The 72,089-nt window shown below is 49.8% G+C and overlaps 1 protein-coding gene, 1 long non-coding RNA gene and 1 pseudogene across 2 annotated transcripts; all 3 read right to left on the reverse strand.

The window, feature by feature from the left end:
• Positions 1-4,986: 4,986 nt before the first annotated feature.
• On the reverse strand, positions 4,987-6,267 carry LOC135921534 (uncharacterized). Its single transcript, XM_065455846.1, has one exon. It carries the CDS (start codon positions 6,265-6,267, stop codon positions 4,987-4,989), a length of 1,281 nt encoding a protein of 426 aa, XP_065311918.1.
• Positions 6,268-14,722: 8,455 nt separating this feature from the next.
• LOC135921554 (uncharacterized) lies at positions 14,723-37,688 on the reverse strand. The gene is made up of 4 exons (XR_010570558.1): positions 37,497-37,688; positions 27,909-27,969; positions 16,022-16,082; positions 14,723-14,738 (listed from the first exon to the last, which is right to left on the reverse strand). It is a non-coding gene; the product is annotated as an uncharacterized lncRNA (long non-coding RNA).
• A 9,263-nt stretch (positions 37,689-46,951) lies between these two features.
• On the reverse strand, positions 46,952-47,116 carry LOC135921567 (U2 spliceosomal RNA; annotated as a pseudogene).
• Positions 47,117-72,089: the final 24,973 nt, after the last annotated feature.

Raw genomic sequence — 72,089 nt, forward strand, 5'->3', positions numbered from 1 at the left:
GGGCTGACCCTTGTCTGACACCCCTTGTTATGGAGTCTGATGATGTGAGCTCTCCGTTTATTATTATTTCACTTTTAACATATGTGTATAGTGTCTTTATATAACCTATAATATCTTTGGGTAGGCCGAAAGCCTGGTCGCTGATGGTGATGGGTGGCCTGGTCGATGATGGTGACGTCATTAAGTATCCGGAAGCCCACCGGACGACCTAAGAACTTCTGGGCGTCGAAATCCGCCATGGCAGGGATGGGAGCACCCGCAACCGTGAATCTCGATAGTCTCGTTCCCACTGGTTGGGCCCCGCACAGGTGGAGTGAGCGGCATTTGGCGGGGTTAAGAGCGAGAACGAGTTCTGAATCGAGAACTTCAATACGGTCAACGCGGGCCTGCAGCACCCCGGGACTGGTCGCCAAGGGTGTCAGATCATCGGCGTACGCCAGGATGTTGTGTTGACGATTACCACACTGTATGGGCCGGATGATGGGGTCGACGACGAAGTTGAACAAGAGCCCGCTAACAGGACAGCCCTGACGGATCCCAGCAAGGATGGAGATAGGCGCGGTGATGCCGTCAGCCGCGACGATCCTCGTACGGTTGTTGGCGTACAGGTCGGCTATGACGTCGACGAATAGAGTGCCCGCGCCGGCTCCCCGAAGTGCCTCCAGGAACGCCTGATGAGCAATGAATCCATAGACGTTGGTGAAGTCGAGGAACGCGACGCAGATGTCCTCATGGCCGCTGCGGGCTTTGTCTAGCCGCTTCTGGAGGACGAAGTTGTGCTCAAACACTCCATCATGAGGAAGAACCCCTTCTGGAACCCCTTCTCCTCCAGCCAGCCGTGCATACGTCCTCCCAGACACTTGGCATAAAGCTTGGCGGCTGTGTTGCCAAGAGTAATAGGGCGCCAGTTGCGGCGGTCGGACTCGTCGCTTTTCTTGTGAATGAGGATTGTTCGAGAGGTCCTCCAGCTGTCTGGTGTGCAATGGTGTTGTAGACAGACGTTGAAGAACGCCGAGAGCAACCTCCCTTCGGGGTCCACCGCCGTCATATGGTGGTACGTGAGGCGGTTTTCCCCGGGCGCGGTGTTTTCGGACCGCTTGAGCCTGCAAGGCACTTCTTCAGCCGTGGAAGGGTCGAGGTCAATCTTATCCGCGGCAGGAAGCCGGGCGAGGATGGAGGTGTTAGCGGGCCTTTGGGCCCAGGTGGTCTCAAATTGGTCCTCCAGGGCGCCAGGTGGAATAGGAAAAAGTTGGGAAGGGCCTTCAAAGATGAGTCAGACGGCCGCCTGCTGTTGCGCCTGTACAGCTTCTGGATGTCTCTTGCGATATGAGGGTTTGAAGTAGTAGCTTAGCGCACATAAAACCACAAACACAACCACAAACCACAAACCTTGTGGGCAGCTCTACATTGGTCAAACTGAGCGTTGTGTGAATGACCGTTTAAGGGAACATGCGCAAAAACTAAAGAATAAAGAGGATAATGGCGCACATTTGGTGGCTCATGTTACCGCGTGTGGTTGCGACGCTCGATTTTCAGAGACAACCATTCTTGGCAGGAGCGGCAACGCGTCTTCCAGGCTCGCTCTTGAGGCCTTCTTTATCAAGAAGAATAGAGATAGATGTGTGAGTGAGCCTTCTATCACATTACTGGATGCCGAATTTAACTTCTTGCGCGACCGCCTTTGATGTGCATGTACCGGCTTCACTTCTGTTTGGTAGGCGCATGCGTGACAAGAGGATATATATATATATATGTACCATCCTTCCTTTCCATTAAACAGTTGTGAGTAGCGCTTGTCCTTGTCTGTCTTCCTTGTGTTTGTGGTTTTATTTGCGCTAAGCTACTACTTCAAATATGGACGACCAACTAGCCCAACTGTCAACTCTTCTAGATATGAGGGTTGATGGGACGCGGGGGACGGTCACCAGTGGAGGGGGGCACTTGACCGAGGTGGCCACGAGGTTCAAGGCCTCACCCCAGACTTCCATAGCCCTCTCCCAACCCTCAGGGTTAGGCGGCTCCCTTACCAAGGCTCGTAAGGAAGTGTCGTGGCCCCGAAGTAGGCAGGTGGTATCAGGCGGGCTGTCATCAACGGCGTCGAGTACGGGCTGTTCCGGAGCTGTCGCCACACTGTCAGGTGGACCTGGTACATCGGCCAGGATAGAGCCCGGGGCGCTAGGGAGTGGGTCTGCAGATACTCCACTGTATACAATGGAGTATCTGCAGACGGCGATCACGAGTGTTTGTCAGACGGTCAGCCGTACTGGGCGTCATAGGTCCGGGGTGGTGTTCTGGTTGCGCGGCAGGAATGGAGGCCTGGGGGTTATCGCTGGGCGCTGAAGGAGGGGCAGGCGCACGTGGGGCTCGCCGAGAAGCCGCGCGGGCCAGGGCATCCTGCTTCGCGTACCACAGGGTGTGGTCCGCGAGACCTCGGGTGGATGGAAACGACGCCTCACAGTGAGGACACTGGTGGCGGGCCCGGGTGGTAGGGGCCTCCAAGCTGCGTTCAGTGAAGCAGGCGTAGCCGGAAGGCCTCTGCGTGAGCTCGGCCCCACAGAGACAGCACCGCTTGTGCTTGGTGTTGATGCGGACCCCGTGTTCCTGCTCCAAGTGGCGATGTAGGGACTGCCGACGAGAAGTCCACGATGCGCCTCCGTTGGAGGCCCGGCAATCTGCTTCGCAGCACCTGACGACGCTTGGGAACGGGCAGTGCACGTAGAGTACCTGCCCTTCCCGAGACGGTTGTCGAGCAAGACTGGATGTACTGGAGGTGGTCGGGGATGCCTCCTAGCTCGCCAGGGATGACCAGACCGAGGCTCCTGACGTGAGGCACCTGCTTGCAGCCTTGGAACATCGTGGGGACCGCCGCGGCCGCGAAGGGGTTGTCATGCTGCCAGAGGGGGACACCAACGCTCCAGGAGGCTAGAGGTGGAGGGGTCTGGCCAGCCAAGGTCGCCGGTGAACTGCAGGCGGGGCCCAGGACTGGATCAAGACGGCACCAGGGCAAACAGCAGGAGGATTCCGTGACCCGCAAGTCAGGCCAGTCCAGGCGAAGGCGGGTGCCACCGGAAGGTGGGCCCGCCGGGTGAGCAGGCAGAGGGTGAAAAACTGCTGGCTCACCAAACACCAGGAAGAGCCGGGCCGTGGGCTGGTTGCACGTCCAGGAACACCGAAGGCTCATACCCTCGCAGGGTTCGGCACGCACCCCCGAACATTGGGCTTCGGAGGTAGCAACCTGTAATTACGCGCCGTACAAGGTCCCTGCAGGACGTAGGACCCGTGGAGCTCCCAGGTACAACGAGAAGAATGATCTGCTTCCTAGCCAAAAGGCCGAGAAGCTACTACAATTTGATCTTAGCCAAAAAGACCGAGAAGGTCCCTACGCCGAGACTGGCGTAGAGAGCAATGCAGCGTCACCTCGAGGCGCTGGGTCGTCTAGTTTTCCGGCTGGGAGCGGCGTCCGAAAGGAGTCGGCGAATAGGAGCGACGGGGCTGGGGTGAGCGAGATTCTCGTTGTTGGGGCGAAGGCGAACGAGAATAGGAGCAGTTCTGTGCAGGAGAATCAGCGGCGGCCTTATCGGAGCGTGCGGCATAGGGACGAGGAGGGCCACCTGGGGGGCGAGAGCAGGCGGTATAAGTAGACCGGGTCGGGGAACTCAAGCGACTGCGACAGTGCCGAGAAATGTGCCCGATACGATGGCAGTGGAAACAAACTGGCTTGTCGTCAACAGTGCGCCATTCAGATGGGTTGCGGAAACGTGGTGGGTAAGAAGGTGCGGGATGGGGCGGAATCGAAGCCGGGCGGGTATCAGGACGATGGGCCGAGCAGATGGTGCGAAGACCCATGTTTTCGAACTCTTGGCGGACAACTGCCTGGATCAGTGAGACCGTGACTGCAGATGTGTTGGTGGGACCGGAGTCGAAGGCGGCTGGATAGGCGGCCTCGATCTCACGCCGGACGATCCTGGTAACATCGGCAGTGTTGTTGGGACGAGGAGTGTCAGCACAGGAAGATGTCGCTGGGGTGTTGGGCAGACGGGCAAACTGCTGGTCAATACGTCGGCTTTCACCGTCAATCCACCGTCGCTACGTTGTTGCAAACGAGCAAGTTGAAGGCGTCATCGGCAATGCCTTTGAGGATGTGGGCAACCTTGTCTGACTCAGTCATGTGGGTGTCAAATTTACGGCACAGAGCCAAGACGTCCTGAATGTACGTGACATAGGGCTCTGTTGACGTCTGCACACGGCCGGAAAGCGCCTTCTGACCGTAGGGGTTGCCGAACAAGTCCCGAAGCTGTGTCTTAAGGGAATCCTAACTGGTGAGCTCATCTTCGTGCGTGCGATACCAAACTCTAGTGTGCCACTGAGGTAAAAGACTACGTTGGCAAGCATAATAGTAGGGTCCCACCGGTTATTGCGGCTGACGTGTTCATACAGGCTGATCCAGTCATCGACGTCTTCCCCATCTTTCCCCGCTCCCCGTGATCCTGGCGTATTCTCGGGCAGAGTGATGTAGGTGCTGTTGGAGCCGAGGAAGGCTGGTTGTCGTCGCCGGGAGCCATGAAGGAAGGCTCGACCTACCGTCCACTGCGAAGCTCCGTGACGAGGTACAGGGAACGTCCACCTCCACCTCCACCAGATATGTTACGTAGGAAGACGCAGACGAAAAGCTATGTGCAAGTAAATTTACAATAAAATACGCTGCGCTTGGCCAAGAGGCAACAGCCCGCGCTAGCTTCTTTCTCATCGTCGTCGTCGTCATCGCACTGCTCGACTTTTCGTGATCGCACATATTGTTCCAATATGTCGCATTGTAATAAAACGGGTAAGCAACTAAAAAGTGGCAATTCGCAAGAAGAGCAGTTAAAAAAAGACCAGACCGACAGTTCAAAGTCAACAAATGGGCAATCCAGACATATAGGTCAGTGGCCAGTTCAATGTCAAGTCCAGTGCAAGGGAGGGGTAGGGTCGAATCCAAGGAGCACCCTAGCGGGGAGCGACGTGCTTATGGTAAATGTTTCGCGACACAAAGATCACGTCATTTACTACCAACTTCTTAAAAAGACGGAGGTAGGAACGTGAGCACAGTCGCCTCATGACGGAGTCATTGCAGGGGTACCAGGAGCCAACAGCGCCGACGACGATGGCATCAACAGTCAGGCGCTGATAACATTGCGCGAGATGTAACCGCACAGGCTCGTACTTGGCAATCTTGGTGGCACGGGCGGCGGCGAAGGCTTCTAGGCGGTTGTCAAAGGGACAACAAACAACAAGGATGATGGCTTCCTCGCCGCGTACCAGGACGAGATCTGGGCGTAGGTTAGTAGTGCCAACCGGACGATTCTCGGATGCGATCGCGAACCGGTTACGGCTGGCAGTGCGTAGCCGGGCGATGATGTTGTTGTGTCGGGCCGTGTACATGGCGCTACGCGCCATGCAATGACAGAGCACGTGGGGCAGAGACTCCGTATCATAGCCGCACACTCTGCAGCGTTGGTCCCGTCCGGTAATCCATGCACTGGCTCCATTAAGGGGTAGCAGATTGAGCCTGGCCTTGTGGATAAACCGCCAGTCGGCAAACCGGGTGAAGGACCCGGTATGCACAAAATGCGAACTGGCAGGGTCGGCAGCCACGCACTGCATTACTTTTCTCTGGTTTGGGTTGCTCTGGAGGGCGTCATCCCTGGTCGCTGATTGAATGGCGCGCAGCGTCCAGATAACCTTCCTGCGGTGGAAGGTGAGGGTTTTGTCGCCGCAGGTTATCCGGACGCCATCAGGGTCCAGCTGCCACAGTACATCCAGGCGGCGAGACGCCTTACGTGTCTCCGTCCATGCCGATCGGAGCTGCGAAGCCGGCGCGCGGAAGTCGCCTTCCGTGGACCCGCCGAGGTAATCTTCTACGTCCCTTTGCTCCGCCGGCCGGCGCAGACGCTGAGAGACAACCTCGAACAGGCCCTGCGACGCCATATCGCGAACCTCGATGTCGGCAGACGTAAGGAGCTTGAAGGCATTGTCCACCCGGCAGAGGTCACTAAGCTCGGCAGGGAGTGGTGTGACTAAAGCTCCAGACCGGGGACTTCCGTACAGGTACTCGTTGGAGGCATTGGATGGGAGGTAAAGCGTCCACTTTAATAAGGGACGGAGGGCGTCATCCAGCCGCTGCCAATCCTCTTTGCCTAGGGTGCCGCACCTCATCATGAAGTTGAGGCCAGGGTAGACAAAGGTCCGGAGTGCATCGAGGCGCTGCAGGGGGCCATCATAGATCATAAAAGTGCTGTGCCTCGCTGGATGGCATGGTCGATGATGTTGGTATCGTCCGCCAGTACCCGGAAGCCCACAGGACGACCCAGGATCTTCTGGGAGTCGTAGTCTGCCATGGCAGGGATGTCAGCACCCGCGACCTGGAAGATGGAAGGCCTCGTCCCAACCGGATGCTCCCCGCTGAGATGGAGAGAACGCCATTTGTTGGGGTTGAGGGCCATGCCGATCTCGGAGGCGAGAGCTTCAATATGGTCAATGCGGGCTTGCAACATCCCAGGACAGGTCGCCAAGGGGGTTAAATCGCCAGCGTAGGCGAGGATGTTATGCTGACGATCTCCCCCTGTATAGCCCGGATGATGGGATCGATGACGATATTGAAAAGAAGCCCACTCAATGGACATCCCTCGCGGATCCCGGCCAGGATGGGAATAGGTGCCGAGATACCGTCAGCCGCGACGATCCTTGTACTGTTGGTATTGTACGAGTCGGCCACGAGTTCGATGAAGTGACCACCTGCGCCGGTACCTCGAAGGGCATCCAATAACGCCTGATGGGGCACGGACCCTTAGGCGTTGGAGAAGTCCAGGAAGGCGACACAGAGGTCTTCGTGGCCGCCGCGGGCGTTGTCCAGACGATCCTGGAGGACGTAATTATGTTCAATGACGCCATCATGGGGAAGAAAGCCCTTCTGGCAGTGGGAGAGGACGCGATGCTCCGCCAGCCAGTCTTAAAGACGTCCCGCAAGGCACTTAGCATACAGCTTTGCAGCCGTATTGCCTAGTGCGATAGGGCGCCAGTTGGGAGGATCGGTCGCGTCACCCTTCTTAAAGAGGAAGATGGTGCGGGAGGTCCTCCAGCTGTCGGGTGTGCGACGATGGCGAAGACACACATTGAAGAATGCTGAAAGAAACCTCCCTTCAGGGTCCACCGACTTCCAATGCTGGTAAGTAAGTCGGTCTTCCCCAGGCGCCGTGTTTTCAGACCGCTTGAGCCGCCAAGCGGTCTTAGATCTTAGCCAAAAGGCCAAAGATCAAAGTGTCAAGATCAAGAGACCAGGATCACAGTGCAATACCTTCTCGGCCTTTTGGCTAATAAGATCTAGCTAAGATCAAGCTAAGAGCTAAGGTCTAAGTGTAGTACGCTTTGGTCTTGAAGCGGTAAAACTCTCGTACTCGGACTTCCCTGCTGCGCTTGGAAACCCCGGACCCTTGGAAGGATTTGCTTCCTGCTGTTTGAGTAACTGTCAACATTGCCTGATTCACTGCTTGCTTTCTTGCGACTTCGCAACTTTTTTCCTCTGTGTAGTTCTTGTATTTTTTTTCTCGTTATTTTGTAAATTTAAATTCTATAGCGTTTTCTGCGTGCCATAACATCACGCCCAGGCGTAGCTCCCTTTCTTTTTTTTCCTCGCTCGGCGGCCCTCGCGCAGCGAGCCCTTGACCATGTCATTGTGTGCACGCTTTTGCTTGTAGCGTATAAGTTGGTTCCACATGGGCCGCGGTGAGCGTGCGGTTCACAGGTCCACTGGTCAGCTTTGTTCTTTTTATCTCGCTGTGCGTGCACGTTCTTGCATATAGTGAACCAGCTGGCCCCACGTGAGCTGCCGTGAGCTATACGCCCACGTGCGGTTCACAAGCTCACTTGTCTACTCCGTGTGCTTTTTTTTCGCCTGCTTTTTCGCGCCGCGGTTTATCTCTTTTTTTTATTTTTCAACTAGCGTCCTTGATTTTGTACGTATACTCGTGCATGCACTAAACCTGCTGTCCTTTCGTGGGTTGCTGTGAGCTACAGGCTCACGTGACTCCCTTTTTTTACTTTCCCGCTATCGGACGAGATGGCGCCACCTCTCAGCCCCCCCAGACGCCAGACCACCAAGCCGGATCTCAGCTCGCTCGCCGCCCGCTAGACTGCCGCAACCTGACTTAAACTACGCCAGTCCCGGCGCACAGCCCATACGCCACGAACAGGAACTAATACTGTTTTTTCCTCTCCCCAGTTGCTTCAGATGTACAGAAGAAGGCTGCTCAACGAGCTACTCACCAGCAGTCTGGACATCTCGACGGCAATCCCCTTCAGCGGCACTTCGAGCAACAACATGGCACCAGGATCCTATAACTACACATTTCTGCACTCTTTGCAGAAAGATACTAGGATCCCGGCCGACTTCGCATGGATGCCACGCTGGCGGCCAGCACGACTTCGCCACGCGGATCCCACACCCGCACAAGTGCACCGAGTGCCCCTCTTCCTTTCCATCCAGGAAGGGTCTCGACAACCACCAGCAGGCACACAGGAATGAAGCGGCAACGCCGCAAGCCTCGCCCACAACCCAGCCGACTTCAGCAGCAGGCAGCGATTCTAACACTGACGCTCCACTTCCTGACATGACACCGAATCCGGTCCCCTCGAGGGAGACCACACCTGCACCGACGGCAGCTGCTTCAGCAAGTGGCAGCCCCCCGACTATGTCCTCTCCACCGACTTCGACAATAGAAGCATCTCCCTGTTTTTCAGAAGAAAGCAGCGAACCTGCTGCGCCGCTGATATCCTCTCCCCCCTCTCAGCAGGCATACGTCAACAATGAGGCCGCACATGACAACACGACGAACAGCACGGCCACCCCCTCTCCCGGTGCACCGCTGTCGCCTTCTGCCACCGAGAACGACGACGCCTCCCAGGAAGTTGACCCAGTTTCTCTTGCAGGCCCGGTCGAAGATGACGGCGTGCTAGCCAAGCACGCCCAACATCTGAGGCAGCTGCAACGCGAGCCAACATCGGACGCTGGGTGGGAGCATTTACCGGAATGCTAGACGACGCCATACAGGTAGTATGCGATGCGGTACAGCTTCCTGTGACTCCCGCTAACAGGAAGCCACGCCGCCCTCTGAATCCTGAGAATGCTCAGCAGATTCAGACAATGTACCGACGCAATCGCCTACGTGCAGTGAGGCTGATCGTGGAGGGCGAGTCCCAACTCTGCCCGATTCCCCTTGATGAGCTGGAGGAACACTTCAGCGAGGCTTGGGGACCGGGTCAAGCCGACACCGCTTTACTTCTGAACAAGGTGAGGCGAAGCGACATGGCTGAAGTAAGCCTTGCGCAGTTCACTGACGGCGGGGCAGTTTCCCGTCTTCGCAAGAGCGAGAACACCGCCCCCTGAATAAGCATCACTTACCAACACTGGCACTCGCAGCTTCGGTCTGCCTGGACGGACGCACATAAGGCGTCTCGCCGCCTGGACGTGCTGTGGCAACTAGACCCTGAGGGCATCCGGATAACCTGCGGTGAAAAAACCCTCACCCCTCCCCACCGTAGGAAGGTTATCCGCACGCTACGCGCCCTTCAAGCAGCTGCCAGAGACGAAGTTCTCCACAGCAAGCCTAACCAGGGCAAGGTGCTGCAATGCTTTGACGCTGACCCCGCCACCTCTCACTTCAGGCACTCCGGGTCCTTCACCCGGTTTGCAGACTGGCGCTTTAGCCACAAGGCTCGGCTTAACCTTCTGCCCTTTAACGGAGCCTGCCCATGGATGACTGGACGGGACCAGCGTTGCAGAGTCTGTGGGTAAGAGAGGGAGACTCTACCCTACATTCTCTGCCACTGCATGACGAACATCACTATGTACACAGCCCGTCATAACAGCATAGTGGCACGACTACGTACTCTCAGCCGCAACCGGTTTACCATCATCTATGAAAATCGCCCGGTCGGAAGCTCCAACCTACGTCCGGACCTCGTCATGGCGCGCGGAGAGGAGGCGATCGTCCTCGATGTTTGTTGCCCCTTCGACAGCAGACCCGAGGCCTTCTCCGTAGCACGCGCCGCCAAAATCACAAAATACGAACCCGTGCGTCTCCATATCGCACAACGGTGCCAGCGTGTGACCGTCGACGCCATCGTTGTTGGTGCTGTGGGTTCATGGGATTCTAACAATGATACAATCATGCGGCTCTGTTCACACTCCTACCTTCGCCTCTTTAAAAAACTGGTAGTGAGCGACGTGATCACCGCGTCCAGGACGATCTATAATAAACACGTCGCTCCCCAATAGGGAGCACCTCGGCAGTGACCCCGCCTCCCAGTTCTGGGCAGGTTTTATGTCCCCATGTTCAATCGTGTCTACATTGACTGACTATAGACATTGACTATTAGTCTTGGCCTTTTTTCCTCCCTTACTGTTGTCTTAAAATGTCAATTTTTGGTTCCTTACCCTTCCTATATTATCTGAACATGTGAATGAAAACCTTCCCAGCCTTTGGCTAAGCTCAACGTGCTAGAAGCTTCAACACTTTGATCGTAGCCAAAAGGCCGAGAAGGTACTACACTTTGATCTTGGCCGTTTGATCTCGATCTTGACACCCCGCAGGGGCGTCTGCGTCAGCAGGCGTTTGGTGTGTTGCGACACCACGTACCCGAGCACACGAGGGTTGGCCCCTCCCGCGTGTAGCCGTGCGCGGCTTAGCCGTGTCCGGGGAAAGAGGGATCCTGGGGGTTGAGCCGATGCTGGGTGTTTGGACCTTTAAGGTGGAGGCAACACACCTCTTTGGCCTCTGCTTCACGTAGACGGCACCCCCGGACTGACCCACCCGGGGGACATCGGCAGTCGCCTTTTCCTGTCCTCCTCTCCAATCTTCGTCTTTCTCTCTCGCCTTTTTCATCTTTCCTCTCTACTCTCTTCCATTTACTTCCTTTCTCCACGGCGGCAAGGGTTAACCTTGTGTATGTGCCCTTCCTTGGGTATAATATATTAGGTTATAGTGGCAGTGTACGGTTGGCGCCTGCAGACTTACCCGTTAAGTCCTGCAGCGTCCCCAAGTTGGGCTCCATGGTGGGTGGCCGCCATTGCTGCTGAAAACATACCAAATTACTATGGGAACACCCGCATTTCCCCGCCTACTTGATCGTCATCCTCAGAAGAGGGGACGCACCGAAGGCTTGAGCACTTGTTTCAACCGCACGAAAGAGACCTATCCAAAATACCACGTAGTACACAGTGAGAATCCTGAAAAACAAGCTAGATTTATTTCTCCATTCACAGTAGCAAAATCTTTGACCAAAGCCTTAGGGTCAGCTTATAAGGTAACGAAAATGGCTAGCGGGGACCTCCTCCTTGAGATCCCTCAGAAACAACAGTACGAAATACTTGGCAGTCTTGTGACATTTGGTAACATACCAATTTCTATTACACAACACCGAACAATGAACAGCTCACGGGGAGTCGCGTCAGAGGCAGACCTCCTAGACTTGACAGAAGCTGAACTCTTGGAAGGATGGAAAGAACAAAATGTCACTGTAGTAAAACGTATTATACTTAGACGAGACAACAAGGAAATCCCCGCAAAGCATTTTATCCTAACATTTGCATCCAGCACACTGCCAGAAACAATCGGAACAGGATACATCAGATTAAATGTTCGACCATATATCCCCAACCCTAGAAGGTGTTTATGCTGCTGCCATGGCTCGCAGGGCTGCCGTGGTCAAATAACTTGTGCAAAGTGTGGAGTGCAGGGCCACCCCTCTGACAACTGCAGTGGCATACCCCACTGTGTGAACTGCAGTGGTGACCATCCCGCTTACTCACGCTCCTGTCCAAACTGGAAGAAAGAAAAAGATATAATCACCCTTAAAGTCAAGGATAATATTTCGTTTAAGGAAGCCCGTAAAAGGTGCTCTCCTTTCCACAACACACCTTACGCTGATGCGGCGCGTCGGGGGGCGGCGTCGCAGCGGCCAATGCCAAGTGCCATGTCCGCGTGCAGCGAGCAGGCACCTTTGGCTCCTGCCCCCAGGGTGGAAGTAGGTAAGCCTACTCCATCCAACCAGCAAACCGGCCAGGCTACCCTTGGGTTGCCGGCCCCACAAGAGTTATCTGCGGCGACCTGCGCTACACACAGCGATCCCGCAGTACCGATAGTGGCCCCGAAGGTAGGCGCAGCCGAGGCTGCCGCGACCTCCCCGGCCCCTCCCAGCGCTGGCAACAGCCGGCGCAGCCAAATTCCACAGGGAGCCCCATCGACCTCCGGGCTGGTGGGCGCAGGGGTTTTGCCTTCCGAGGTGAGACTTTCCCGAAAAACTTCTCGCTCGCAAGAGCGCGTGTCCGGCGCCTCACAAGAGGCAATGGACACAACACCTATCCCCACGGCGCACCAAGCGCCTAAGGAGCGGCGAGGCTCCCTCGAACGCTTCAAAAAAGGCAAAACCCCGGTTACAGGGCCTCGAAAGAGCACTGTAATCTAATGCATCACTTCCGTTTCCGTACACACAGCACTAATTTACATTGAATATGGATACACAAATCGTACAATGGAACGTCAGAGGTCTCCTTAGAAACCTTGATGATGTACAAGAACTCATCCACAAACACAATCCAAAAGTGCTGTGTTTACAGGAAACACACTTAAAACCAAAACACAAATTTTCTTCGACAGCACGTTACTTATCGCAAAGATCGCGACGATGCTATCGCATAATCGGGCGGAGTTGCAATTATAATTCAAAAAAGCATAGCCTGTCAACGTGTACAGCTACGAACGGCCCTTGAGGCAGTGGCGGTTCGAGTTATTCTGCTAAACAAGCTTATCACTATTTGCTCGCTTTATATTCCCCCACATTATAAACTAAGCAAACATGAATTTCAGACCTTTATAGATGAATTGCCAGAACCCTATGTTGTTCTTGGCGACTTCAATGCACATAACTCCCTGTGGGGCGACCCTCGTATAGATGCGCGAGGACGTCTTGTCAAACAGTTCCTTTTTTCTTCTGGTGCGTGTCTGTTGAATAAGAAGCAACACACTTATTCCTCTCTTGCAAACAGAACCTACTCTTCCATAGATCTTAGCAGTCTCCCCGTCTGTACTGCCTGAACTTGAATGGGAAGTTACCGACAACCCTTACGGCAGCGACCACTTCCCTATACTGCTAAGATCAGCTAAAGAAAACGAGTATCCACCACACGCTCCTGGGTGAAAGATTGAGACAGGTGACTGGGAGAAATTTCGATCTCTTACTAGTATCTCATGGGCTGACCTGTCTTCGTTAGGAATTGATGCTGCAGTCGAGTTCTTTACAGCCTCCATAATAGATGCCGCATATAAATGCATATCACAAATGAATGGCTTGGCATGTAAATGGCGTGTCCCGTGGTGGAACGACGATTGTAGGATCGCTCGAAAGAAACAAAACAAAGCGTGGGGGTTGCTACGCGCCTCCCGCACTGCGGAGAATCTCAGCAATTTTAAATAAGTAAAATCCCAAGGCAGGCGAACCCGCCGACAGGCCAGGCGAGAGAGTTGGCAGAAGTTTCTATCGCGTATCAATTCGTTTACTGATGAGGCCAAAGCCTGGAACAGGGTCAATAGTATAAGAGGGCGACCAGCATATTCACTCCCTTTGGTAAACACACAAGGCGATACCCTACAAGAACAGGCGGACTCACTTGGGGAGCACTTTGAAAGCGTGTCAAGTGCCAACCATTACTCGCAATCCTTTCTGAAATATAAGCAAATAGAAGAATGTAAGCCACTCATGAGAAAATGTCAACAGAATGAGCCTTACAACCGTCTTTTCAGCATTGCCGAATTGAGAGCTGCCTTGAGCGCATGCAAGAGCTCCGCACCAGGATCTGATAGAATCATGTACGAAATGCTGAAAAACTTACAATGACACACAAGTACCACTACTTACACTTTTCAACACTATCTGGGACGCAGGGTACCTTCTGACCACATGGAAAGAAGCCATTGTGGTCCCTGTTTTAAAACAATGCAAAGATCCTTCCTCAGTGGCAAGCTACCGCCCGATAGCCCTCACAAGTTGCATGTGTAAGGTATTTGAAAAAATGATAAATCGGCGACTGATCGATTTCCTTGAACAGAACAAAATGCTTGATCCCTATCATTGTGGCTTCCGAGAAGGGCGCTCCACAACCGACCATCTTGTACCTATTGAAGGAAATATCCGGGACGCATTTATACATAAGCAGTTCTTCCTCTCGATATTTCTCGATATGGAAAAGGCGTATGACACAACGTGGCGATACGGCATCTTGCGAGACTTATTGAAAATGGGCATTCATGGTAATATGCTCAACGTAATAAAAAGCTACTTGTCCGATCGTACCTTCCGGGTGAAAGTCGGCAATGTGCTGTCACGTCCTTTTACACAAGAAACTGGTGTACCCCAAGCAGGCGTGCTCAGCTGCACACTTTTTATTGTTAAGATGACAACGCTTCGTGCTTCCTTACCACCGGCCATTTTGTATTCCGTCGATGTGGACGATAATCAAATAGGCTTCAAATCCTGTAACCTCACAGTATGCGAGAGACAGATACAGCATGGATTGAACAAGGTGTCAGGGTGGGCAGAGAAAAATGGTTTTAAAATCAATCCTCAAAAGAGTTCTTGCGTGCTGTTTACAAGGAAGAGAGGCCTGGTTCCGGATCCTTGCTTGGAAATGTGTGGACATCAGATACCTGTAAACAAAGAGCACAAATTTCTAGGTGTTATACTCGACAATAAACTTACTTTCGTCCCACACATTAAACATCTTAAAGAAAAGTGTCTGAAGAGAATGAACCTATTGAAACTTCTATCCCAGACTACGTGGAGTAGTGACAGGAAGTTCCTAATGAATCTCTATAAGAGCCTCATCCGGTCACGATTAGATTATGGTGCCGTGGTATATAACTCTGCCGCCCCGAGCGCACTAAAGATGCTAGACCCTGTTCACCATCTAGGTATCCGCTTAGCCACGGGCGCTTTCAGAACAAGCCCGATTGAAAGTGTATATGCCGAATCGAATGAATGGTCTCTCCACCTACAGAGATCATACATTAGCTTTACATATTTCCTTAAAGTACGCTCCAATTCTGAATCTCCATGTTTTCATAACGTTACCGATATGACGTGCGCTACACTTTTCAGCAATCGTCCCTCCATAAGACAGCCTTTCTCGCTGCGTGTGAAGCAGCTTAGCGATGAAATGCATGTCCCGCTCCTCGAGCATCGCTTAATGCACCTAACCAAGCTCTTACCTCCTTGGGAGTGGCAGGTGATACAATGTGCCATATCCTTTATAAAAGTTACAAAGCACGCTCCTGAGGCCGAAATCCTAATGCATTTCCTAGAACTCCAGCACAAGCACTCCTGCGCAGAGTTCTACACAGACGCTTCGAAGTGAAATGCCGGGGTATCCTATGCAGCCGTCGGCCCATCCTTCTCGGAATCCGATGTACTGCATCCGGAAACAAGTATCTTTACGGCCGAGGCCTACGCACTACTTTCTGCTATAAAGCACATAAGAAAATCGAAACTTCCAAAAGCAGCGATCTATACAGACTCTCTCAGCGTCGTGAAGGCCTTAATGTCACTCAGCAAACATAAAAATCCCGTATTTAATTAACTATATTCGGTCTTGTGCAAAGCGTACTCATGTAACCAGAATATCATAATATGCTGGGTCCCTGGCCATAGGGGAATCGAAGGTAACGTTCTGGCGGACGAGATGGCCACGTCAATCACATTGCGAGATGTTAACCCTACCGCTGCGGCGCCTGTCACAGATCTGAGGCCTTTCTTGCGAAGGAGGCTGCGAGATCACTGGCAACACATGTGGGATGCGGAAACGCATAATAAGCTCCACCTGATAAAACCAGTTAGAATTTTGGCCGTCTACTACAAAATCGCGCCGAACAGATGTCCTATTCTGTCGTCTCAGAATAGGACACACGTTTGGCACCCATAATTTTCTACTCACCGGAAGTAAGCCTCCAACCTGTGGTAGATGCGGGGAGAGGCTGACCGTACTCCACGTCCTCCTGGAGTGTCGGGAAGCCATTTTTCATTAGCATACCGACAGCACATTCCTCTTCATCCTGAAATGCTTCTTGGTCCAGAACCGCTTTTTAATACAGACACAGTGCTAGGTTACCTTAAAGATGTGGTCTCACATGTTGTTAGTCCCATGAATTCGTAGTGTCTCCTCTCTTGAGAGGATGCCACTGCGATAATTGTTTTGCATAGCACATGCCTCCAGGCCCTTGTGTTTCAAGGTCTCTAAGGAGGCAGTAGTGCTCTAGGATTTTTTATAATCAGATATAGTTTACCTATCGTATCATTCTTTTAAATGCATCTAAATGTTCATAGTACAAGTCACACGTCATCGCCATAATTTTATCATACAGATTTTACGCACTTTAGAGCGTATATTTTAAGGCCTCTTTACAGCCACCTCACACGAACTTCATAGTAATCATAATTACACCGCAAAATCATTAGCACAGACATGGCGCTCTTTGGCCATACCTGGCCCTTGCGCCACAAAACCCCATACATCATCATCGATCTTGACACTTTGATCTTTCGCCTTTTGGCTAAGATCAACCTGCTAGAAGTTTTTGAAAAAAAAAATGTGATACATTTTCCCCAAGAAGGACGGTTTATTGATGTGAAGATACTAGAATTTGGTGTTAGTTTTTGGGTAGGCATGGAGGTGTGTGTTAGTTTAGTGTTTGTTGCGTATTTTGGAAGTTTGCGGCAGGCATAGAACTGTGTGTTAGTGTAGTGTGTGTTTACCTAGTGTTCTTCATTTGGCTGCGATATGCGCTGCATAGATGTTTCGTGATGCAGCGATCGTCTCGCTCACGGCAAGTTTTTTGAACAGCCGCAGATATTTGCGGCTGCAGAAGCGGCGCATAATCCGGTCATTTTTGGGATCCCACGATGGAAGTGCTCCGATGATGATTGCCTCCACGGTCACTTTCATTAATTTCCGCAGGAGGTACTCCCGGACTGGTTTGTACTTCTCCTCCTTCCCCTGGCGGGCACATTCAGGGCTGCAGGCAGGTTCTCGAACGAGCAGGTTACATCAACGATGATCGCCTCCTCGCCCCTGGAAAGCACAAGGTCAGGACGGAGATTAGTATTACCTGCTGGTTGACTCTCATGGGTGACAGTGAACTTGGCGGAGGCAGCGGCTTTCACTCGGTTCACGATCTGGTTGTGGCAGTTGGTGTATGCTTGACTGGGAGTCGTGCAGTGACACAGGACATGTGGGAGGGTCTCGGGCTGACCGCCACAAATCCTACACCGTTGGTCCACGGCCTCGCTGCGTTCAGGGGAAGGACGTTGAGTCGGGCCCGGTGAACGAAACGCCAGTCGGCAAACCTCGTGAATTGGTCGGTACGCACAAACTGGGAACTGCTCCGGTCGGCGGCAACGCACTCCATCACTTTCCCCTGACTTGGTTTTTGGTGGAGATTGTGGTTTCGTGCGTTCGCCAGTGCCGTCCTGAGTGTCCTCACCACCCTAGTACGTTAGCTCGGGCAAAGCGTTATGTCACCCCTGGAGATGCGGGGGTCGGACTCGTCGCCTATCTTATGAAGAAGGATTGTACGGGAGGTCCTCCAGCTGTCGGGTGTGTGATGGTGGTGTAGGCATTACCCTTGGGAGCACGGTTTCAAAACTGTACGCGGGTTGCTTGGCGGCTCGCTTGCAGGAGTGGATCGCCTCCCAAGAAGTGCTCTCCCGTTGTCAGAAGGGGTTCCTGCCGTATGATGGCGTGTACGAACACAACTTCGTACTGCAGGAGCGCCTGGCTGCGGCGAGAGCTGGCCGTGGGGACCTGTGCGCTGCCTTCCTCGACTTCGCCAACGCGTTTGGCTCTGTTCCCCACAACGCTCTCCTTGACGCACTGCATGGAGCTGGTGACGACTTTTGTGCTATCAGTGCTGACATTTACAGGAAAAACAGCACCAGCGTCATCGCAGAAGCCAGGATCATCTCACCAATAGAAATATCTGCCGGCATACGTCAGGGTTGCCCACTGAGCGGCCTCCTGTTCAACCTGGTGCTCGACCCAGTCGTGCGTGCGCTTCAGGGAGGCGACAGGCAACACAATGTGCTTGCCTACGCCGATGATCTAGCACCGCTAGCTGACGAGCCAGGTACGCTACAGAGCCGCATTAGCGTAGTGGCAACACTGTCGAGCCAGCTCGAGCTACGTATGAGCCCCGCGAAGTGCAAGTCACTGCACCTCTCCGGGAATACACCCGAGGGGACAAGACCTACGACCTTCACGGTCTGCGGCACCCCAATCCCCTCAATCAATGACTTCGAGGCACACACCTTCCTCGGGTGACCTGTGGGGATCTCGATACTACCGGACCTGGAACCGTAGACGAAGCCATCAACGTGGATCGCCGCCTGCTTACCTCGATGCTCGCCCCGTGGCAGAGATTAGACGCCGTTAAAACATTCGTATTTCCGGCGCTCAACTTTGCCATGAGGTGTGGCTCCCTTGGCAAGGCAGAGGGGTCTGAACGTGACACAGCGCTTCGCCCATTCATCAAACGGACACTCTACCTGCCTGCCAAAGCTGCTAATGACTATCTCTACGGTAACTCCACAGCGGGGGCCATTGACATTCCTGTGGCGGCAGAAGTCAGTGACATCTGCAGAGTTGACAATGCCTTCAAACTTCTCTCCTCTGCAGACACTGAGGTACAGGACCTGGCACTGACGGCACTGATGGCTGTGACATGCAGGAGATTGAGACGCATTCCAGAACCTGGGGACATGCCCGCCTACCTGAGCGGCGAGACAGAGGGTGACTTCCGGGCCATGGCCACGCAGCTCCAGTCCGTGTGGACGGAGGCTCGCAAGGCATCTCGCCGACTTGGTATCACCTGCGAATTCGAAGAAGACGGCCCCCGCATCTCCAAGGGTGATATAACGCTTGGCCCGAGGAAACGTACTAGGGTGGTGAGGATACTCAGGGCGGCACTGGCGAACGCACGAAACCACGATTTCCACCAAAAACCAAGTCAGGTGAAAGTGATGGAGTGCGTTGCAGCCGACCGGAGCAGTTCCTACTTAGTACGTCCCGGCCAATTCACGAGGTTTGCCCACTGGCGTTTCGTTCACCGGGCCCGACTCAACGTCGTTCCCCTGAACGCAGCAAGGCCGTGGACCAACGGTGTAGGATTTGTGGCGGTCAACCCGAGACCCTGCCACATGTCCTGTGTCACTGCATGACTCACAGTGAAGCATACACAAACCGCCACAACCAGATCGTGAACCGAGTGAAAGCCGCTGCCTCCGCCAGGTTCACTGTGACCCATGTGAATTGATCAGTAGGTAATACTAATCTCCGTCCTGTCCTTGTGCCTTGCGGGGGCGAGGAGGAGATCATCGTTGATGTAACCTGCCCGTTCGAGAACCGGTCTGCAGCCCTGAAAGTGCCCGTCAGGAGAAGTACAAACCAGTCCGGGAGTACCTCCTGCGGAAATTCCTGAAAGTGACCGTGGAGGCAATCATCATCGGAGCACTTCGATCGTGGGATCCCAAAAATGACCGGATTATGCGCCGCTTCTGCAGCCGCAAATATCTGCGGCTCTTCAAAAAAAACTTGCCGTGAGCAGAGACGATCGCTGCATCACGAAACATCTATGAAGCGCATATCGCAGCCAAATGAAGGGCGACACTAGGTAAACACACACTACACTAACAAACACTTCTATGCCAGCACCAAAACTTCAAAAATACGCAACAAACACTAAAAGAACACACGCCTCCATGCCTGCCCAAAAACTAACACCAAATTCTGGTATCTTCACGTCAATAAACCGTCCTTCTTAGGGAAAATGTATCAAACATTTTTTTCAAAAGCTTCTAGCTGGTTGATCTTAGCCAAAAGGCCGAGAAGGTACTTCACTTTCACCTCGGCCAAAAGGCCGAGAAGCTACTGCACTTTCATCTTAGCCGAAAAGCCGAAAAGCTACTACAATTTGATCTTAGCCAAATGGCCAGAGATCAAAGTATTAAGATTTAGATCAAAAGGCCAAGATCAAATTGTAGTACCTTCTCGGCATTTTGGCTAAGATCAAAGTGTAGCAGCTTCTCGGCCTTTTGGCTAAGATCTACACTTCAGGTTGATCTTAACCAAAGACCGAGACGGTTTTATTCACACGTTCAGAAAATATAGGAAGGGTAAGGAACCAAAAATTGACATTTTAAAACAACAGTAAGGGAGGAAAAAAGGCCAAGACTAACAGTCAAAGTCTATAGTCAGTCAATGTAGGCACGATTGAACATGGGGACATAGAACCTGCCCAGTACTGGGAGGCGGGGTCACTGCCGAGGCGCGCCTTATCGGGGAGCGACGTGTTTATTATAGATCGTCCTGGACGCGGTGATCACGTCGCTCACTGCCAGTTTTTTAAAGAGGCGAAGGTAGCAGCGTGAACAAAGACGTCGCATGATTGTATCATTGTTATAATCCCATGAACCCATAGCACCAACGACGATGGCATCGACCGTCACACGCTGGTACCGTTGTGCGAGATGGAGACGCACGGGTTCGTATTTTGTGATGTTGGCGGCGCGGGCTACGGAGAAGGCCTCGGGTCTGCTGTCGAACGGGCAACAAACATCGAGGACGATCGCCTCCTCTCCGCGCGCCATGACGAGGTCCGGACGTAGGTTGGTGCTGCCGACCGGGCGATTTTCATAGATGATGGTGAACCGGTTTCGGCTGGCAGTACGTAGTCGTGCCACTATGCTGTTATTACGGGCTCTGTACATAGTGCTGTTCGTCATGCAGTGGCAGAGCACGTGGGGTAGAGTTTCCTTCTCGCACCCACACACACTGCAACGCTGGTGCCATCCAGTCATCCATGGGCTGGCTCCGTTCAGTAGTAGAAGGTTGAGCCTAGCCTTAAGGATAAAACGCCAGTCTGCAAACGGGGTGAATGACCGGGTGTGCATGAAATGAGAGCTGGCGGGATCGGCGGACACGCACTGCATCACCTTGCCCTGGTTAGGTTTGCAATGGAGAGCTTCGTCCCTGGTCCCCGATTGAAGGGCGCGCAGCGTGCGCATAACCTTTCTGCGGTGGGAAGAGGTGAGGGTTTTTTCACCGCAGGTTATCCGGACGCCCTCAGGGTCCAGCTGCCACAGCACATCCAGGCGGCGAGACGCCTTACGTGCCTCCGTCCAAGCCGACCGAAGCTGCGAAGCGGGCGCGCGGAAGTCGCCCTCTGTGGACCCGCTGAGGTAGTCCTCGACGTCCCTCTGCTCCGCGTGCCAGCGAAGAGGCTTAAAGACCATCTCAAACAGGCTCTGCGACGTCATATCGCGAACCTCTAATTCGGAGGACGTGAGCAGTTTAAAGGCGTTGTCCACCCAGCAGAGGTCACTGCGCTCCGCAGCTAGTGGTATGGCCGCAGCTCCCGACTATGGGCTTCCGTAAAGATACTCATTCGATGCGTTGGATGGTAGATGAAGCGTCCGCTTTAGTAGGGGACGGAGCTCGTCGAGCCGTTGCCAATCGTCCTTCCCCAGGATGCCGCGCCTCATCATGAAATTTAGACCCGGGAACACGAAGGTCCGAATCGCATCCAGTCGCTGCAAGGGGCCCAGCAGAGATGTTAGGAGTGCTGTACCTCGCTGGATGGCATGGTCGATGATGTTGACGTCATCGGTAAGCACACGGAAGCCTACAGGTCGACCCAGAAACTTCTGGGCGCCGAAATCTCCCATGGCAGGGATGGCAGCACCCGCAACCTTGAATATTGACGGTCTCGTCCCAACCGGATGGGCCCCGCTCAGGTGGAGTGAGCGGCATTTGTTGGGGTTGAGAGCAAGACCGATCTCTGAGCCGAGAGCATCAATATTGTCGATGCGGGCCTGCAACATCCCAGGACTGGTCGGCAAGGGGGACCAGCGTACGCTAGGATGTTATGTTGACGACCTCCCCTCTGTATATCCCGGATGATAGGGTCGACGACGAGGTTGAACAAAGCCCGCTCAGTGGACATCCCTGACGGATCCCAGCCAAGATGGAAATAGGCGCTGTGATGCCGTCAGCCGCGATGATCCTTCTACTGTTGGCGTACAGGTCGGCCATGAGCTCGATGAATCGATCACCCGCGGCGGCTCCTCGAAGGGCGTCCAACAATGCCTGATGGGGAACGGACCCGTAAGGGTTGGAGAAATACAAGAACGCGCCGCAGATGTCCTCATGACCGCTGCGGGCTTTGTCAAGGCGGTCCTGGAGGAAAAAAAATTATGTTCGAATACGCCGTTATGGGGAAGAAACCCCTTTGGCAGTGGGAGAGGATGTGATGTTCCCCCACCAGCCAGTCCTGCATACGTCCAGCCAGGCACCTGGCATACAGCTTGGCAGCCGCATTACCCAGAGTGATAGGGCACCAGTTGCGGGGATCGGCCTCGTCGCCTTTCTTATAGAGGCGGCTGCAAAACAAACCCAAAAGGACGGCCCCCGCAGGGGCGTCTGCGCAAGCAGGCGTTTGGTGTGTTGCGACACCACGGACCCGAGCACACGAGGGTTGGACCCTCCCGCGTTTAACCGTGCGTGGCTTAGCCGTGTCCGGGGAAAAGGGGATCCTGGGGGTTGAGCCGATGCTGGGTGTTCGGACCTTTAAGGCCCCCCGGCGGAGGCAACACACCCCTTTGGCCTCGGCTTCACGTAGACGGCACCCCCGGACTGACCCACCCGGGGGAAATCGGTAGTTGCCTTTTCCTGTCTCTCTCTCCCTCCAGTCTTCGTCTTTTTCTCACTTTTCATCTTTCCTGTCTTCTCCTAGCTTCCGTTTACTTCCAAATTTTCCAGGCAGCAAGGGTTAACCTTGTGTGAATAACCAACCTAGGTTATCTCATATTTGGTTATAGTGATAACGTACAACTGGCGTTTGCAGGACCTGTTCTTACAGTCCCTGTAACGTCCCCTAGTAGGGCTCCACGGTGGGTGGTTGGCGTTATTGCCGAAAATCAAATTATTCTATGGCTAGTTCCTTCCCTACCCTCCCAGATCGCCCTCAGAAAAGAGGGCGCACCGAAGACGTATTTCAGTTTTTTGGACGACAAAAACCCAACTTCCCACGATTTCACGTAATTCATTCGGAAAAGTCAGATAAACAAGTACGCACGATCTCCCCATTTCTAGTTTCGAAGTCTTTAACTGAGGTTCTTGGTTCAGGTTACAAGGCATCAAGGATGGCAAGTGGAGATCTCCTTTTGGAGCTCCGTGACCTGAAACAATACGAAAAGCTACCTAATCTAGTGTCTTTTGGAGACTTTCAAGTGACAGTGACTCCGCACCGCACTATGAACACTACACGCGGCGTTGTCTCAGATGATGACCTGCTTCAGTTGACAGAGGCAGAGCTCCTAGAGGGCTTCAATGAGCAAAATGTTGTTAATGTGAAAAGAATAAAGATGAGGCGCGATGGTAAGGAAATTGCGACCAAACACCTAATTCTCACATTCAATTCAAGTGTCCTGCCCGAATCAATCGAGGCCGGGTACATAAAGCTCCGTGTCAGGCCTTACGTGCCCAATCCACTCCGTTGTTTCAAATGTCAGCGCTTCGGCCACAGCTCGCAGAGCTGCCGCGGCCGCCAAACTTGTGCTAAATGCAGTGCCACAGAACACACCACTGAAACTTGTGAGAACGCTCTCCGCTGTGTAAACTGCGATGGGGAGCACGCCGCGTACTCGCGGTCGTGCCCTTCCTGGAAAAAAGAAAAGGAAATCGTTACAATCAAGGTCAAGGAAAACATAACTTTCAGAGAGGCACGGAGGCGGGTATCATACCTGCCCAAGAAAACCTTTGCCGATGTGGCGCGTCAGGGGGCAGCGTCACAACGGTCTCCGGCGACTGCCCGACCCACACGCAGTGAGTCGGCAGTTACGCCGTCTGCCCCCACGGCGGTTGCAGCTAGCGCTGCTCCGCCTACCGAGGAAAAGGGGCCATCGACCCCGAAGGTGGGTGCAGCCGAGGCTGCCTCAACCTCCCAGGTCCCTCCTAGCGCTGGCAACGGCCGGCGCAGCCAAATCCCCCAGGGAACCCCATCGACCTCCGGGCTGGTGGGCGCAGGGGTCTTGCCCTCCAAGGCGAGACTCTCCCTGGTGACTTCTCGCTCGCAAGAGCAGGTGTCCGGCGCCTCACAAGAGGCAATGGACACTACACCTATCCTCCAGGGGCGCCAAGCGCCTAAGGAGCGGCGAGGTTCACTCGAACGCTCCAGAAAGGGCAAAACTCCCGTTACAGGGCCTCGAAAGGGCTCTGTAATTTAATCACAGCAATTTCCATAAACACTACTTCTGTTTCTGTACACACAGCACATATTATCACCCAATATGGATACACAAATTATTCAATGGAACGTCAGAGGTCTTCTCAGAAACCTTGATGACGTGCAAGAGCTCATTCAAAAACACAATCCAAAAGTGCTGTGTCTACAGGAAACACACTTAAAATCCAAACACACAAACTTTCTCCGTACGTATGTTACGTTTCGCAAAGATCGCGATGATGCCGTTGCATCATCGGGTGGTGTGGCGATTCTCACTCATAAAAGTATAGCATGCCAATCTTTACAGCTACGTACGCCCCTTGAGGCAGTGGCGGTGCGAGCTGTTCTGCTAAACAAACTCATCACTATTTGCTCGCTTTATATACCCCCACACTACAATCTAAACAAACATGAATTTCAGTCCTTCATAGATGAATTGCCAGAACCGTACGTTGTACTTGGGGATTTCAATGCGCACAACAGCCTTTGGGGCGACTCTCGTATAGATGCGCGAGGTCGTCTTGTTGAACAGTTCCTCTTCTCTTCTGGTGTATGCCTGCTGAATAAGAAGGCACCCACATATTATTCTCTCGCCAACAGAACATTTTCATCAATTGACCTCAGCCTAGTTTCCCCGTGTATATTGCCTGAACTCGAATGGGAAGTTATGGAAAATCCTTACGGGAGCGACCACTTCCCCATACTGATAAGAACATCTAAAGAAAACGAATGTCCTCCACAAACTCCTAGGTGGAAGATAGACACAGCCGACTGGCAGAAATTTCGAACTCTCTCTAGCATCGCATGGGCTGACCTATCTTCTTTAGAAATTGATGCTGCTGTGGATTATCTTACAGCATTCATAATAGATGCCGCATCACATCGCATATCCGAAGTAAGTGGTTTGGCATGCAAACCACGTGTACCGTGGTGGAACAGTGAATGTCGGACCGCCCGTAAGAACCAGAACAAGGCGTGGGGGTTGCTGCGAGCTTCTCCCACCGCTGAGAATCTTGTCAACTTTAAAAAAGTAAAATCCCAAGGCAGGCGAACCCGCCGACAGGCCAGAAGAGAAAGCTGGCACAAGTTTTTATCGAGTATTAACTCGTTTAGGGATGAGGCCAAAGCTTGGAACAGAGTAAATAGGATTAGAGGGCGGGAAACATATTCACTCCCCCTGGTAAACACCCAAGGCGATACCCTGCAAGACCAGGCAGACTCACTTGGGGAATATTTTGAGAGCGTGTCAAGTGAAACAAATTATACACAGCCCTTTCTCAAATACAAACAAACAGAAGAACGTAAGCCACTAACAACAAAAGATCGAGAAAATCAGCCTTACAACCGTCCTTTTAGTATTGCTGAATTGAGAGCTGCCTTGAGCGCATGCAAGAGCTCCGCACCAGGATCGGATCGAATCATGTACGAAATGCTCAAAAATTTACACAATGATACGAAAGTCACACTACTCACACTCTTCAACACCATCTGGGATGCAGGGCACCTTCCAATTGCGTGGAAGGAAGCCATTGTGGTCCCTGTTTTGAAACAAGGAAAAGACCCTTCCTCAGTGGCGAGTTACCGCCCGATAGCCCTCACAAGTTGCATTTGTAAGGTGTTCGAAAAAATGATAAATCGGCGACTCATCTTTTTCCTTGAACAGAGCAAAATTCTTGATCCTTATCAGTGCGGCTTCCGAGAAGGACGCTCCACAACTGACCACCTTGTACGTGTAGAAGCAAATATCCGGGACGCATTTGTACACAAACAATTCTTCTTATCCATATTCCTCGATATGGAGAAGGCGTACGATACGACGTGGCGTTACGGAATCCTAAGAGACTTGTCAGAAATGGGCATCCACGGTAATATGTTTAATATAATAAAAAGCTATCTGTCAAATCGTACCTTCCGGGTAAAAGTCGGCAATGCACTCTCACGCCCTTTTACCCAAGAAACGGGCGTACCCCAAGGAGGCGTGCTCAGCTGCACGCTTTTTATCGTGAAGATGAACACGCTTCGTGCATCCTTACCACCCGCCATGTTTTACTCTGTTTACGTGGACGACATTCAAATAGCTTTCAAATCTTGTAACCTCGCAGTCTGCGAGAGACAGGTACAGCATGGCCTGAATAAAGTCTCAGTGTGGGCAGACAAGAATGGATTTAAGATCAATCCTAACAAAAGCTCTTGCGTTCTCTTTACAAGAAAGAGAGGCCTGGCTCCGGATCCTTCCTTAGAACTGTGTGGACAACGAATACCTATCAGCAAAGAGCACAAATTCCTAGGTGTCATCCTTGACTACAGACTCACTTTCGTCTCCCACATTAAATATCTTAAAGAAAAATGTCTGAAAACAATGAACATAATCAAACTTCTATCCCAGACTACGTGGGGTAGTGACAGAAAGTGTTTAATGAATATCTATAAGAGCCTCATTCGATCACGACTAGACTATGGTGCCGTGATCTATCACTCTGCAGCCCCGAGCGCGCTAAAGATGCTAGATCCGGTCCACCATCTAGGAATCCGTCTGGCCACTGGTGCTTTCAGAACGAGCCCGATTCAAAGCTTATACGCGGAATCAAATGAATGGTCCCTCCATCTACAGAGAACTTATATCAGCCATACATATTTTCTGAAAGTCCACTCAAATCCTCAACATCCCTGTTTTAATACCATTCATGACATGACATATGCTACACTCTTTCGCAATCGTCCCTCCGTAAGACAGCCTTTCTCGCTGCGTGTGAGGGAGCTTAGTGAAGAAATGCACGTTCCACTCCTCGAGCTTCGCCTAATGCATCCAGCCAAGCTGCTACCTCCTTGGGAGTGGCAGCTCATACATTGTGATATATCTTTCGTGGAAGTCACAAAGCATGCTCCAGAGATTGAAATCAAGATGCATTTCCGGGAACTCCAGCACAAATACTCCTGCACGGAGTTCTACACAGACGCATCAAAGTCACACGACGGGGTGTCCTATGCAGCCGTCGGTCCATCCTTCTCAGAATCCGACGTACTGCACCCGGAAACTAATATCTTTACGGCTGAGGCCTATGCCCTGCTGTCGGCCGTAAAGCATATAAACAAATCAAAACTCCCGAAATCAGTGATATATACGGACTCCCTCAGTGTTGTGAAGGCCTTGATGTCTTTCTGTAATCATAAAAATCCAGTAGTTATTGAACTTCACTCCGCACTGTGCAAATCATATATATCTAACCAACATGTGATCATATGCTGGGTGCCTGGACATAGGGGCATCGAGGGAAACGTTCTAGCTGACCAGATGGCCACATCAATCTCATTGCATGCAGATAATCCTACTGCTTCGGTCCCTGTCACAGACCTGAAGCCTTTCTTAAGAAGGAAACTACGAAGCCACTGGCAACGTATGTGGGACAAAGAAATAAATAATAAACTGCATGTAATAAAGCCACAATTAGGTTTCTGGCCCCCTGTAACAAAATCCCGCCGGACAGATGTCCTATTCTGCCGTCTAAGAATAGGACACACTTTTGGCACACATAACTTTTTACTCACGGGAAACGAGCCTCCAACCTGTGGTAGATGCGGGGAGAGGCTGACCGTCCTCCACGTCCTCCTGGAGTGTCGGGAAGCCGAACATGAAAGAAAGAAGCATTTTCCCTTAGCATACCGGCAGCGCATCCCCCTTCATCCTGTTATGTTACTCGGCCCGGAACCTCTATTTGATACTAACGCAGTCTTAAGTTTTCTGAAAGATGTTGTCTTGCATGTTTTTAGCCCCACATGTTCGTAGCGCTTCCTCTCTTCAGAGGATGTCGCTGTGATCATTATTTTGAATAGCACATGCCTCTAGGCCCTTGTGGTTCAAGGGCTCAGGCGAGGCAGCAGTGCTCAAAGTAATTTTACCATCTTATATATTTTATATCTTGCATCATTATTCTACGATGGATTTTAGTGTTTAGAGTATTCGTCATTAGTCATCGCCATAATTTTATAGCACGTAGATTTTACGCACTTTACAGCGACAATTTTTTAGGCCACTTTACAGCCAAGTCACATCTCCATATTACATCGTCAACATCACCACTTGTCATGGCGCTCATTGGCCAAACCTGGCCCTTGCGCCATTAAACACCACATATCATCATCAAAAGGACGGCGCGGGCCATCTGGGCAGGGGGCATGCGTCTCGACAAGATTGTCTGCCCCCGCAGGGGCGTCTGCGCAAGCAGGCGTTTGGTGTGTTGCGACACCACGGACCCGAGCACACGAGGTTTGGACCCTCCCGCGTGTAGTCGTGCGCGGCTTAGCCGTGTCCGGGGAAAGGGGGATCCTGGAGGTTGAGCCGATGCTGGGTGATCGGACCTTTAAGGCCCCCCGGCGGAGGCAACACACCTCTTTGGCCTCTGCTTCACGTAGACGGCACCCCCGGACTGACCCACCCGGGGGAAATCGGTAGTCGCCTCTTCCTATCTCTCTCTCCTGAAACCTTCGTCTTTATCTCTCACTTTTTTACCTTTCCTGTCTTCTTCTCTCTTCCATTTACTTCCTTTCTCCACGGCGGCAAGGGTTAACCTTGTGTGGATATCCTACCTTGGGTACACCATATTTGGTTATAGTGACGGCGTACGGCTGGCGTCGTGCAGGCTTGGACACAAGCCCTGCCGCGTCCCCTCGTTGGGCTCCGTGGTGGGCGGTCGGCGCTGTTGCCGAACACATTTTCCTATGGCAGCTCAAATCTCTGTTGTCCATGATCGGCGTCTCAAAAGATGCCGCACCGAAGTACCGTTTCAATTCTCCTTTCGAAGCAACGCTCCATCCTTCCCCAAATTCTATGTAGTCCATAGTGAAAGCAACACGCCTATTAGAAAGCTTTCTCCATTCCTGGTCGCTAAATGCCTGAAAGATAAAATCGGACAGACATACAAAGCCTCCAAAATGTCCAGCGGGGACCTCCTCCTAGAACTGAATAGTAAAGATCAAGCAGATAAGCTGTCTGAACTTACCAGTATTGGCGAGGCGACAGTGACTGTTTCAGCCCACAGAACACTCAATACAAGTAGGGGAGTAATATCTGAAGAAGATTTTATTGGATTAAGCGACGAGGAACTGCTGGAAGGTTTCCAGGAACAAAATGTTACCAAGGTACAGAGAATAGTAATCCGCAGAAACGATCAAGAAATCCCCACCAAACACGTTATACTCACCTTCGGAACAAGCGTAATGCCTACCTCGCTCGATGCAGGTTATGTTAAAGTCAATGTAAGACCATATATTCCAAACCCTAGACGATGTTTCAAGTGCCAAAGGTTTGGACACGCTTCACATGCATGTCGAGGACAAACAACCTGTGCTAAATGCAGCTCCAACGAACACCAATCTGAGAATTGCACTTCTTCCCCACATTGTGTTAACTGCAAGGGAGATCACCCAGCTTATTCACGGTCCTGCCCTTGCTGGAAAAAAGAAAAAGAAGTCATTGCTCTAACTGTAAAAGAAAAAATTTCGTTCTTTGAAGCCCGAAAGCGGCTTTCGTATCTTCCGCGAAGAAGTTATGCCGAAGTGACGCAGGCGGGGGCAGCGTCACAGAGGCCTCCGGAGTCCTCCGAGCCCACGCGCAGTGGTGACGCAGTGACTCCTCCCGCCCCCGTGGTGGAAGCAGTCAGTACTGCTCCACCCTCTTCGACGGCCCTGCAGACACCAGCCCCGCAGGGACCTAAGATCAAGCGAACCCCAAGGCCCGAGACACGTGTCTCGGCGCCTAACTCTCGATTCTCCAGCGCCTCAGAGAGAGCGATGGAGGTCGACGCGAAAACCCCGGTGTCATTGACACCGAAGGACAAGCGCTCTCTTGAGCGCGGTAAGAGGGACAAGATCCCAATAACCACCCAAAATAAGAAAGCGATAACCTGAAGGTTATCGCTCATTTGTATTAGCCTTTTTATCCATGTCACCTATAATCCCACCTCTTAGTTTTTCGTAGTGCCAGTTTTACCTTTCAATTTCAAGATGGCTTTTATTATTCATTGGAATTGTAGAGGGCTTTTACACAACTTAGGTGACATCAAAGACTTGATAAGTAAATTCTCGCCTGTGGCCTTGTGCTTACAAGAAACAAACTTAGGCGAAAAGCACAAAAACATTTTAAAAGGCTTCACTGTTGTGCGGCGCGATCGTACTCAGGCGAACCGGCTTTCGGGTGGTGTAGCTATAGTCCTACAGAGTGGCATTGCAGCTAGAGAAGTTGCCATTAATACTCACTTAGAAGTCGTTGCAGTCACGGTTTTAGCACATAAAACCATTACCATTTGTTCAATGTACATACCACCACATTCACATTTTACTGTAAGAGATCTGGAGTTAGTTTTAAACCAGCTACCTAAACCTTTTTTAATAGCAGGTGATTTTAACGCTCATAACATATTATGGGGTAGCAAAACAACTGACACCAGGGGCAAACACTTGAAGATTTTATCCTGACTAACGAAATAAGCCTTTTAAACACTGGTTCGGCAACGTACTGCTCCCCAAGCACAGGAGGTATGAGCTGTCTTGATCTGGCGCTGTGCACTCCATCTCTGTTGATAGATTTTAAATGGAGTGTTATTAACAATCCCTATGGTAGCGATCATATGCCCGGCATTATTGAAAGAACATCTCCTTTCCCTACAGTACCATTAAGATCACCCCATTGGAAACTCCATCTAGCAGACTGGCCTCTCTTCAGCGAGAAGGCCAGTCTCGATGACATATCAGATGATCAAACAATAGACGAAATGAATGAAAAGATTATTGCCTCCATACTTGCTGCAGCAGAACAGACGATCCCGCAATCCTCCGGTTTCTTAAGGAAAAAACTAAAACCCTGGTGGACGAGTGAATGTACACAAACTAAAAAAGCACAAAACAAAGCTTGGGGTATCTTTCGGCGATACCCAACACAAGATAACCTCCTGTATTTCAAAAAAGCAAAGGCGAAAGCCAGGCACACGCGTAGACAAGCCGAACGACAGTCATGGCAAGCATATGTATCCTCCATCAACAGCTCAATAACATCCAAAAGAATGTGGGATCAGCTTCGTAAATTTAGAAGCCAGTACGCTCCTTATACAATCCCCATACTCTCACCTCCAGGTACACAGACGAATTTAAAAGAACAAGCAGACATATTAGGGCAGCATTTCCATAACATATCAAGCTCACTAAACTACTCCACTGAATTTCAAAAGTACAAACAATCAGCAGAAAAACAAAAGCTTCCGACAGCAGGAAGTTCCGAGAAACCATATAATGCCCCCCTAACACTTTCCGAAATTAACAGAGTACTCACTACTGGGAAAAAAACAGCGCCAGGTCCAGACAGAATACATTACACAATGCTCGCACATCTATCTTCAAAAGCAGTTAAGACATTGCTCCGCTTCTTTAACATAATCTGGGAAACAGGAAAAACGCCGAATGCGTGGAAAAAAGCCATTATAATCCCTTTCTTGAAAGCTGGAAAGCATCCTACAACAGCTACCAGCTACCGACCTATAGCACTCACAAGCTGTCTCGCCAAGTCATATGAATCCATTATAAACATCAGATTGACGTACGTCCTCGAAACTGAGAACCTGCTCGATAATCATCAGTGTGGGTACAAGAAAGGCTGCTCCACAACAGATCATCTAGTTCGGTTAGAACACGAGATACGTGCAGCCATTCTACAAAAGCAATATTGTCTTACAGTGTTCTTTGATCTCGAAAAAGCGTATGACACAACATGGAGGTTCGGTATTTTAAGGGATTTAGCGGATTTAGGGATCCGCGGCAGAATGCTTAAATGTCTAGCTGATTTCATGTCCGATCGAACATTCCAGGTGCGTTTGGGAACGGTGCTGTCCAGCATATTTATTCAGGAAAACGGAGTACCTCAGGGATGCGTATTGAGCACAACACTGTTTGTGGTAAAAATGAACTCGCTCAATAATGTAATTCCATCTTCTATAATGCATTCACTATATGTGGATGATCTTCAAATTGCATGTCGTGCATCGAACATGGCAACCTGCGAACGACAAATTCAGATTACACTAAACAAACTAACGCAGTGGGCATCTGAAAACGGCTTTCGCTTCTCAAGTGAAAAAACGATTAGTGTTGTCTTCACACAAAAAAGAGGCCTACAACCAGATCCCATCCTTAAACTACAGGATGCCACACTACCCGTGAAACAAGAACACAAGTTTCTGGGTGTTCTGTTTGATAAAAAGTTGAACTTTCTCGCACACATCAATAGTATTAAAATCAAAGCGAACAATGCACTTAACATTCTAAAAATCCTCTCCCGGAAACGGTGGGGCTCTGACCGTAAATGCCTGCTAAACATCTACCGCACTTTGGTGCGTAGCATATTAGACTATGGTAGCATTATATATGGTTCAGCCAGACTATCTTACGTCCGACGACTTGATCCTGTCCACAACTTAGGACTACGACTAGCATGCGGTGCTTACAGAACATCACCTATACAGAGCTTACATGTTGAATGTAATGAACCTCCTTTACAGCATCGCAGAGCGCTACTAACGTTTTCCTACATACTCAGAATCCGATCCTCACCACAACACATATGCCACAACATCGTCACAAAGTGCAGCTCACGCTTACATTACACAAATAAACCAAACATGATTAGGCCGCTTATCTTGCGATACGAGGAATACTGTCGGGAATATGACATCCCTCGGGAAGTCTTCCAGGTTGCCAGAAAGCCAGAACGTTTACCCCCGTGGTGTGATTTCACAGCGTTATGTGATTGGACACTAACACATCTAAAGAAAAGAGACACACCACATCAACACATTATACAAGAATTCCGCTCTCTTCAAGACAAGTACATAAACTACATAGAATTTTATACTGATGGCTCTAAAACGGAAAAACACGTGGGTGTAGGGGCTGTAACAGAAAATTGGGAAACATGTATTCGATTACCTCAACATGCCTCTGTCTACACAGCCGAAGTGTACGCGATATGGACGGTAGTTCAAAAGATCATTGCTGACAAACTTGAAAACACTGTCATCTACACAGATTCATTAAGCGTACTGAAGGCTCTACACATGAAATCCCAAAGTGAACCCTTGCTCGGCGATATTTTGAATGCATTAACGTCAAACAAATATGGCAGATCAATTAAGTTATGCTGGGTACCAAGCCATGTTGGAATATTCGGTAACGAAGCGGCGGATAGATGCGCATCAATGGCAGCGTACAAAAACATTCAAAATACAGCACTTCCATATAAAGACAGTGTCAATGCGATTCGGAAGGCCTTGACGTCAAAATGGCAACGCGATTGGGACACTTGTTTAAGCAACAAGCTTCATCTAATTAAACCTGTCATTGGAGAGTGGAAATCATGCAGTCACCAGCAACGATTCTACGAGGTGATCTTGTGTCGACTTCGAATTGGACACACACATCTGACGCACAATTTCCTTCTCCGAAAAGAAAACCCGCCAACTTGCGAAAAATGTAACGAAGCTCTTACAGTCATGCACATCTTAATAACATGTCCACACATCGATACACTGAGACGGAGGTTTTTACACAGCCTGTATAAATTGCACATCCCATTACACCCTACCCTATTACTAGCAGATGACCCCCTAGTGCCATTTCCTAACCTCTTCGACTTTTTAGAAAAAACTGGCTATTTACACCAGCTATAATGTAATGCAGGGTTACCTGCCCTAACGGTCCTTTTATTTTGTCTTGTGACTGGCGCAGCATGGCCTTAGTTGCCTTTGTGCCACTAAACCCAAACTAACTAACTAACTAACGAGATTGTCTGCACACTTGAGTAATGGCTGTCAACGGTTGACACAGCGGGGCCTTGCTAGCAAGCAGAGTAACCACGCTATCGGCACCCATGGCTGCCGCACAGTTCGGGGAGGGGAGAGGACCACCAGCGCCACATTAACGGTCGCGCATCACAGTAAAAAAGGGAGCTTCGGACGCCCGTCGCATTGCGCTTCCTGGGAATCCCCGCAGGCGTTTTCCTTGCGCGCGGCCGCCTGGCGGGGGTAAACTCCTTCCCAGCTGGGGTCTCCCCGACTGGGCGCCAAACGCCGTAACGGGCGGGCGCGTCTGACTTCCGCGGTGCTCTGATGGGTGCCCTTGAAGAATGCTTGGTTCGGGTCTGGCCGCGGGCAACGGAGATCGCGCGGCCTCAAGCAGGCGCGCCAGCCTCATTGCTTTTTATGGCTTTGCACCGCGCGCTGACCGGCGTAGGGATTCTTTGAGCCGCAAAAGAGCCTGCGGTTTTGTCTCGGTTCCGAGGCGCCGTGGCAACGTCTTCTTCGGCTTACGGCCCGGACACGAGGCCGACCTCGGCGGGTGGACAATTATCCCGGGCTCCTCTGTGACAGTTTGGCTTGCAAACAATTGCTTGTTTATGGCGCCGCATGGCCTGCGGGTTCTTGGAATCCGGTCGCGTCGCACACGTGTTCGAGCTCTGAAAACATGGTCCCGACGTTCTCAGGCTTTTCGGTTTTTTGAATGTATTTTGTTGGTCAGTGCTTGTTGCGCCGGCTGTGCTCGAGAGCCGTTGCTCGGAACTTGCGATGTGTACAGCTGGCGTGAGCCTCACCCCTTTGTTGTTGTATATTGTGTATTTAGGGTGAGGATTTTACACTGTGAACTGTACTAAAAAAGATGTTCTTACATATGGTTGTTCAACTGGCCAATCACGCACGCAAGTTCTGCTGAACGCAGTGATTGGTGAACGGATTGTCCAGTTGAGACGCAACCCGGCGGCAATTCGCCAGCAAAGATTGTGGGCGGAGCGTTGCGTCTAGAAAATGCGGCCGCAGCGCTCCGAAGGGGAGTTCTGGACCTGGCTTCGGTGCTAAGCACCATCGGCTCTGCCGAAATAGAGTCGCCCTATGTGGTCCAAGCCAGTGTAGCTATTTGTAACCGATGTACTGTTGAAACTATGCAATCTTGTAACCGAACTTTGTAATTTTATCTGTAAATACAAGTTGTTGTTCGTCCGTTATTGCAGCGGCTTTGTCTTTCGAACCTAAGTCACCCATTGAGCCATCATGCAGACCGTCTCTGACGGTGCGTCTCGGACGCCGATGGTGGGGGTGAATTTCAACGAACCAATCGATCGATCGTTTGGCATCGAATTCTTACTGTGTGGTAATCCTAGTCCTCCTGACTTTAGCGGGAGTTGCAGCAGATGCCTTTTCAATGCCGGAGGTTTGCTATTTCAGAGAAAGGCTGTTATTAGTTTGTTAAGTTGGGTGCTAATTTTCCTGCGCATTACGCCAATTCTAGCTATATAGTTCGCATGAGCACACACAGTTGTTGTTATTGCTAGAGATTTTAGTCGAAACGATAGGCATCTATGGGTAAGGGAGGTAATTGCGGCATTGGATCTTTGGACCGCTAATTGCCATGAGGCGTCCGCTACTCCCTTGTTAGTAAAAATAATTCCTAATACTTTCACTGAGTTGACTATGGGAATTTTGGGTATCGAACTGGGGGGAAAAGAGCCGAATAATAACGCTTTACGTTTTTTCTCGTTAATACGGGCGCCAGATAATGCAGAATACTCAGCAAAGATGTCTTTGAATGTTCGAAAACTCTGATCATCTCTTAGAAACAAAGAAATGTCGTCAGAATACGCACTGACTCTAATTTCCTCTTGGCCAGTCATAGGAAAGCCGCGGATTAGTTTTGCTGTAATTATGTTTCTTATTAACGGATCCAGCGAAATGATGAACAGGGAAGGGCTAAGCGGGCAACCTTGCCGGACCCCTCTACGAACAGGAAAACTAGATGTAATTGTTCCGTTCACTAAAATTTCACTAGTGATATTTTCGTAGAGGAGCCTAATGCTGCGTATGAAGTTTGGGGGTAGTTTCAGTAATTCTAGAATTAAAAAGATGTACTTATGTCTGACTCGGTCGAAGGCTTTTTCTTGATCTACTGATACGTACACCCCACGCACTTCCTTAATCTGGGCGTATTCGAACACATCACGGGTGATCATGAGATTCGTGTAAATAAATCGTCCCGGTACTGCGCAAGTTCATATGGGGAGATTATTGAAGGCAGCAATTTGGCAAGGCGTATTTGCAGTAATGTAGCAACTAGCTTGTAATCGGTGTTTAGCAACGTTATCGGACGCCATGATATAATGTCTGTCGGGGGAGCTCCTTCCTTCAGCATAAGTGTAATGCGTCCTCTGCTGAAGGAGGCAGGCTTCTTCCCCTCCTCGATCACCATTTTAACCATTTGGAGTAACGCCTCCCCAAGTGCCTCAAAGAAAGTCTTATAAAAATTGGTTGTTAATCCATCACAGCCGCGCGCTGTTCCTGTACTCATGACGTTCAGAGCATCTTTGACTGAGTCTATGGTTAAGTCATCAGTAATACACAAGAGGTCTTCTTCTTCAAGGGGTGGTATATCACGACACAGCTCACGGATTCTTGCTGCAATATCTGGAGGTTCACTGATATCATCGGCGCTAAAGAGATCTAAGAATTGATCACGAATGTCTGACTCGAATTCGGATGGGTAAGTCGTGAGTGGTCCGTCTGGTCGTCTAATTTCTGAGATGCGCACCTTTGCATTACCAATAACGGAGATGCAGGTGCCCTTAATGCTCACATGTTCCTGGTCTTCACCCTCAAGAATGAATATTTTCTTTACCAGTCGGTCATGTTTTGCCTCCAAAACTTCAAGGTACTCCTTGGTACAGCACGTTAATGTATCTGCCCATTTAACTATTTGCATTCGGCGCGTTAGTTCGTTTAGTTGTTTGGTAATTCTCCTATGTCTCGCCTTCCCCTCATCCTGTAGGATTTGTTTCCAAACCTCCTTCAAGGAGTCCCAATTTGATGGGGACATCATTGAGAGGTTTTGGACGCTCGCTGTAACTGCGTTATTGATGTTTTCAATACAGTCGACATCTTGAAGGAGTGCGGGATCTAAACGCCATCTATGCTGTGTCAGGTTGCGACCGGCACTACCTCTCACTGTCACAACTACCGGGCAATGATCCGTTTTGCGCTTGAGAGTGACAGGGAGGGATACAATCTCGCACGTAAGTAGCGTGGGTAGTAACAAGTCAGGTAAATATACCAGGTCTATTCTACTTTCGGTGCGGTCGCCGAATCTCGTGGCTTCGAAGCGGTCCTGGTGAAGAGCGATCCACGCATCAGATAGCAGGAGATGTCGAAGTATGTTAATGAGCTCCCTGGCATTATAGGTCGAGCCAACCTGCCCTGGGCCTTGATGTCCCGATTTGAATCCACAACACAGTTGAAATCTCCAAGCAAGACATGAGGGATTGGCTCCAGAAGCAATGGCTGTAAGTTTTTGAAGAATTCATTGGTCAAGGATCTAGTAACTGGCGCGTAAATGTTCACAAATCTAATTTTTCTTCCGTCTATGTACATGTCAGTGATAAGTGTGCGTCCACTCGCTCCAAATGTGCAATGCGCTTTTTCCCGGAATTTTCTGGTGAGGAAGATGGTGCCCACTGCACATGATTTCGCGTTTGTCAATGAAAAGAAAGCACAGACATTGTGCTCCCGTTCGAATGAGGCCACCTCACGTGGGGTGCGAAAGTTTGTCTCCTGTAAGAAGGGAACATCGACACTAAGTTCCCTTGCCAAATCGAGGTCATAACGTTGTTTTTTCCTGTCCCTGAATCCTCTAACTTTAAAGGTGGCAAATCTGAAGGCACTCATGAGACCCTGGTCCTGATAGCATAAGAGCAACTGGAGCGAGAGGACGCACACTCAGTACAAGTCGAGCAAAGTGCACCGATAACCATGACTATTGGTTGGTAGACATATGAGCAAATAATGAGGGGCAGGGAGTTCTATAGAAGAATTAATCCTGCATGTCGCCATCACTGAGTGATGATCTCTCATGCAGTTTAGGCGAATGTTTACGAGCTTTTTTTGGATTGCATGCGGCGAACTGCGTCGCTATCACTGCTGTTCTTGTCCTTAGGCCGCCGTATTGGGGTGGCGACATCATGGTCACTGGGCAAGGGGTTATTCCTATCTGGGCTATGCTTACCCTCTTTGTTTCTCCCATGTGAGCGAGATCTGTGCCTCGACTTATTCATCTTACTCCGATCATCAGTAGGGGTTTTCGAGGGTTCCTTTGTGTCGGGAACTCCCGAATGAGCCTCCGAGCATGTGGAACGCTTATCCTCCCCTTCTTCAGGTATGGCATAGCGCCCACTAGCCACAATTGGTCTCGAATCATTCGTGAACACGGATTGGCTAAGTGACTCATTGTTATGTCGTTGCACCTGCACAGCACTATGCTCAGAATGGGACACTTGTGGCGTGTCCGGCTTAGTCTGCTTAAGGTCAGAATCCTCGCGCAGCTCAGTCTCGGAGGAGGCCGCTTCAGAAGCGGCCTCCCCAGAGACAGAGCTTGCAGAGGGCTCAGTCTCTGAGGAGACCGAGCGAGAGGTTGTTGACTCTTTTATGAGAGGTTTACCGCTAACGGTATGGCACGGTTCACTTTCCGACGAGGAGGCAGGCGGGGACGAACGCTGAGCATGCGGTTTAAGCACCTGCAAGTTAGATTTAGTGGCCGTCACCTTCGGCAGAGGGGATGGCCTCATAGTAACTGAGGTGGCTGGTGGAGCGCCATGGACGGCAGCTACATATGACTTTTTCCGAAAGCAATCACTTGTGCCATGGCTCCCGCCACACCGCTTGCACTCCTCTTCACATCCTTCTGTTTCATGGCCGAACAGGCCGCAACGCTTGGAATAGGGTGAAGTGCAAGCCGTGGCCATGTGGCCATCGTCCCCACACCTTGCGCAAACCCTCCTCATCCCACGGTACTCCATCATGACTTTATGTCCCTGTATCGTCATGAAGTTGGGCACTGGCCTGCTCATTTCCATGCGGACAACCCGCACACCATTCAACTTGTTCTGTCTATTGGCCACCGCCGCGTGGGACACGCCCTTTACCTTGCCAAACTGTTGTAAGGCAGAGAGGAGTGCGTCATCGGTCAGGTACAATGGGAATTGGTACACATTCACGAAAGTTAAGGGGGGTCCTACAGCATCACCTGACACTTTAAAATTTTTAACAGAAAACCCCTCAGCTACAATGAGCTTTGTGGCCTGCTCAGCGTTTCTGGTGGAAACGAGAAATTTGGAGCCACCCATGTGCTGAAGCCCCAGGACACTATCTTCTCCAGCCGTTAATTCGACTGCGCTTATCAAATCGTCTATGGACACGTCTCCATCCGGAGCGTTAAACAAAAAACAGTTTTCCCTCAAGGGGATCTCACGGAGTGCTTCTGAGTCCGATGCCATTCTCCCAGGTCGCCGGCTGCAGCTCCTCCCGGGGTAGGGCTCACTGGTGAACTTGAACTGGTGGTGCAACTGGTAGCATCGAGGTTTAGCAGGAGCTGCTGGTGCCTCGGTAGACTCCGGTACTTGCAGAGGGCCGCGAAGGGGTCCTTGCAGGTGCCAGGATCATCGGGGGTCCGCCGGGTCGCTGATGGTGGCCCAGCAGCAACCCAAGGAAGGCTGGCTCCAAACCAGTGGAGCCCAGGGACAGCTCAAGCCTGACGAACCTGGAGATGGTGCTCCCCGAGAGCCAGGGCCAGATCCAGGTGGGCCGGTCCTGAAAGTAGTGCAGCTGCGAGCCGGGTCCGGATCCAAGTGGGCCAGTCCCGGAGGCAGTAAAGAAAGGGTCCACGGCCAGATCCCGGAGGCGGTGCAAAACCGAGCCAGGCAGGTCCAGGGTCCGGTCCAGGTCCAGGGAGCAGGACTTGTAGACGCTCGGGCGGTCACACTTGGGACCAGGGGAGGTCCCAGGTGCCGAAAAGAGCAGATACTAAATACTCACACTTTGATCTTAGCCGAAAGGCCTACATGTACTACACTGTAAATGTACTACATGTACTACACAAAGGGAATTTTATTGAACAAAAGCACATGTAACAACAGCAAAAGACTGATGTATCGAGTTTACATCTTCACATGGTATGGTCTCGTTACATAATATTAATCATACAATTTTTTGACGCAATGGTAACGTGGATGGAGATGGGATTACATATTCAATACATACAACATGAGTATGCTTTTCTTCTTTTTTTTAGAATGGAACAATGTTTGTTTCCAGTTTGCCTTTTCTTTCAAAAATAACACGGGTGTGCCATTTGCGCAGAAAGCTGTCTTCTTTGTTTGTGTTCATTTGAGCATTTAGCTCATTCCACACGTGTATTCTTGCTTTTCTTACTGTTGGAAATGTCGCTCTTACAGGTGGTCGTGATGCTTCGGCGATACTTCTTCGATTCCATAGGTACATCATTACAATAATTTTTATTAACCGTTGTATCCGTGTTTGTCTTGTGTATTTATGAGATATGTCTACGTTTAAGTTTCTTAGCAAGTTTCCACGATGCTTGTGCTGCGTGACATTTGAACAGTGCATGTTCTAATGTTTCTCTTTCATTGCAGTTGGGGCACTTATCATGTGGGACTATGCCCCAGGCTCACAGTCTTTGTCGTGTTGGTAAAATGTTCCAATTCCTGCGCCACTCAAATTCTTTTAACTTCTGTTGATGCTTTCATTTTCGCTATGTGTGCCCATTTTTCTTTCTTTGTTTGTTCGTTTTCTTCTGTTGTTAGTTCACGAATGACGAATTCTTCGCTGAATGTTTTAACTGGTGTTTTCATGAGATCTCGTTGTGGTGTTTCTTGTATTATTGTTCTTTTAACTCCCGTGACTGCTCGATAAAATGGTAATGGTTGTTCTGCGGTCGGTCCGTGGTGTGTGTCTGGAAAGAAAGTTTGCTTTAGAGTACTTAACCCGTATATCATTAGATTTCTTCCGATATACATGTCGTTGTCCACTATTGCTTGTATGGTTTTTGTGCTGATTACACGGGGTATTATGGAGATTTTCGGTAAACTTAGTCCGCCTCTGTTTTCGGGTAGCTCAAGAATGTGTCTTTTGATCGGTGGGCTTTTCTTATTCCATAAAAAGCTTGACATCATTTCGGTTAATTTGGCTACTGTCTGTTTTGGCATTGTGGCTACTTTAGCTGCGTAGAATGCGTATGCGCACTCTCTGGTCTTAATAATTTCGATACGCCCCTCAAGCGACAGATCATATCTTTCTGCTTCTGTGATTACTTTTTCAGATTTCTTTATAGCATCCGTCCAGGTTTTGGGGGCCATTCCGTTTGAGCTGAAAGTTATACCAAGTACCTTAATCGTGTCTAAAACTTGTATGTGTGCTGGCAATTTTTCTGTAGGGAAACCGAAAAGTAGGGCTTTAGTTTTTGTTGAATTTAATTGGGCGCCTGATATCTGTGAATATTCAAAGAAAATTTGGTCAAATGTGCATAAGCTGCTGGTGTCTCTGATAAATAATGCTATGTCGTCTGCGTAAGCGGCTATTTTAACCGTCTCTTGTCCTATCATGGGAAAACCTCTAATTTTCTTTGAATTAGCTACTTTTCTTAAAAGTGGATCTAAGGACAACACGAATAAAGGGGGTGATAAGGCGCATCCTTGTCTCACACCCCTTGTTATGGGGATTGCCGGTGTGAGCTCTCCGTTTATTATGATTTTGCTTTTAGCATCTATGTATAGTGTCCTTATATAGTCTATAAAATATTTTGGTATGCCGAAAGCTTCTAAAGTCTTAATAAGGTAGTCGTCTTCCACGCGGTCGAAAGCCTTAGATTGATCTATTGTAACATAGAAACCTTGAAGTTGTTTGTTTTGCATATATTCAAAGACGTCTCTTGTTAATGTCAGGGTTGCGAATATGGATCTGCCTGGGACTGAAGATGTTTGGTAGGGTGAAATTAATTCCGGAAGAATTTTCATTAGTCGTTTTGAAAGTACTGTAGTAAGAATCTCATGGTCTGTGTTTAGTAATGTTATAGGTCCCCACGCTCCGGGATCTGTGGTGTCTGCGCCTTCCTTAGGTATAAGTGTTATATGTCCTGTATTAAATGATGCTCGTTTCTCTTTGTGTTTAATGAAATTATTAAGCATGTGTAAGAGAGTGTCGGCTATTTCTTCGAAAAATGTATGATAAAAGCCGGTCATTAAACCATCTGGTCCAGGAGCTGTTGTATGTTTCATTGATTTAATTACTGTTTTTAATTCTTGTTTGGTTATAGGCGCGCATAGTTCTTCTTTGTCAGTGTTATGGTTTTCTATTGAGCCGCAAAAGGCGTTGGTTATATCTCTGTAGTTGCTGGGTTTTTGGTGTTCGGTTTGACAGATTCTCCTGAAATGTTCTGCTATTATTTCGTTGATTTCTTGTGCGTCTGTCGTGCTTGTGCCATCATTTCTTTTAATCTCAGTTGTTCTGGTTTGTTTGGGAGGTCTTAATGAAGTATCATGAGCATATAGTTTGTCTGTATCTCCATTTTCTGAGAGTCTTAGTTGCGTGGCTTTCTGCATTGCTTGCGATGCTTCTCGTATTGTTTGGTCGTATTTTGTCTTCATCACCTCTAAGTATTCTTGAGTTGTAAAAGTTAATTCACCCCCTTTTTCAATTATTCTGATTCTTCTTAATATCTCTGTTAGGGTTTCTGTTATGCCATTACATCGATTTCGTCCGGCAGTTTTTAGCATCACTTTCTATTCTTCCTTTATTTCGTCCCAATTTTTAGTGTGGTATTGATTTTGTTCCTGCAGTGTGCGTTGTATTTCCCTTTTAATTTCCTCTTGGCTGTGTGTGTCATATAAAAGGGCAGCGTTCATTCTCCGTGTGTTCTGATTCCTTAATCTTCCTGGGCTGCCTCTAATTGTGGCCGAGACTGGTTTGTGATCACTAATGTCTAAGAGTTCTGGTGGCAGTGTGTGTATTTGGCAGTTTTCTAGCTGCTGTCTTAAGGTATGGGCTATATAAATTCTATCTATTCTGCTGGCTGTGTGTCGTGATGTTCTTGTGGGTTCGAATCTATCTGCGTTTTAGAATCCATGTATCTGATAATCTGTGCTGTATTAATATTTCTCTCAACTCTTTGGCGTGGTAATTGGACGCCCCTTGCCCTGGTCCTCTTATGTCCCGTGTTATGTCTAGAACGCAATTAAAGTCTCCAAGGATGATGTACTGCCTGTGTTCTAAAAGATATGTTCTTAGTTTTTTAAAGAATTTGTTTGTGTGACTTCTCGTTACGGGTGCATATACATTAATAATTCTTACTCTTTTTCCATCCATAAAAATGTCCACCGCTGTTAATCTCCCCTCAGTGTCACAAGTGTAGTGTACACTTTCTCTGTATTTAGTTGAAAGAAAAACTATGCCTGTACCTCGGGAACGAGCATCCGTTAATGAAAAGAAGGCGTCTAGTCCGCATCTATTTTTGAACTCTATTACATCCCTTGGTGTTCTAAAATCCGTTTCTTGTATGCACAGGATGTCTATGTGGTTTTGCTTACAGAAATGAATTGCCTCTCTTTGTTTGTCCGCATCTCGGAATCCTCGTACATTAAATGACATAACATTGAGTTTGGACATATATTGGTGCAGGGGCGAGAGCAATAAAAAGAAGAGGATTTGAAGAAAGACTGTAAGGTGTCCCTCCCCATTTAACGGATGCCCGTTGTGCATAATTGTTTAGCATTTGTCTGCAGTGTCACTACACGTCAGAAAAGGAAATAAGAGCGACAGCGGATGTATAGTATGGCGCAGGAGAGTTTGCATCTTAGTTTGCATCATCGAAATTGGTGATCTTGTGCTAATAACAGTTCATTGTTCGGGCAATTTGTCACACACGATGTGACATCGGTATGATAGAATAAATGACACTTTTTTCGACAGAGCAGTGCATGTGTGCGTGCGCATGTATGGCGCTGATGGTTATGAAATATAGGCCAGGTAAAGTGGGCGCGACGGCCCTGTGATGAAACCCTAGGGGAGATGGATAGCTTCTGTTCGGCCGTTCTTAATCACTGTTAGCTGTGCAGTGTTGCCGTGGAACGGCTTCATTAATGATCGAAAATCGTAAAGGAAGGTTTGTTTTAAGGGACGGGCTGGCAAGATTCTGAATGTAAAGTACCGTGCTCTGTCGATTGTGGTCTGGCGTTATAGCGGGAGAAGGCGCATGCATTAAGGCAGAAAAACCAAAAGGAGGGGGGGGGGGGTCATAGCATGTAAAACACTGCACAATATATGAGATGAAACTCGTGTCTAAGAAAATATAGACTAAAACATATCATTATCGCTTACGTCGTCCGCAGACGAGTAATGCAAGTTGGCTGGAGACCCCACCCGTGGCTTCTTGGTGCTCGATGCTTTGGCACTGGTCACATCACTTCCACTGCTAGCTGAATCTAGTTTGAGTCTTCGCTGGGACCTCGAACGGTCGCGTCGAAGATCTGGCAGGTTTGTGGTCACAGCCTCTGGTATCCATCATTCTTTTAAAGGTTCTGTGATGTCTGCTGAGGTGTCAGTGCTTGATGATCTTCTACTTTGGTGGCCTTTGGAGGTGTTTTTGTGGACGTTGCCAGCTTCGTTGGGCTTGGTATTTCTAGCGGTCGTCGTCTCTTTGACGTTCTTTTGGGCATTGTTTGCCTGGTTCGCTAACCGGGTGGTGATACTCGTCATCGGTCTGAGAGGTCGATTGTCCGTGTTTTCTGGTGGTGTCATTGTAGTCGGTTTCCAGTCGCTGCCCTTTGTTTCCTCTTTCTTCGTTTGGGTATCATCAACATCTTTTGTACGAGAGTTGTTCTCTTCCTCCAACTGTGGAGAGGGGGGGGGGGGGGGGCTCCTGGGGCGTTGCGTCGTCCGACGAACCTTCCCGCTCGTCGTTTGATTCCCAACCTGAGGCTTCGCTTTGACTTGTGCTTGCTGTTTCGGTTGTGGTTTGGCTTGTGCTCGTGCTGCTGGTCATCGGTTTTGTGGTTCCCATCGCTTCTAAATCATTTAGAAGCGTTGCCTTTAGGGTGGCACTTCTTGATGATATCGTTGGTTTCATCAAGATGGTCACTTGTGTTGTCGGTGATCGTGATAGCGAAGAGGGTGTTGCGGGCTCTGCATCTTTGACATCGCTTGATCGTATTGCTGCCGCGTAAGATCTTGGTAGAAAACAGTCTCTCGTAGAATGTTCTCTGCCGCATCTACGACATTTCCCCGCGCATTCCGCAGTGCTATGTCCATAACTCTTGCAGCGATCGCAGTGCGGTGTGGTGCAGGTCGCTGCTGCATGCCCCTCTTCGTTGCACTTGCCGCATACGCGGCGCATGCCCCTATATTCCAACGTAGCTCTGTGGCCTTGGATACTTAAGAAGTTGGGGGCTGGCTTGGTCATTTCCAGTTTGGAAACGCGTGTTCCACTGAAAACACCTTGTCGTGAGTGCATGGCTGTCAACGTGACATCGCGGACTTTACCGAACGGTTGAAGTGCTGCTGTTACTGCTTCGTGAGGGATGTACGGCGGGAGACGAAACATGTTTACCGGCACACACGGCGTTCCCACCGCTTCGATTGGAATTTCGTTTTCGGAGATCTTCAAACTGCCTTGAACAAGTAGCTGTGTCGCTTGTTCAGGTGTCTTTACACACACGAGAAACTTGAATCATCCAAGATGTTGCAAGAAAAGTACGCCTTCGGGGCCGGTAAGCTCTTCCACGCTGTCAATGATTTCATCCACAGATGTGGTAGAGTCCGGTACTGTAAACAGGAAACAATGTTCCTTTGGAGGGGGCGGAACTTGGCGGGAAGCCATTCTCTTGAGGAAAGGAGAGCAGGGCGGGTGTACCACACTGTCTTCTAATCTTGACAAACTGACAACGCAGCTGGCGTTGGACGCCGCCGCACTCTGGTAGCAGTGCTGCTCAGCAGGCGCTGTTGGCTCCGCTGCAGTCGTTGCGTGGGCTGCTGGCTGCTCGATAGGAGACGCGAGAGTTCCAGGCGGCTCCCAAGAACATCGGCAGCTCAGCAGACGCCAAGGGCTGGATAGCTGGGGCTGGGCGCCTGCTAGGTAGCTCGACAGCCCGACGTTCCTGGTGGACAGGCAAGCAGACTCTTAGGGAGAAGCTACTGCACGTTCATCTTAGCCAAAAGGCCGAGAAGCCTACACGTTCATCTTGCCGAGAAGCTATTATGGGAACAAAGAAAAACTGCGCAAAAAAGGACAAGACAGAGAGAGAACCACACGACACAGGTGTGGTTCTTTCTCTGTCTTGTCCTTTTTTTGCGCAGTTTTTCTTTGTTCCCATAATGTCATACCAACTAGCCCCTCACCGTACGCTTCTAGCCGAGAAGCTACTACTACTTTATCTTAGCCAAAAGGCCGAGAAGCTACTATACTACTTTATCTTAGCCAAAAGGCCGAGAAGCTACAACTTCTTCTTAGCCAAAAGGCCGAGAAGCCTACACGTTCACCTTAACCAAAAGGCCGAGATGTTATACTGCACGTTCACTTTCCCGCATAGCTTGGTCGTCCAGCGGCTGAGCTTTTCAAATTTGACAGGGGCAATGACACCTTATCACCCCACCAATATGACAGCTCACGTCATCCGTACAATTACCTCGTTCTGATTTTGGATTGATAAGGTTTTCCCACCCCGTAGGGGTGAGTGGGCCGATCCCGGAGACAGTGCAATACCGGGCCAACCCGTGGCGGAGGTGAAGCAAGCTTCAAGCACTCCGCCCCATTTCACAAATAAGTTTAATATCTTGGGTCCAATTAGGACCCGTATCAGATATTAAGCTGATAAGAACAGATTGAAAAGGAAATTTATTCACCCGTAGGCACACTTACAACAGTGGTAGGAACGAAAAGTACAGTATGAGGTACATCACATGTAATACATCATACTTGATGTAAACAAAAAAGGTTAACAAATGAAATAATAAATGGTGTCTTCTTGACACTGGCTTTGCCACACACAACAACAACAACAACAAAACTCATTACCACATCCACGCAAAAGCATTATTGTCGGTCTCGAATTTATGAAAGGTACTCGGGGCACATACTGACACAGCCTGAACTCGGGCAACCGAATTGAGCATTATTCTGCTGTAGAGAGACTTTGCCTCGGGAGACGGTTATGTACCGCGTAGACCAGCGGCGAAGAAACTCGACTTCACCGAGTTTGAACAACTGTTCTTCAAGATGACCCCATATTAACACCCGTAGTTTCCGCAATCTGGGGTACATTGCTCTATTTGTCTGCCGAGATCGTTCTGCGATGTTACGGAAGCACCACAAAATGTAGCTAGCGCTGTAGTAGACGAGACTCGCAAACCGATCTCGGCGCTGTGGTGGCCGCACGATGGATATTCCGAACATTCTTGCAACTAGCTTCCAGAAGGTGCGTGCCACAACGCAGTCCTTTGCTACATGCGCGTTGGTCTCTGTTTGTGCGCAATATATGCATTTATCATTCGCTACCATATGCCAGCGTTTAAGCCTGTCTTTTGTAGGTAGAATGCCCCACTGATATTGCCAATGAAAGTCTTTCACCTGAGAGGGCAAATCAGGTGAAAGCACAGCTGTCCATGTTTGTGTAGTAGCTGTCCGTGGAGGTACAGCCGTCTCACACAACATTTCACAAAGCCTGGAAACTGGTGTCGCACGCCACTTTGTAATTCTTAGTTGTACAAGTTGGCTTTGCAAGCGCGCAGCCGCCGCATACTGCGGTGCCGGCGTTACCGCCGTCGGAAGCAAGTTGCCTGTACTCTGCGGCATAAGCGTTCGACGGTAATGGCCCAGCCAATAAAGGAGCAGTGGCCTACCAGGGTACTCATCATCATCAAGTAGATCACATGTACACTTAGTGCACAACAGCCTACCGAATGTAACTATGCACGGCAAGCTCCATCCTCCACTGGATTTTGGCAGACGCAAAAATTGCTGCGCTACGTATTGCGACTTGTTTAGCCAGAACCATGAGAAAATAAGTGAGTTTACTACTCGAACTGTTGGTGACGGCGGGAGAGCTACCCTTGCAGCAAACCACAGTTTACTGCATATTACGTTCTTAATGAAGAAAGCCCTTTCTGCCAGCGGCAGTGGCGACGCAGTCACTGCTTCTGACTGTTCTTTAATGGAGCTGACAATTTCTCGCCACGTGTGAGGTGAAACACCACTTGTACAAAATTTGATACCTAGTATTTGCATATGCTCGGTCTGTTTAATGTCCCCAGGTAGCGTTATTTTAATTTAATGCTTCAGATTTTCTCATATTTATTTTGCCCCCTGACAGTGAAGCATATTGATTATAAATACGAAATACCTCTACAAGACTGTACCCATCCCGTAAAAACAAAGTGATGTCATCCGCATACGCCGATACTTTTATGCACCCGGATCCCGGCATAGGAAGACCCCTTATGAGCGGGCTCTCGCTAAACCGCCTCAACAACGGGTCAATCGCAAGCACAAACAATATGGGTGACAAAGGACAACCCTGCCGCACTCCCCTTGTCACATCAAATCTAGGTGTAAAAATGCTGTTAAGCAGTAGCTCAGCTGTTGTTCGCGAATACAACATCCGCAGGATGTCTACAAACTCGTCAGGGAAGTTATAGCATCGTAAAACCTCAAATAAGTACTGGTGTTCTAAGCGGTCGAACGCTTTGGCTTGGTCCAAGCTTACTAATACTCCTGAAGCTTCACGCGCTGTTGTGTATTGTATGATATCACGTGTAAAGTTGAGAGATGAAAATATACTCCGACCCGGCACGGAACATGTTTGATGTACACTGACTATTTTCGGCAATAATATCTTCATGCGATTTACAAGAAGGGTTGTCAATATTTTATAGTCTGTGTTGAGCAGCGTTATAGGCCTCCAGGATGAGGGTTCTGCAAGGTTGGAGTCTGGCTTTGGCAAGAGCATTACGCGACCCCGATTAAACGATTTAGGAATACCTTCCCGTGCAAGAATGCCGTTAAGGAGCGACACTAAGGCAGTTCCTACTTCCTCCCAGCAAGATCGGTAAAATTCGACTGGTAAGCCATCTGGACCGGGTGTTGATCCGCTGTTCATAGATCGTATGACATCAAAAACTTCTTGCAGATTTGTTGGAGACAATAAATTCTGGCCTTCTGTATCTTCTGCTTGAGGTAGGTGAGCACAAAAGTCTGAAATTTCTTCACTCAATAGCTCTGCATCATAAATCTTTTCCGATGAAAATGCGTCTGAGAACCAGTTCCAAAAACTTCTTTCGATATCTCGCCTCGCACCACTCTCTGTGCCATCTTCTATAATAACTCTTTCAATGAAAGAGCTGCCATTCTGCCTCCTGCTGGACGCACGAGCCAGCCGCAGTACCTCAGGGTCGGAAATTGGTCTGTTGGTCATCCACGCCTTTGCAGAGGTGCGAGAGTACCAGCTCATAAGTCTATGGTAGCGTTCACGCTGAAGATCTAGGTATTCGCGGATTAACTGTGTTTGGGAGTTACCGTCTCGTACTATTCTTATCCTTCTCAGGCACTCACAAAGCTGCTCGGTCTCTTTTCTTTTTCGTTTCCTGCTAGCTGCTATGCATACTGACCTCCACCTTTCCTTTAAAGTATCCCACGCTTCGATATTGCATTCATAATCGCAAACTGCTGTAGCTACTGACGCTTTAATTCGGTTAGAGTCGCCTGGTCACGCAAAGAAGCAATGTATAGTCTCCACATGTCAGTGCGTTCACCTGGCCTTCCCTCGAGGTTCAATATGACAGCGAAAGGGCGATGATCTGAAATGTGCCCGGCGTCCGCAGGGCGATCGAGGATGCTGCACTGGTCAATTTGCGTTGTTAATTCAGGGGGGAAATACATTCGATCTAGACGACATTGTGATTGCCTTTCCTGCCATGTGGCGCTAAAACTTCCGCCGTGCATATGGAGCCAGGCATCCGATAAATTGTATTCTGTCACTATACGAGATAATTCAGTTGCGTGCGCATTGGAAGCGTATTGGCGTGGCCCTCGTGAGTCGCGCATGGGGTCGAGCACACAGTTGAAATCGCCAACGATAAAGAATGGGTGGTTGTCTAACAAAAAGGGGGAGAGTCTCGCAAAGAAGTCATTGCGGTCTGACCATACGGCGGGTCCATAGACATTCAATGCCCGAACTTTCCTCTCACCCCAGAAAAAATCAAAAGCTATTACACGACCTTCCAAGTCAAAAAGGCGGTGACTTCCATGTAGAAGCACCCTACGAAAAACCACCACTCCTACACCGCGACATCTCCCGGGGCTATATGAAAAATAAGCTTTAACAGAAAATTCATCGCAAAATCTTTTAACGTCCTGCTTGTTCCTCAAGTTACACTCCTGAAGAAACAGGAGGTCGACTTTTTTCTCGCGAGCGGAATGAATTACTTCCCTCTGCTTATATATGCTACGAAATCCTTGTGCGTTAAGTGTCATTATGTGCAAATACATGGTGAGTTAGTTGCGTACAGAAATAGACTAAGACAAATGGCTTACCAGAAGCTAGTTGCGAACTGAATCGGGGCCGTACATCAGTGCAACAGCCAGAACACGGCAAAGTCAGCAATGACTTAGGAGTATCACAGCGGCGAAAGCGAAACGGGCACTGTTCACTTTCTTCACACAAGTTAGCCGGAAGCAAGCTGATTACTAAAATACCGAGGTTGCAGACGCTCGCACAGGGACGGAAACGCGATGTCTGCGCCAAACACCGTTCCGTCAACGCTGCCTGAGCTTCGTAGCGGGGAGTAAAGGAAAAGCAGCCCTTACGGGCAGCAGATGCAGTGTAAGGCGCCATTGTTAGTACGTCTCCAAATCGGAGACAACGTCCATGGTAGTGGTGTCTCGTGGCATTTTCTTGCATTTCTTGGAGGGTGTCGCCATTGGTTCTGATGACGTAGAGCTCTCTGAAGAGAGCATTCTCTTGGCTTCTTCAGACACTATTTGCGAGTGCGTGCGTCTCTCATTCACCGCTATACTAGCACCACTCGCAAGCGCGGTCGTTGTCTTCGCAACCGGCGTGATCCTCGACGGACCCGCCGCGACTTCGGGGAGGCCGCGATGGCGTCCAGCCGCGTTCCCGCTAGCGTTCGGTGTTGGAGCACATGCAAGGAGTCGTTCCCGCTGTGATAGCGTAGACTGGGTGTCTAACGTAGGCTCTTCATCGTCTTCCGTGGCAGACGACGCCATTGTGGCAGGTGGCGTCTCGTTGCTCTCTTCGTCAGTAGAGGGAGAAGACGCAGCGTCGCTGGCATCGGGGGACGCTGGCGTCGACGCCTCTCGGGCACTTTCTTTTCCTGGTTGATCTGTGGCTTGCGTCTGTGCTGCCTCTTCAGAAGAACAGATGGTTTTTATTCACATGTTCCATTGCGATAATACGGGTACGGAACGAAAAAAGTAGCAAGTATAATGAGAAAGAGAAAACAAGAAAAAGACCAGGACTACAGAACAAAGTCGAGAGTCAATCTAGGCACATAGAGGAATAACACTGGACCAATGCAGGAACGCAGAGGGAGCCGAGGAGCTTCCTATCGGGTAGCGACGTGCTTGTGATAGATAGATCGGGACGCTCTGATCACATCACCGACAGCCAGTTTCTTAAATAACCGGAGGTATGAGCGTGAGCAGAGGCGTCTCATGACAGAGTCATTGCCGGGATCCCAGGAGCCAAGAGCGCCGATGACAATGGCGTCAACAGTCACGCGCTGATAACGTTGCGCGAGATGCAACCGCACAGGTTCGTACTTGGCAATCTTGGTGGCACGAGCGGCGGCGAATGCCTCGAGGCGGTTGTCAAAAGGACAACAGACATCGAGGATGATGGCTTCCTCACCGCGTACCAAGACGATATCCGGGCGTAAGTTGGTGTTGCCAACTGGTCGATCCTCGGACGTGATAGCGAACCGGTTACGGCAGGCAGTGCGAAGCCGGGTGACGATGTTGTTGTGACGAGCCGTGTACATGGCGCTACGTGCCATGCAATAACAAAGGACGTGGGGCAGAGACTCCTTGGTGTAGCCACACACTCTGCAGCGTAGGTCTCGTCCAGTAAGCCATGGGCTGGCGCCATTAAGAGGTAGCAGATTTAGTCGGGCTTTGTGAATAAAACGCCAGTCAGCAAACCGGGTGAAGGACCCGGTATGCATGAAATACGAACTGGCGGGGTCAGCGGCCACGCACTGCATGACTTTACCCTGGTTTGGTTTGTCTTGGAGGGCGTTGTCCCTGGCTGCTGATTGGATGGCGCGCAGCGTCCGGATAACCTTCCTGCGGTGGGAGGAAGTGCGAGTTTTGTCGCCGCAGGTGATCCGAACGCCCTCAGGGTCCAACTGCCACAAGACTTCAAAGCGGCGAGATGCCTTGCGTGCCTCCGTCCAAGCCGACCGAAGCTGTGAAGCCGGCGCGCGGAAGTCGCCTTCCGTGGACCCGTCGAGGTAATCAATGTCCCGCTGGTGAAGATGGTGAAGATGCCGGCGAAGACGCTGCGAGACAACCTCAAACAGGCCCTGCGACGCCATGTCGCGAACCTCGAGATCAGCAGACGTGAGGAGCTTGAAAGCATTGTCCACCCGGCAGAGGTCACTAAGCTCGGCAGCTAGAGGAATGGCTAAAGCTCCAGACCGGGGACTGCCGTACAGGCACTCATTGGAAGCATTAGAGGGAAGGTACAGCGTCCGCTTTAACAAGGGACGGAGGGCGTCATCAAGTCGCTGCCAATCTTCCTTGCCTAGGGCCCCGCACCTCATCATAAAGTTGAGGCCGGGGTAGACAAAGGTCCGGAGGGCATCGAGGCGCTGCCAGGGGGCCAGCATAGATGAGAGAATTGCTGTGCCTCGCTGGATGGCATGGTCGATGATGTGGTTATCGTCCGCCAGCACCCGGAAGCCTACAGGTCGACCCAGGAACTTCTGGGAGTCGAAGTCCGCCATGGCAGGGATGTCAGCACCCGCGACCTGGAAGATGGAAGGCCTCGTCCCAACCGGATGTGCCCCGCTGAGATGGAGAGAACGGCATTTGGTAGGGTTGAGGGCCAGGCCGATCTCGGAGGCGAGGGCTTCTATGTGAGCAATACGGGCCTGTGAGATCTCGGGACAGGTTGCCAAGGGGGTTAAATCGTCAGCATATGCGAGGATGTTGTGCTGACGTCCCCCCCCTGTACCGCTTGGATGATGGGGTCCACGACGATATTAAAAAGCAGCCCACTCAACGGACAGCCCTGGCGGATCCCGGCCAGGATGGGGATAGGTGCCGAGATGCCGTCGGCCGCGACGACTCTTGTACTGTTGGTATTGTACAGGTCGGCCACGAGGTCGATGAAGTGGTCACCCGCGCCGGCACCTCGTAGGGCATCCAACAACGCCTGTTGGGGCACAGACCCGTAGGCGTTGGAGAAGTCCAGGAAGGCGACACAGATGTCCTCGTGGCCGCCGCGGGCTTTGTCCAGACGATCCTGGAGGACGTAGTTATGCTCGAAGACGCCATCATGGGGAAGGAAGCCCTTCTGGCAATGGGAGAGGAAGCGGTGCTCCGCCAGCCAGTCTTGAAGGCGACCCGCAAGGCACTTGGCATACAGCTTTGCAGCCGTATTTCCTAGTGCAATAGGACGCCAATTGCGGGGATCAGTTGCATCGCCCTCTTGAAGATGAGGATGGTCCGGGAGGTCCGCCAGCTATCAGGAGTGCGACGATGGCGAAGGCACACATTGAAAAACGCTGATAGAAACCTCCCCTCAGGGTCCACCGACTTCCAATGCTGGTAGGTAAGTCGGTCTTCCCCAGGCGCCGTGTTTTCAGACCGCTTGAGCCTCCAAGTGACCTCTTCAGCAGTAAAGGGGTCAAGGATGATCTCATCTGCCACCGGGGCGCGTGCGAGCAGAATAGAAGAATTGGCGGATCGCCGAGCCCATGTGGTCGTGAAATGATCCTCCAGGATGGGGCATTGTGGGGATTAATGGTGCGAGGCGGACGAGCACCAGTGGTTGGGGGCAACTTGACTGCGATGGTAACGATACCGAGGGCGTCATCCCAAAGCTCCATGGCCCTTGTCCAACCCTCAGGGGTAGGGGCTTCCCTGGCCAGGGCTCGGAGCGAGGAGGCGTGGTCCCGCAGCAGATAGGAAGTGTCAGATGGGCCGTCGCTGATGGTGTCAAGGTGGCGATGGTAAGCCGCTGTGGTCCCACTGTCCGGGGGATCCGAGACGTCAGGTGACGTAGAACCCGGTGTAACAGTGGGGTGCGAACGCGAAGTATCTGTGGACGGCGGTGTAGACGAAGCACGAGACGGCTGTTCAGACGTGCAGGGAGTAGACGGTCCAGGATGGAGATCCGGATGCGCGACCGGGGTAGAAGCTGAGGGAGCGCCTCCTACAGCCGATGGAACAGCAGGCGCTGGGCACGGAGCAGCACGGTTCCGGGCATCCTGCTTGGCGTGCCATTGAGTGTGGTTCGTGAGGCCGCGTGCGGATGGAAAAGAGGCCTCACAGCGAGGACATTGGTGGCGGGCTCGGACGGGAGGGGCCTCCAAGCTCCGCTCAGCGAAGCAGGCATGCCCGGAAGGGCGCTGCGTAAGCTGGGTATCGCAGAGAGAGCACCTGTTGGTCCTGGTGCGAATGCGAAGCCCGTGCTCCAGCTCCAGGTGGCGAAGTAAAGATTGCCGGCGGGAAGTCCATGAGGATCCGCCATAGGACGCTCGACAATCCGGCTCGCAACATCTGATGACGCTTGGGAATGGAAAATACAGGACGAGGACCTGCCCCTCAGGAGAGGGTTGCCGAGCGTGCTCAGATGTGTTGGAGGTGACTGGAGATGTGCCCGAGCGTGCTGTGGATGACTGGAGCAGAGCCCCTGACCGGCTAGCCGCCCTGGTGCATCGAGGAGACAGGGGGTCCGGCGTTGGAGTGGGCATAAGGCCAGGGTCGCCACCAACAGGATTCCGTGGCCCTCTGGTTGGTAGAGATGACCGCTGGCTTGGCCCCCACTGGGAAGGACCGGCGGACGCCTCCGGACAAGGCCCAGGGTAAGGCACGTCACCAGGGGACCTGGTAGACGGGCCACGGCCGGGCAGCAGAGCCGGGAGAGCCAGGAACCTCCGGGCCGGTCCGATCCAGGAAAAGGCCGCCGGATGGGCCGCCAGGCGAGCAGGCAGGAGGTGGAAAAGACGCTGACTCGCCAAGCACAGGACCAGGGGCTGGCTGCAGGGCCGGGGGTGCCAGGAACCGCCAGGAGGAACAGGGCCCAGGCCACGGCCACGGTCCCAGGACCACAGGAGGTGCTTCGACGTCGCGGTCCAGGCCAAGCAGGGGGCCTTGGCCGAGAAAACAATAACCACTCATTTCACCTTTTCACATACCTTACTCACATCGCTGCTCCTGCTCTAGTGTCCCTATACAAATGCAAAACATTCGCAATTCTTGTTTTCATTTTATATTAGTGAATTCATTCATTAACCACTAGTACAAGCTCTTTGTGCCTGCCGAAATGGCTGCACGAAGATTGGAAGAAATTCCAGAGGCAGGCGACAACAGGTTTGTTTTACCGCTGTGCTTCTAGTTTAAAATGTCACACTCTTACCCAATTTATGAATAAATTGGAATAACAGACGCGAGGTTCAAGAATACGCGTGCAGATACTCTCGACAGCACGGTGACGTAAGACAGAATAACGGTCGATAATGTGAAGTTGCATACAGATAGCCCAAAAAGCAATCACTTTTTTCTCCCAAATTATAATTTTAGCGACAAAAGCCTACACATAGCCAAGTCGACAAAATCGACGAAAAACATTACTGGTAGCGAGAGGTGACGACGTCACATTCAACATGGCTTCACCCATGGCTTCCCCGTTCGCGACTTCCCCCCGTGCGCGTCAGCCGCCAACGCGACACGTTCGTATCGCCAGCTTTATCGGAAATATTTATCATATCTAAATGAGCCAGTTCCGAATGGGCGCAGACGTTATCACCAAAGTCTACGATTACAGGCAAGAAAAAACTCTTTAGGAGGCAGGCGAGCGCCGTGAATCCGTGCGGCGTCTCTACACGCCCGCGCAACCATCCACTGCTTCATGCTGTTCAAGGGTTGCAGCTAGTTCCGAGACTTCCAAGGCATGGCCACGCACTGCGATACCGTCGTCGTTGATTGGAGTTTGTTTTGACGCAGTGCGTCTAGTTCAAAATGTTGCTGTTGAAAGGTTGCAGCTACTTCCGGCACTTCCAAGGCACCGCCATACGCTGGTATACCGTCGTCAATTGGAATGATACAGTTCGAGGTAATAACGCTGCCCCGCTGGGCCAAACCGCAATCATCTTTTTTTTCTCGCAACATTCATTTCAGCGCGAATGTCTGCGTTAAGCTGCGAAGAAGCGACGCTGTTTCGAGGCGAGCGCCGAAGCCGTGCAACATTTCAGTTGCGTAGCTCATCGACCAAGGCTCGTCTGCGTGTGTGTGCCTGTTTAGCTCTGCACCTAACACGGAGGAGCGTATTCTTTTCCAACCATATCGTTTACAAGGTTAGTGGAGGCGTCGTTACGAGTCTGCATAGAGGTTCAGGGTGAGCGCCGGAGCCATGCAACGCCTCACGCCCGTAACTCGGACTTCCTGTTTAATAAACTAGGAATTCTCACAGCACAGCAGGTACTAACGAGATCTCGCGACACCGAAAGTGAAAATAAAATTGTATGAAGTATGTAGTCGCATAACTCAGACCAAATTTGATTTCGACCAGGCATGGTTGCATAACAGAAGTGACGTTGTACTGGCATTCTCTAGTCCACCGTCTCCGCCCACCGTGGCTAGAGTGTATAGATGAGGGCAGTGGATCCAGTGCGTTCTCCCGCTGAGGCTTTTTTTGTTGAAAAGCCTGTGGCGCCACCGTCGCCTTCACGGCGCCGCGCGCCGGCCGGATGGTCTCGTCGGAAACCCTACCGCAGCTCTGGAGCTTTGACAGGCGTTTTAGTCTGCTGCATCTAGTCTTGATACCCAGTGGCAGAAACAGTGATTGTATTCACCACCTACTTGTGGACAATAAAATGGAGAAAGGCCGACGTAAATGATGCAAACGAAGCAACGACGGTGCGTCGAGCAGACGACAGCTACCCCGCCCGGGAGCTTGCCTCTGCAAACGGCAATGCCTCCTTTCAAATGGTCGCCATAGAATAAAGAACAAACTTAGAGAAGGGAAACTGTACCTTCCGCCGTGGTTCGAAAATAAGCAGCGGCAGCGCATGGAACTTACTTTGGCGGACGCCAGATGACGGTGCTCAATCCGGAAGCGGAAGTGCAATTTTTTTTTAGCGCAAAATTTAATATGGTCGTTTTTTGCCGGTCGCGTACGCTGGTACGCGCCGTGCTTGCCCCGCAGGCTATGCGGCAGGCCTCAATGCCTTCGCTGCCGCGTAGCGGGTGCGTTCTAATTGCCAAGAGCCTCTACTGACGCCCATACAAACAAGCCACAAGTGAGTGAACAGAACGCGCGACTTTATTGGCAGAAGACAAGCAGTGTACATTCTCGTGCAATAGCAGAAATAAAATTTACATGTCGAGATACGTTGGAATCATTGACGCGAGCTCGTAAACGGCTCACCGTCGTCGTCGCACGTGGTGGTCAGGTTAACGAGCAAGAACCAGCAGCGGAAACATATTGGACAGAGTGTGCCACTTATATGCAGCGACAGTCGCCGTTAAAAATGCCCAAATTGCATTGCGAAGCAATCGGGAGACGCAGGCATCTGCTGCCGCAGCCTACACAGCGACATGGGCTACCCCAGATTTTAGCCGTTCACTCCTTTCCAACCTGCACGTTTCTTTTCTTTCGGGGGCCGCTAATGTGTGGCTCACACTTGGTGTCTCACATTGTCTCGCTATGGACAAGTCGCTTTCGTGGGCATCGCCTCCATCAGCTACTTTTGCGAGCCTTTCCACCCATCTAGCTATCAACTTCATACGCATCGGACTTATGTAAGCACGTATGCTGGTCTCCGTTCATGCCTAATCGCGGCCGAGAAAGGCCAGAGGCACAATATGCCCATTGCTGCAGGAGGAAAGCGGGAACGGGGAGCACGAATCACGGTGCATGAAAATTGGGAGTCTATGTCGCTGTGCAGGCTGCGGGAGTCAATGCTTACTTCGAGAGGTTGCTTCCCAGTGCAACCGACCGGGCCGCAATATTCGAAAAACATAACACTGCGACCATAACCAAGTGACATAACAGCAAAATTAAACAGCAATCAGTCACCGCATGAGGTTCAGACAATACATTATACATTGGCGACGAACCATATGGCAACAGTGAGCATTCACATACACGGGTCTCTTAGGGTACATTGAGCTGCCTACCTACAGGCGTAGTGCCCGACTTCGTCGCACGTGGTGGTCTACTAACGAGCAACAACCAGCAGCAGAAACAGATTGGACAGAGTGTCCCACCTGTTTGCGGCGACAGTCGCTGTTAAAGATGAGCAACTTGCAGTGCAAAGCAGTCGGGTGACGGAGGCATCTGCTGCCGCAGCCTACACAGTGACATGGACTACCCATCATTTTAGCATTGACTCCTTTCCAGCCTGCATGTTTCTTTTGGAGGCCGCTAATGTGTGGCTCACACTTGGTGTCTCACATTGTCTCGCTATGGACAAGTCGCTTTCGTGGGCAACGCCTCCATCAGCTACTTTTGCGGGTCTTTCCACCCATCTAGCTATCAACTTCATAGGCATCGGACTATGTAAGCACGTATGCTGGTCTCCGTTCATGCCTAATCGCGCCCGAGAAAGGCCAGAGGCACAATATGCCCATCGCTGCAGCAGGAAAGCGCGAACGGGGAGCACGAATCACGGTGCATGAAAATTGGGAGTCTATGTCGCTGTGCAGGCTGCAGGAGTGAATGCTTACTTCGAGAGACTGCTTCCCAGTGCAACCGACCGGGCCGCAATATTCTAAAAACATAACACTGCGACCATAACCAAGTGACATAACAGCAAAATTAAACAGCAATCAGTCACCGCATGAGGTTCAGACAGTACATTATACATTGGCGACGAACCATATGGCAACAGTGAGCATTCACATACACGGGTCTCTTAGGGTACATTGCGCTGCCTACCTACAGGCGTAGTGCCCGACTTCGTCGCACGTGGTGGTCTACTAACGAGCAACAACCAGCAGCAGAAACAGATTGGTCAGAGTGTCCCACCTGTTTGCGGCGACAGTCGCTGTTAAAGATGAGCAACTTGCAGTGCAAAGCAGTCGGGTGACGCAGGCATCTGCTGCCGCAGCCTGCACAGCGACATGGACTACCCATCATTTTAGCGTTGACTCCTTTCCAGCCTGCATGTTTCTTTTCTTTCGGAGGCCGCTAATGTGTGGCTCACACTTGGTGTCCCACATTGTCTCAATATGGACAAGTCGCTTTCGTGGGCATCACCTTCATCAGCCACTTTTGCGGGCCTTTCCACCCAACTTCATACACATCCGACCATGTAAGCGCTTATGCTGGTCTCCGTCCATGCCTAATCGCGGCCGAGAAAGGCCAGAGGCACGATTTGCCCATGGCTGCAGCAGGAAAGGGTGAACGGGGAGCACGAATCCCGGTGTGCGTAAATTGGGAGTCTATGTCGCTGCGCAGACTGCAGGATCAAATGCTTACTACGAGAGACTGCTTCCCAGTGCAACCGACCAGGCCGCAATATTCGAAAAACATAAAACTGCGACCGTAACCAAGTGACATAACAGCAAAATTAAACGGCAATCAGTCACCGCATGAGGTTCAGACAATACATTATACATTGGCTACGAACCATCTTACAGGCATAATGCTTGCCTTTGTCACATGTGGTGGTCTGGTAACGAGCGACAACCTGCGGTACAAACAGATTGGACAGAGCCTTGCACCTGTTTGAACCAACAGTTGCCGTTGAAGATGAGCAACTTCCATTGCGAAGCAATCAGGTGACGCAGGCATCTGCTGCCGCAACCAACACAGCGACATGGACTACCCGGCATTTTCGCGTTAACTCCTTTCCAACCTGCACATTTATTTTCTTTCGGGGGCCGCTATGTGTGGCTCACACTTTGTGTCCCACTTTGTCGTAATGTGGACAAGTCGCTTTTGTGGGCATCACCTTTGGCAGCCATTCTTGCGGGCCTTTCCACCCATACGGCTATCGACTTCATACACTTCGAACCATGTAAGCACATATACTGGTCTCCGTTTTGAGCAAATCATGGCCGAGGTAGGCCCCAAGCACAATTTGCCCATGGCTGCAGCAGGCCAGAACGAACGGGGCGCACCAGTTACGGTGTGTGTATACTGGGAGTCTATGTCGCTTTGCGGACTGCAGAAGCAAATGCTTACCTCGAGGGACTGCTTACCAATGCAACTGACCAGGCCCCCACATCTGAGAAACGTAACACAGTTACCACAACCAAGTGTGGCAGCAAAACCAGATTCTGCAATCAATCACTTCACTGTAGCTTGCACAAAGACCCAGGCTATCAAGGAAGAGGAGCAATCATCAACGAGACTAGGAATATGGAAAACGAGAAAGCTTGCAGTCAAGAGAGAAGCCACTCTGCTCTGCAAGCATTGAAGGCTAAAAACATCAAGAAAAGTAAAATGGTGCATAGCACATGTGCATAGGTTAATGCAAGACGCATGCCGATGCTGCATCAGCTATTTCAGGAGAGTAATTGCGCATGACAACATACACTAGAAGATACTGCTACAGATATGTTAGGCTGCTATACAGTGACTGGTATTAAGTATCAGCGAAGAATCGGTTGACCTTTATATTTGGATGAGGATGAATGACCTCTAACAAAAATTGGCAATGAGAAAGCTTGCATTTATAGAAGAAAAATTACACTTGGCACAAACGGAATTAACATGGCTAGGAAGCTGATTAAGGGCAAACTGATGGAACTCAATCTTTTGGCCAGCGTCGTCCGTGCTTGGTCAGATGTTGCAGGTGCATCTGAAGACGAAGAATTTCTAGAAAGTCCTTTTTGAGTTACCTGGATGACTCAGCCAAATGTCCGTGCTGGTGGAATGGTGGCTGAAGCTCTTTGCAGTCTTAACACAGTCCTTTGCAGACTTGATATCTCATCCATATTCTTGTGCATGTGCTTCTTTGTTCTTGGTGTAAAAGCCTTGCAAATTCGGCTCCAGCCCCTTCCTGTTGGTGCAGATAGGAGCTCCTGTGATGACCAAGATGTGCTTGGCATAGACTGTTGGGGCAAAACGGTGACACATGAGATACAGCACAGATTAGCCAAATTTATGGGTGTTTTATATGTTCGAACCAATTATACTGAACCATAAATATGAACAAACATTCATATCTGCTGCAAACAGCAAGCCAATACAGCATAGATCAAACATATTTATTTCTGAACCATGTGTTGTTTACCTTGTAGTAGTAGCCAATGTCCACACAATGACCTTGTTGTAGCAGGCAGCAGCTTCTGTTTAGTGTGTGGAGTGTGTTGCTTTATACTGGTGCCGTCCTCATAACTGCATGTCTGGAACAGAAATTTTGACTGAATCAGAAATTGAAAAAGCAAAGTTTTGCAATATGAAATGCAAAAAGGTGTGACATATATATTGTAATGATTTGCGACTACAGAACACATGCAAATGTACACTGTCTGTTCTGGGGTGCTTAAGCAGCATGTTAAATAAATATTGCTATTGTCCATAAAATTGATGTCTGCCTAACTACGATGCATGTCAACAGCGCAAGTACTATTAAGATCACGAATGAGAACATTTGTGGGTTCATTTATACACTAGAAGTGATCACACTGCTAGTTCCACAAGCAAATGCATGAAAGTCATGAAGCTATTAGAACTGATGCATTATTTTTCTGCACGAACGTGATGCACCGCTTCACTACTGCAAAAATAAATGCCCTACGGTAAACCAATCTGAACAGCAAGAACATTTGGAACCAACAAGTACGAAATATGCGTGAATTATCATGCTTGCAACTGTTTAATACATTAAATTCTGTACTTTCACTTCATTTTACCAAAGCATTATTCGGTTTTGTGGACGAAAGACGTTGCCGGCTGACTCGAAAAAAAAGTTTAATATGTATATTGATAAGGCTACTCAGTCACCTACAACCACGGCTACAATAACATGAAAAATGAGACGCGCGTTCCGATATCGCTCTTTCTTTCCTGGTTGTGTGTGTAAACCAAACGACAGCCTCGCAAGTAAAGGTTTATTTAGGAAACAGCAACTGAGATCCTCACTGCCCATATGTAATGCAGGATCTAGTTCGTTAACTTGTACCCGCCTGGAAGGTAATGAGGCGGATATTATATAACGATTGAAGCAGCGGTGTTAAACGACTCACCGTTATTGCCGTTGTCAGCCGCAGCAAAATCCAACTCCCGTTTCGATGCAGACCTGTTCCGAATGGCTCACGACCGAAACCCAACTGCCGGGCTTACATATGTCCGCTTGCAAACACGTAACTTCACCCCAAGTTACATCGAAGCGCAAGAAACTAGTTTTAGAAACAAAGAAGCAACCAGTCTTGAGTGTACGAACGAATGAATCCGTGCCGCCGTGCACTCGGAAATACCGGTAAAAATTTTAAATCCAGGCCAGAGGTCACGTGAAAGATCGATGATGCTGAACGCTATTTGCGTTTATAATGGCGAAGAAACAATAAACTTACTAACAAAGAGTACAACATCTAATTAGCAATGATAATTTTGCCCTGTTTTTATGTAAAAGAAAATGCTTCGGTAATTGTAAGAAAAAGTTTGTAAAATAAAATTGCGCTTATTACGACGCCTCTACCGGGAAATGTTGGAACTAAGGAACGCATCCCGAGGTGATGCTACTAGGTCGGCTTTGTTAGCAGCGGCGCGCGGTCGATTTTTTCGCCCTCTGTGGCCATTTGTTGAACTTGAGAGTGTGCCACCCCTGTGGTCACTGCCGAAACCATAGAGTTTCCTACAAAAATTACTAGAGGGAACTCTGGCGCTGCAGTCGTTGTCCTACCATGGGAATGAGGGGAAGTACATGGATTTGTCTGAACTTCGTGCTTGTGGATTCAGACGTTCTTGTGGCTTTGTATATTACGCTACAACGCCGGCCTATATAAACCTTATTGTCGTATATGTCAGCGCAATCTATATTCTTCAAAGTGCAGAAGACGCCAGGAACACGTATAATTGCTATTAATTGCAACGATTGAGCTTGTCCAGGTGGCCAAATCGAAACGCGCCAAGCATCTCAATGCACTGGCATGCCTGCGATAAATTCATAAGGGCGTTTCATTCGCTTGTCGATACGTGCATCCGTGGCTTAATGGTTTCAATATCAGACTTCTGTGCTAGTGTCCCTGTGTTCGAATCCTGCCGTCGGGCAGCTGTAATGATGTTTATTGAATTATTTATTACGCAATACACTGTTCAAAATGACGAGTTTACAAAGTCACAAAGCCGTTTGAAGCCAAAAGAACGAAGTTTAGGTAAATCCATGTACTTCCCATAATTCCCATGCTAGGACAACCGCTCACACTGCAGCTCCCGTAGACACTAGCGCCAGAGTTCCCTCTAGTAAATTTTTTAGGAAACTCTATGGCCGAAACAGCCAGAGCTTCCAGATAAAGAGACGGCAGCGCCGCCGCAATTTCAGCGTTTGTCGCATCGCCCTCGGCGCTTGCCGGTGTCCGCTGGATCCACTCCCTGTCTTCCTAGTACACGACCTACTGGAACTCCAGGCCTGACATAACGCACTTCTATGGGAGTCGCCTGCGCTTACTCTCGTTCAACCGTTGACCGTTGGTGTCGCTTTTATGACCTGTTCGTCTGCTAGTATACGGTTGACTGGAGCGGCATTGTAAATTAGAACGGCGGCTGTTGTGTTGTGACGAACTGATTGTATAATTGAATATTTTTGGGACTACAGTAACAGCGCTTTCGCAACGCTTTGATCGGTCACTTTGTTCCAATGTTGACTGCCTGAACCTGAAAAATGTCGGTGCGTGTAGTCCGCTGCTCTCTAAAATAGCGTTAAATAGCCGCCCCTATTGCCTTTTCACGCAGTACTAAGCCGCACATACCTTGCACATTAAGTAATATTGTTTCTTAGTTCGTAAAGTACATACCACTTTCACGGTATACATTATAAATTTCGCTTTCGCGCTTTTATAAACTGGAAACCGCCGTGACGTTCAACGACGAAACAATAACCACTCATTTCAACTTTTCACATACCTTTCTCACACCGCTGCTCCTGCTCTAGTGTCCCTATTCAAACGCAAAACATTCGCAATTTTTGTTTTCATTTTATATTAGTGAATTCATTCATTAACCACTACTACAAGCTCTTTGTGCCTGCCGAAATGGCTGCACGAAGATTGGAAGAAATTCCAGAGGCAGGCGACAACAGGCGCCACTCTGCCCGTACGTGTTATCCCTAGCGGCAAAACAGTTGAACTAGACCAGGCGTGCTGGGCAAGGGACATCTGTGTAGGTCTGCAGTTTAGTAGGTCGTGTCTAGTGCGCTCAATTGAGCCGTGGCGGCTGTCACTCGGTCACACGGAGGCTTCCTCCGTGCGCGGCACGGAGAGTGCTCGGTCATATCCTCTCTGTCAAAGGCGCGTTTGCTCGTACTACAAAAAGGCTTGGTAATGCATCGGGCCTTACTTTCTTGATGCCGTAATTCCGAAGCATTTGGATATCAAGTTGGCCTTAGGTGAATTGATTCTAAGATGAATAAGTTAAGATTTGGTGTGGCACAACTTCCTGAGAAATGATACAAGGTCACGGCGTATGTTTTCTTCCGTGCATTTCACAAATAATTTCGAAAATAAGAACTGTTGATATGTCAGCCTGCCCTGTGCGTGGCCATAAACAATTTTTTCATCGTCGAACGTTGAAAGTGGCCTGGGTGATTGCGCGCCCTTTCGTCAGAGGTTTCTTTTACCAGGGGGCGGAAGGGGGGTGGTATTCTGTAGGAGTCCACCTAGTGGACTGTACACTTCGGCCGCTGCTGATTAGATGCAGCTGTACGAGCGAGGAGGAGGCGAGCAGCCCTAGCCAATCAGCAGCGGCCGAAATGGACAGTCCACTATATAGGTGGACTCTTACAGAATACTCCCCCTGTAGAGGGTTTTAGACCAACGTGGGGGGGGGGGGGGCAAATCATTTGTCATTTCGATTCTCTCGTTTTAGCGAGGACATGATATGCTAGCATGCTACCGTAAATTTTCTTTAGATTCTCTTTAGATCCTCTTTCTTTAGAACTCTCTCTGCATCCGGGAAAACACATCATTCCCACTCCCTCGCTCTCTCCCCTTACGTTGCCAGGACAAACCTCTTTAAGTTTTCTTTCTTTCCTCGAACTATAAAAGAATGGAACCTCATCCCTTTCCATCACCTGAACCCCCCTGAATCAATTCAGACTCATATTATTAGTATTTCCTAAGTAACATTGCTGTTTCGTGCTATACTGTTTCATTTCTTAAGTTTCATATTTTGCAAGTCTCCCTTTTGTACGCGTATTCTTAATTTGTTACCTTGCCCCTCCTGCTTGGGCTACACGGCCTGCAGTATGATGTAAATAAAATAAATAAAAAATAAATAAACGTTTGCTGGTCCATCCGCCAAAAGGCCGAGAAGCTACTACAACTTGTTCTTAGCCAAAAGGCCGAGAAGCTACTACAACTTCTTCTTAGCCAAAAGGCCGAGAAGCTACTACAACTTGTTCTTAGCCAAAAGGCCGAGAAGCTACTACAACTTCATCTTAGCCATAAGGCCGAGAAGCTACTACAACTTCATCTTAGCCAAAAGGCCGAGAAGCTACTATACTACTTTATCTTAGCCAAAAGGCCGAGAAGCTACTACAACTTGTTCTTAGCCAAAAGGCCGAGAAACAACTTGTTCTTAGCCAAAGGGCCGAGAAGCTGCTACAACTTCATCTTAGCCAAAAGGCCGAGAAGCTACTATACTACTTTATCTTAGCCAAAAGGCCGAGAAGCTACTACAACTTGTTCTTAGCCAAAAGGCCGAGAAACAACTTGTTCTTAGCCAAAGGGCCGAGAAGCTACTACAACTTCTTCTTAGCCAAAAGGCCGAGAAGCTACTACTACGTTATCTTAGCCAAAAGGCCGAGAAGCTACTACAACTTGTTCTTAGCCAAAAGGCCGAGAAGCTACTACAACTTGTTCTTAGCCAAAAGGCCGAGAAGCTACTACAACTTCATCTTAGCCATAAGGCCGAGAAGCTACTACAACTTCATCTTAGCCAAAAGGCCGAGAAGCTACTATACTACTTTATCTTAGCCAAAAGGCCGAGAAGCTACTACAACTTGTTCTTAGCCAAAAGGCCGAGAAACAACTTGTTCTTAGCCAAAGGGCCGAGAAGCTGCTACAACTTCATCTTAGCCAAAAGGCCGAGAAGCTACTATACTACTTTATCTTAGCCAAAAGGCCGAGAAGCTACTACAACTTGTTCTTAGCCAAAAGGCCGAGAAACAACTTGTTCTTAGCCAAAGGGCCGAGAAGCTACTACAACTTCTTCTTAGCCAAAAGGCCGAGAAGCTACTACTACGTTATCTTAGCCAAAAGGCCGAGAAGCTACTACAACTTCTTCTTAGCCAAAAGGCCGAGAAGCTACTACAACTTGTTCTTAGCCAAAAGGCCGAGAAACAACTTGTTCTTAGCCAAAGGGCCGAGAAGCTACTACAACTTCTTCTTAGCCAAAAGGCCGAGAAGCTACTACTACGTTATCTTAGCCAAAAGGCCGAGAAGCTACTACAACTTCTTCTTAGCCAAAAGGCCGAGAAGCTACTACAACTTGTTCTTAGCCAAAAGGCCGAGAAGCTACTACAACTTCATCTTAGCCATAAGGCCGAGAAGCTACTACAACTTCATCTTAGCCAAAAGGCCGAGAAGCTACTATACTACTTTATCTTAGCCAAAAGGCCGAGAAGCTACTACAACTTGTTCTTAGCCAAAAGGCCGAGAAACAACTTGTTCTTAGCCAAAGGGCCGAGAAGCTGCTACAACTTCATCTTAGCCAAAAGGCCGAGAAGCTACTATACTACTTTATCTTAGCCAAAAGGCCGAGAAGCTACTACAACTTGTTCTTAGCCAAAAGGCCGAGAAGCTACTACTACGTTATCTTAGCCAAAGGGCCGAGAAGCTACTACAACTTCTTCTTAGCCAAAAGGCCGAGAAGCTACTACTACGTTATCTTAGCCAAAAGGCCGAGAAGCTACTACAACTTCTTCTTAGCCAAAAGGCCGAGAAGCTACTACAACTTGTTCTTAGCCAAAAGGCCGAGAAGCTACTACAACTTCATCTTAGCCATAAGGCCGAGAAGCTACTACAACTTCATCTTAGCCAAAAGGCCGAGAAGCTACTATACTACTTTATCTTAGCCAAAAGGCCGAGAAGCTACTACAACTTGTTCTTAGCCAAAAGGCCGAGAAACAACTTGTTCTTAGCCAAAGGGCCGAGAAGCTGCTACAACTTCTTCTTAGCCAAAAGGCCGAGAAGCTACTACAACTTGTTCTTAGCCAAAAGGCCGAGAAGCTACTACAACTTCATCTTAGCCATAAGGCCGAGAAGCTACTACAACTTCATCTTAGCCAAAAGGCCGAGAAGCTACTATACTACTTTATCTTAGCCAAAAGGCCGAGAAGCTACTACAACTTGTTCTTAGCCAAAAGGCCGAGAAACAACTTGTTCTTAGCCAAAAGGCCGAGAAGCTACTACAACTTCTTCTTAGCCAAAAGGCCGAGAAGCTACTACAACTTGTTCTTAGCCAAAAGGCCGAGAAGCTACTACAACTTCATCTTAGCCATAAGGCCGAGAAGCTACTACAACTTCATCTTAGCCAAAAGGCCGAGAAGCTACTATACTACTTTATCTTAGCCAAAAGGCCGAGAAGCTACTACAACTTGTTCTTAGCCAAAAGGCCGAGAAACAACTTGTTCTTAGCCAAAGGGCCGAGAAGCTGCTACAACTTCATCTTAGCCAAAAGGCCGAGAAGCTACTATACTACTTTATCTTAGCCAAAAGGCCGAGAAGCTACTACAACTTGTTCTTAGCCAAAAGGCCGAGAAACAACTTGTTCTTAGCCAAAGGGCCGAGAAGCTACTACAACTTCTTCTTAGCCAAAAGGCCGAGAAGCTACTACAACTTCATCTTAGCCAAAAGGCCGAGAAGCTACTATACTACTTTATCTTAGCCAAAAGGCCGAGAAGCTACTACAACTTGTTCTTAGCCAAAAGGCCGAGAAACAACTTGTTCTTAGCCAAAGGGCCGAGAAGCTACTACAACTTCTTCTTAGCCAAAAGGCCGAGAAGCTACTATACTACTTTATCTTAGCCAAAAGGCCGAGAAGCTACTACAACTTGTTCTTAGCCAAAAGGCCGAGAAACAACTTGTTCTTAGCCAAAGGGCCGAGAAGCTGCTACAACTTCATCTTAGCCAAAAGGCCGAGAAGCTACTATACTACTTTATCTTAGCCAAAAGGCCGAGAAGCTACTACAACTTGTTCTTAGCCAAAAGGCCGAGAAACAACTTGTTCTTAGCCAAAGGGCCGAGAAGCTACTACAACTTCATCTTAGCCAAAAGGCCGAGAAGCTACTATACTACTTTATCTTAGCCAAAAGGCCGAGAAGCTACTACAACTTGTTCTTAGCCAAAAGGCCGAGAAACAACTTGTTCTTAGCCAAAGGGCCGAGAAGCTGCTACAACTTCATCTTAGCCAAAAGGCCGAGAAGCTACTATACTACTTTATCTTAGCCAAAAGGCCGAGAAGCTACTACAACTTGTTCTTAGCCAAAAGGCCGAGAAACAACTTGTTCTTAGCCAAAGGGCCGAGAAGCTACTACAACTTCTTCTTAGCCAAAAGGCCGAGAAGCTACTACAACTTCATCTTAGCCAAAAGGCCGAGAAGCTACTATACTACTTTATCTTAGCCAAAAGGCCGAGAAGCTACTACAACTTGTTCTTAGCCAAAAGGCCGAGAAACAACTTGTTCTTAGCCAAAGGGCCGAGAAGCTACTACAACTTCATCTTAGCCATAAGGCCGAGAAGCTACTACAACTTCATCTTAGCCAAAAGGCCGAGAAGCTACTATACTACTTTATCTTAGCCAAAAGGCCGAGAAGCTACTACAACTTGTTCTTAGCCAAAAGGCCGAGAAACAACTTGTTCTTAGCCAAAGGGCCGAGAAGCTACTACAACTTCTTCTTAGCCAAAAGGCCGAGAAGCTACTACTACGTTATCTTAGCCAAAAGGCCGAGAAGCTACTACAACTTGTTCTTAGCCAAAAGGCCGAGAAGCGACTTGTAAGCCCCGCTACGGGCGGCTGCAAAACAAACCCAAAAGGACGGCGCGGGCCATCTGGGCAGGAGGCATGCGTCTCGATGAGATTGTTTGCACACTTGAGTAATGGCTGCCAACGGTTGACACAGAGCGGGGCCTTGCAAGCAAGCAGAGTAACCACGCTGTCGGCACCCATGGCTGCCGCACAGTTCGGGGAGCGGAGAGGACCACCAGCGCCACATTAGCGGTCGCGCATCACAGTAAAAAATTTATCCGACGATTACGATACTCCCTAATGCGAAATTTGAGCGCAGCTCTATACGTGTTTCCATTTCGCGATATTTTGAAGCAAAGAATTTGAGAGAGACATGTAGCAGAGTCGGTAATGGTCGAAAATCTGATCTGCGGATCAAGCGAGCCGGCGTTTATACATGACTCGTCAAAGGTTCCAGTGTGATCGCTGGTGCCGCATGGCTTCCAGAAAGTACTATACAATTCGCATAGCGCATACAATCAGATTAAGAAACAATCTCACACAATAACAACCAAAACAAGCGCGAACGAGACCGACCCAACAGAACCAAACAGGCGCGGGCGAGAGCTGTGGCGCGAGCAGACGATAGTACGAAACGAGCGGATCGGCTGAGACCAGACACGAGTGCGCATCGAGCCGTAAGGAGGGTCCGCATGACACCAGCATCGCGCGCGCACGTCACTGAAGGGGCCGCTCTCATTGATCTCCGCCATTCGCGGCTCGCGTCCTTCGTCTCCCACTCCAGCGAAGGGGGGCGGAGCTGGTTACGAGGCCGACGACAACGCCGACGACAACGACGACGCGAAACCCAGGAACGGACGCCAAAGAGCTGCGCTCTAAAGCGCGGGATACATGGAGCGTTCTTTCACGGCGAACATCGCGCGGCGGAAATAGACGCGGCGGGACGACGCCGGCGGTTCGCTGGCTTCGCTTACATGTAGCGACAAACGGGCGGACGCCGCCGCGCGCCCGCCGCATTGTTGACAGACTTTACGAATGTGCTTCTGGATAACAAAAAAAAAATAAGCAGAATATTTATTGTATTATTTATTGTTACTGACTAAACTTCGAAAAAAAAGTTTCATAGAGGCGCTTACGAACGATTTCCACACATTTCATTTAGCTGCAAGCATTTTAGCGGGCTGGCTCTGCGCCGTCTGGCGGGTCTGGCTACGTTGAGTGAGCGGGCACCTGCGATCACCGCGGAGTGCAGGCGTTGCAGGCATAGAGTTTCTCACTAGAACACCTAGAGGGTAATCTGGCGCCACCGTCTATGGGAGTTTCTTATGGGGGCACCGTGCCGTCATGGGAATGACGGGATATGTGTCTGCGAGGCTCGTGTTGGCTGGTGTTGTAAGAGGCTTCGTCTAAAACGTGGATATGGCTACGCAAATAACGCGTTCTCAAAGTAAAATCTTCATAAAATGTTTCCATTCACGCATATTACATCTTTACTCACCCACGAGGCATGACCAAGAGAAGAAAAGAAAGAACAGACGACCCACTGTTTCAAAGCGAGCGCGAACCTTGTCGTCTGTTCTCCAACTTTAGCGGCTCGCTGATACTTTTTACGTATTATATAATCGTACACGTAATAACAAGTTCTCATAGTTAAACAAAACATGTTTTTGAGTAATAATAAAGCTAAAACAGGTTTTCACGTGCTGTTCTAGCAGAAAATGAATCATTGTGACAGACGGAACGGTACTTGCCAATCGCGTCTTCAAGGTGTCCTGTCTCTGCGAGAACGGTGCCAATCCGAATCCACAATATACCAGCATTCCCATGCATACCACAGCGCAGCAGCGCCAGATTTCCCTCTAGGTAATGTAGTGAGAAACTCTATGGTTGCAGGAGTAACCTTCTAGCCTCTGTAGCAGAAGCTTTTGTGGATCTCCAACAGCGACGTTTACTTTGCGTAAAAATAAATTGTGGTTATTGATGTTTACTTCAGTGTCAGTTCCTGTTTTAAAGCCTCCTCCAAGAACTAGCGTTTTGTGCTACATTTGGCGTGAAATGGGCGGCTCTCGTTCCGAGCGTGATAACATGGTAAAAAAAATTAGAATAGTTACTAATCTAAACGCGCGGTGTAAGCAGCGCCCGAAGCTGCTGCACCCAAACACGCGTCCTGGCGCCCAAAACATTCTGTGTGTGCACGCACACATCGATCACGCACTGGTTTTGAAAACTATATACTGAGATAAAGGGGAATGAAAAAGAAATAAAACAACAACAGGAAAGCAGGAGGAATGAGTTTGATGGGGCATCAAGGGCGCAAGAATTATATAACTATCCTACAATTAGAACGACAATAAGTTGGCGCGACGAATATATAAATCAACGCGGTCGTGTAACGAAAGCACAAAGGGTGGTATCATCGGGTGATCACTTGCGCATATAAATTTGTTTTCATCAGTACCAACATTGTGAACTTACCTCCCGGATCGGTT

Source organism: Dermacentor albipictus, chromosome 7 (assembly GCF_038994185.2).
Source record: "Dermacentor albipictus isolate Rhodes 1998 colony chromosome 7, USDA_Dalb.pri_finalv2, whole genome shotgun sequence".
NCBI lineage: Eukaryota > Metazoa > Arthropoda > Arachnida > Ixodida > Ixodidae > Dermacentor > Dermacentor albipictus.

What these genes read in the sequence shown, in the direction of transcription:
- LOC135921534 (XM_065455846.1), bottom strand. Translation starts at nt 6,267, where the DNA reads ATGATCTATGATGGCCCCCTGCAGCGCCTCGATGCACTCCGGACCTTT.